Source organism: Pseudonaja textilis, chromosome 2 (assembly GCF_049901715.1).
Source record: "Pseudonaja textilis isolate UNSWEBS1 chromosome 2, rPseTex1.2, whole genome shotgun sequence".
Classification (NCBI taxonomy): domain Eukaryota; kingdom Metazoa; phylum Chordata; class Lepidosauria; order Squamata; family Elapidae; genus Pseudonaja; species Pseudonaja textilis.
Window position 1 is genome coordinate 131,157,857 of NC_141991.1, and position 64,791 is coordinate 131,222,647.

The window sequence follows — 64,791 nt, forward strand, 5'->3', positions numbered from 1 at the left end:
CCTGTCTCCCAAGGCCATTTCCACACACCAGAGATCAGGGTTGCGTTTGCCTCACACTCAGCACAGAGCTAAGGTGATCTGGAGTCATCCTTTGCGGATCTAGTTTCGAAGTAGTAAAAGGGTTCTTCTCCTGAAACCATTTTGACCACTCGTACAATCTAACACCATTCCTCACCGGCATGTTTGTGGGGGCTGACAGAGTTGGGATCTGCCAAGGTCCTATCACCCCACTGTATGCTACTGAAAACCTGCCCTTAGCACAGTAGCCGTTTGGGTTAGGTTGTAGGAAAGACCAGATATCGAGCACCTACCATCTGTGTACTTCTACAAATTGTTGATGCTGCAATTTGGCAGCTTTAAGATGGGTGGACTTCTCAGAATTCCAGGAGGCCAAACCTTGATCTAGGTCAGGGGTCCCCAAACATGGCAACTTTTAAGACTTGTGGAATTCAACTCCCAGAATCCTCCTGGCTGGAGAATTCTGGGAGTTGAAGTCCACAAGTCTGAAAGTTGACAGGTTGGAAGACCTCTGATCTAGGTACTTTAGTTATTCACATACGATTTGACCAATACTTTTCAAAAATCTAACCAGCACTCTCTCAAGGTCTTATGTACACTCCTAGTAAGAAAAGCTGTAGCACCCATTTTTAAAAAAATATGAGTTTAGCTTTCTTTTGAGAGCAGCTCCTGATCTATGTTTAAAAATTAGGACTAATGCTCTCAAGTGATCTACAGTGATCTAAAACAAAAAAGGTAGGGTTCGGCTAGCTGTGTGTTATGGCTTTTGTCACATTACAACTTATTTTCCATGCTTCTGCCAACAAGGGATTTCACATGGCTATCCTTATTACTATTTTAATTATCTGGGGCTTGGAATGGCACAATTTTGCCTGCTCTGCTTTAATACGACAGCTGCTCTTCATCTACTTCCAGGTGCGGCCAGCCGTGGGAACAAAACTGGATTAGCTGCCATCACTGGAATTCCATTGCAAGGCTAACTGAAGATGCAAGTAGCTCAGTGGCCACTCTGCTTTATACTGTGCCCTTCTGTCTCCCATCCATGGACAGGATGGAAGGCTCGGTCAACCTTGAGCCGGTTAGGATCGAACTGCTGGCAATCGACAGAATTAACCAGCAGTATTGCATTCTAGCCAGGCTGAAGATCAAGGTTGGAGGACTCCACCAATCATATTTCCTAACTATTTCCACATTAAAACTGTAATGGCAGCATCAATTGCCACAGTTGTTACTGAGATACAATAGCATTCACCAATCAGGGCAGGTGCATTCCGTGACATACTTTTCTACCAGAGCAGTAACAGATGAATATTACTTTAATATGGCTATTTGGCTATGTCCAGGATCTCCAGTTAAGGACCAGTCACTGAGTGAATAAAATTAATCCAAACCACCAGATCAGGGAACACAACAGAATAGTTGTGATCAGCTGTAACAGTTGGTAGTAGCTGCTTATTATGCTACCCCTTTTTTTTCCTTAGAGGATATTTAAATGTATTATAAATAATCTAACCCAGCAGGAAATGGTAGTGGCTCTCTGGCTTAAATACCAAGCAAGAGGGAGAGGCTTGTGACTCAAGGAAAGGCTTGCCAGTGTAGTTTGTAACATGCCACACAAAATGGTGGAGCAGCATCATTTCTGCCTCTTTTCCCAGGCACCAAAATTCTTTCTTTTCCACGAATTTTGAACCAAATTCAGATAGGAGGTACATTCTCCACTTCCAGGTGGGAACTGAAGAATGAAGTCGAACTGTTCTGAAACTCCAAAGACCACTGGAGTTGGTTAGCTAATAAATTTAAATAAAGGTAGTCCTCAACTTACAACAGTTCATTTAGTGACTGTTTGGAGTTAAAACGGTGCTGAAAAACGGGACTTATGACCTTTTTCACCCTTACAATCATTGCAGCATCTCCATGGTCAATGAAATCAAAATCCAGCCGCTTGACAACCGGTTCATATTTATGATGGTTGCAATATTCTGGGGTCCCCTTTTGCAACTTTCTGACAAGCAAAGTCCATGGGGAAGCCAGATTCACTTAACAGCTGTGTTACTAGCTTAACAACTGCAGTGGTTCACTTAACAACTGTGGCAAGAAAGGTCGTAAAATGGAACTTTAACAAATGTTTCACTTAGCAACAGAAATTTTGGCCTCGGTTATGGTTATAGGTCGAAGACAACCTGTACATACATACACACACACACACACACACACACACACAATTACATACATACATACATGTTTTCTGCACATAACAGAAGAGGAGCCAGATGTTCTGGCCACCAACCCTGGCTCCACTACAAAATCTTCTAGATGGTTTTATATTCTGACAGAGGGACAGAAACCAAAAGGATGGAGTGTGTGGGAGAAAGAGGTAATGAAAAATCGTATCTCCTGCATTTTAATGTTTAATGTTTACTCCACACAGCGCTCTCTCTCTCTCTCTCTCTCTGTCTCTCTCTTCCTCCCTCCCTCCCTCTCTCCACAGAGCCAGGCTAAGTGCATTTTGTCAAACATGTGTGCTGTAGAGTTGTAAAAAAAAAAGAAGCTTTCTGGCCATCCAGCCAGGCTCCACCACCTAAGGGAGAGGGCTGCACCTGGGTGGTGGAGTCTGCAGGAGGAAATTCCCTACCTGGGCCCCCTCTGGCACTAGATAAAAGCAAGGTTGGAGATCAAAAGTATCCCCCCAAGGCTCAGCACCCAAAAATGGGGGAGTGGGAGTGGAAGGATGTTCCCATGACAAAAGGCAGCGCCCCTCCCAGATCTAAAAGCAGGGTGTCTCTGCAGCAGAGGGAATAGAGTAGGAGTAGCCCAGGCAATGGGAGACACAGACATATGAATGTGGGAAAAGGGAATGGAGCCAGGTTTCCTGATGAGAAGAGGCCACCATAGCAACCACCCAATAGAGGCAGGATATCCTCGTAGCAATTGGATGTATAGCTTTATCAATTCCTGCATGCCTTGTCACTGCCATCACACACAGTCTTCCAGGAAAGCATCTCCCAATAGCTACAAATGCTTTGCGCCGAAACGCCCACAGACGCATTCTCAAGAAGACCAAACACTTGCCTCACTCCTTCTCACTTGACCAAACCCACCCTCCCTCCCAAAAACCAGCCTTTCACTCAGGGCAGGAACATAAGATACAGAACAATGCCACTTCTCATTCACAGCAGCAGCTCAAGAGAAGCATGGCTGCAGCATTCGCAAAGGCAGGTTGCGTTCCCGGAAAGTAAAGTTCATTCAGCGATGAGGTTTACCCTTAAGGAAGCAGACCTCCACTTCAAGACGGTTTGGGGATAAAACCTGTCTGAATCCAGTGGAACGTTCATCTGATTGAACAAGCCGAGGACTTTGCTGTAACTGGCTCATCATAATTTATAGTGGCTACTCATAAACCAGAGTTAAGTTCCCCAGGGCTTTCGTGGTAAAATTTCCTGATCACCCCTTTCCTAAGAGGTCTATAGGGGGCTTGCATAAGCGCACCAACGTGCCTACTGTCCCTATCCTATGGTTTCTTTTTATTTTTCTTATATGTACCCATTTCATGTATTCATAACTATGTTTATACTTATACCTATTATCTTGTAAGCGATTGATAAATCAAATCAAATCAATCAGCTAGAGCTAAGTTCCCCTGATCACGTGGTAAAATATGGCAGTGGTGTCATGACTTCTATTATTGCTCTGCAGAATGGAAAACTTCCCACTCCTAGTGTTGTCTATTAGGGCCGTGCAATGCACTGGTTTGGATTTTTTTAAAAAAAATTGGGGGGTGGGGGTGGGGCTTTGGAGCTTTCATTCTCTGCATACATTAATTAAAGCCTACGGAAACTGCAAGGAGTCAATAAATCTCCAAAAGACCACAGGACCTCTTTCTTCTCTGAAGCTGGGAGTGTCCTCAAAGCATCTGAGATGGGAAAAAAGGCCATCAGCGGATGGCATAGCTTGGGTCCCAAAGTTGCACACGGACACAACCGCCACCAAAGCCTCCATATTTCCCCAAATGGTACTTCTTAATGGACAGTGTGAGAAAATGGTGAACCTATTGCTAGGTTTACATTACAGCAGACTGAACCTTGTCCCAGGTCTACCCACTTTTTTTGGAATGCAACCCTTGACGTGCCACAAAAAGGCCAAGGGTGACCCTTGAATAGTTGTAGAGCCTGAAAAATCAGAAAAAGGTTCATGCGAATTCCTCTCTCTCCAAAGCCCACTCACACAAACACTCCAGTGGAGAACCTCTCGAGCGCCACAGCCCTTTGCCACTTGCCTAGTCAGTCAACAGTGGCAAGCGGGTGACTTAATGCAGACACGGTTGCCTTATGCCTCATTCTCCCTGCTATCCTTAAAAGCTTCGCTTTTCCCAAATTGATGTCTTCCAAAGGTGCGAGGCTTAAGCTACACAACCTCTCATTCGCTACCTGTCTGGTTAACAGGCTGAGAAAGAGTATCTTAAGCAATGCTTTGTTTTCAAGGTTTTCAAGAAAGAAAAGGAAGCAGAAAGAGAAACCCACATGCCACACCGTTTCCAAATTTCATAAAACACGGAACTTCCTGGTTTCTGTTCCGCTCCTAGAGGCAGAAGTCCTTGGTCTGTAGAAGGGGAAGAATGGTGCTTGCCTCCCCCGAGTTATGGAACAGGCCATTAGGCCATTGATCCTTTTAGTCTGGTGTGGTCACTGGGTCAGCATTCCAAGGCCTGAAGCAGTCCTCAGCTTGGCTATCTGAAATGTTTTCGCTACACGTTTTCGATTGCAGGAAGTACGATTTCACCAACAGAGTGGTCAATGTCTGGAACTCACTACCTGATTCTGTTGTCACCTGCTCAAACCCCCACTCCTTTACCCTCAAACTAACCTCTATTGACCTCACCCCATTCCTAAGAGGTCTGTAAAGGGCATGCATAAGTGCACAATCGTGCCTACTGTCCCTGTCCTATTGTCCCCAATTATTAGTTCCTATTTCTTGTATTCAAATTTATGTTTATTCTTGTTTCTGTTGTATTGTAAGCTTTTGACAAATAAATACAAATACAAAAAAAAATGTGTTGGAGCAGCACAATGCAGGTAGTAGTCCTTGACTTACAACCATACACTTAGAGACAGTTCAAAGTTACGATGGCGCTGAAAAAAGGGAGCTCCGACAGGTTTTCCCACTTACCGCTGTCACAGTGTTCCTGCAATCCCAGGATGAAAATTCAGGCCCTTGGCTACGAATGATGGTTGCAGCATCCCAGGGTCACATGATCGCCATTTGCGCCCTTCCCAACCAACATCCATCAACCAAAGTCAATTGGGGGAAGCTGGATCTGCTTTAATGACTGCAGGTTTCATACAACAGTGACAGTTTCACTGAATGACCATGGCAAAAAAAGGTCATACATCGAGGGTGACTCATTTAACAACCACTTTACTTAGCAGTGGAAGTTCTGGTTCCAATTGTGGTCATAAGTCAAAGACTGCCTGTAACTGAGCTTGTCAGAGATGATAAAGAGTTTGAAGCCAGTATTTGGGGGGCCGGGAGGGGCGTTAGAGCAGGAAAGACTCTATTAATGCACAAAGACAAGCAGACTGGAAAGTTTCACAAAAATACCTGATTTAATACTGGAGCACTACTAATGGCAGTTGCCCATTTCACCTTCATTCTAAATATTGGCTTTACAGGAGACACCAAATATGTACATCAGAAATGCCTCCATAGTTGTTATACACAGAGCTGTTACAGCATCTAATTTAGCCTACACGAAAAACACCCTTCATGATGGTTGCTTGCTGATACCTGAGATGAAGAAACATGACATACCACTCTTCTCCTACATTCAGCACCAAGAACAACCAATGCTTGGCTCATGGGTGACATCCACCTGACAATCTGACAGGTGGATAAAGGTACTCTCCCAAACTCACCTACCCTCACCCAACTGTGTCCCATCCCTGATAGGAACACAATTGGCATTTCTTGTCTTCCCAGCAAGTGAGAAGGTTGGAAGATTCCACCAATTACATTTCTTAACTATTCTCACAATAAAAGTGTTAAGACCAGCATTGTCATCCAATCGCCTTTTTCACGACCCCTTTGCCAGCCTGTTGGGTTTAGAGGGCTATCTGTAAGCATGCTCAGAGGTTATCAGCTCATCCCAAGAATAAGGTTCAAGATCACATTCTGGAGAGCCCTACTTCCTGCTTCCCTCAATTTAAACTCTACACTTAGAATTTGTGCTCATATTTAATGGGAAGGATAAAAGGGCAAAACTGGGCTGAGACTATAGCTGCAGAGGCTGTTCTCACCCTATTATTGGCTCTGTAGAGAGGGGAAGGTGCAGTGGTGATATTCAATTTTTTTTTACTATCGGTTCTGTGGGCATGGCTTGATGGGTGTGATGTGGCTTGGTGGGTGTGGCAGGGGAAGTTTACTGCAAAATCCCATTCCCTCCCCACCCTACTAACCTGCTTTCCAGCTCCGTTCTCCTGTGCAGGGCAACAAAAGAAGACCCAGCCGATCGGCTGGGACTCGGGAGGCAGAGAATAGATGTGGGGTAGGGCCAGTGAGCGGTGGTCTATGCCAGTTCTCCAAACTACTCACAGTTTCCGCTATTGGTTCTCCAGGACCTGTCAGAACCTGCTGAGTACCACCTCAGGGAAGGTGGGAAAGTGCGCTTAAAGTAAACGGATCTTTTTTGGTATTCCTGCCCTGATCCCAAAGTTCTTCAAAGTGATTTCAAAACCCACATCCTCTTGAGGCTACCTGTTCCAGAATAGGCACCTCCGCTCCCAACAGTCTTATTACTTACCCTCTCCAAAGGCAGAGGCAAGCAGCGAAAAAGCAAGTATTCACATGGGGGTTCCTCGGGGCCATACTGAACTCCACCTGGATGCGTTGGGTTGGTTCTCTAGTGTGGTTGGATGACGCCCTCTCCCTCATGTCCCTGCCAGGGAGGGATGGGGGTGAAGAACCTGCAAAAGGGAAAGCTAAGAACGAGGTGGAAAGCAAGTCGTTTGGAGTCAGTGGCTGAGCTCACATACAATATGGAGACCTGGTGGCTACATATAAACAACACATTAAGCTGGATTAGTTTCAACCTTCTATAGGTTTTCATGTGGTATGTTGTGTTCGTTTAGTTTATTTTGGGCAAACCAAGAAAAAAGCTAATTCAACTAAAGGTGTTACGGTATATAAAGGCAGGTAGTATAGAGTAAGGGAGAATGGGATGACTGGACTAGGAATTTATGTCTATGGAGTTCCCCCAAGTCTACTTCGAACAATGTTATGAGGATAAAACAAGGAGAGATAGGCATTCCTTTAATTTTCAATAGGAGGATATACATGTAGCAAAAAATTAATATTTCCCAAAACTGGCATCCTCTTATGGATTATTCTTAGATTATTGGAGTGGGGGACTGTTAGATAATTGTATGTGAGTATCTTAGGTTTCTTTTCAGAACATTTGCTGTCAATGGCAACTTTTCATAAATATGAAAACAAATAATAAAGAGGGCCCTTAAGGAAATAGCCCAGCCTCACCCTCCTGGATTGGATTCCCTCCAGTTTAAGTCAAGTCGTGGCTTCTACACAGCTTTCTACAAGCAACATTGAATGGTTGTTACTATTGACAGAAGCTCCCTTCTTTTGTGCAACTTAAACCATCTCTGCTTCATAGACTAGCCTGGATATATATTTCTAAGGAAGAAAAGAGGAGTATGACAGATAGAGCTCTTCCCAACAGCTGGAAAACAAAAAACAAAAAAAACCACAAGACCTTAAGAATCCAGGGATTCAACTAGATCAGACCAAGGCTGATCTTAGTCCTGCACTTTGCTTCTCATAGTGGCCAACCAGATGCCCCCGGGGTTGTTTACAAGCAAAAAATGAAGACAAGTTCTTCTTTGTACCCAGCTGCATCTAGCTTTTGAACGCAAGCTGTCTCCAATCTATAACACCAATCTAATCATATGGGTACCATCTCTTCCCGAGTCAAGGTTTCCAAACGTTTTTCTTGAACGAACTCTGGATGACAGGCAGAAATTCACTAGATACCCATATCCCCAACAAAGAACGGCAGCTTTACTAGTTGCACTTCTGCCTGTTCAAACCTTATGAAAGATACAAGCGACCTGTCAGAAGAAGACGAGAGAGAAGAGCTGGGAATGCAACAGTGGACCCAGGCAGGAAACCTACCTGTCTGAGACCCCTGCAATCGCTGTTTTCCTCCAGGCGGCCCTGTGCCTAAACCCCTTTCCGTAGCTTAAACTGAAAAGCCTCTCCCCAGACGACACCCCCCGCTCCCCGGCAGGGTAGACCTCCCTTCCAGAACCCAGAATGCCCCATTAAACAGAAACACCCCCCTCTCTTCCCTTTCGTCTGCGGGACTGTCCACGCTCAAGCGCGCCCCTGCCTCGCCAAGCTTACCGTCGCTGCAGCCACAGCGGGACGCCCTCCCCTTTCGCCCGTGTCCCGGCCGATCCCTTCCTCCTCCTCATCTACCTGCCCTCTTTCTCTCGTTCGCTCGCTCCGCAGTCGCTGCTAAAAGCCTCGCCTGGGCGAGGTTCTCCCCTCCCCATCCGGGGGCAGCCGAAGCCGGGAAGCAGCTGTTCCAATTCCTTCGGGTGCGGCTCGAGCGCAATGCCCACACCCACGGGCGTGAACGCTGTCCCGTCGTGGTCCCACGGGGGCAGCACCGTTCGGCACCTCTAAGCCTCCCCGAGCGCAAAGCCGGGCGCGGAACCCCGGTTCTTCCTCCCGACGACCTCTCTTGCCTTCTTTGTCCCCTTGTAGGGATCTCTTTTGGGGAGGGGGGAAAGCGTCCCTTTCTTCAGAGCCCCTTCGACCTCATCGGATGCCCCTTTTCGCGGGGGTGGGGTGGGGAGGTTTCTGCACGCTTCTTCCGCAGATTTGACCTGGGCTTTTTCTCGTCCTTCATCCCTCACGTCTCAACTCGCCCGCTTTTACCTTTTACACTCCGGATCCAAGCGCTTCTCTTCCACGCACTGGCCCGCTCATCCTCTGCCTCTCTATCCGAGGCTGCTTCGCGGGTTCCTCTTGTCTCTGTCGACGGTCCCCACCCTGGGCGCGTGTGGGTCACCCTGGTTTTCCCCTCCCTCTGGAACGGGGGAATCACACAAAGTCATTGAAGGCAGGCGAGATCAAAAGGCCATCTAGTCTACCTCATCCCCGCCCCCCCCTCCGACGCCCTCCCCTTCAAGCAGGCCCCAAGAAGCATCGAGAAAGCAAGGGAGGGTTTCCTGCGTGTCCGCAGCGAAGAGCTTCGACGGTCCTTCCAACAGCAGCGTGGGATGCGCACCGTTTTCGCCAGGAGTTGTGCCTCTCGCGTCCCAGGGGGAGGGGGGATAGTACTTAAGTGCCCCCTCGCTGCCTCATTACACCCAAGTTTGCAGAAATGGTATCTAACAGCCTGAAATATAAAAGGGTGATATTAAAATTCTGAACCGCAGGAGCTCGTTGCGCAACAAGCCTCCAATCGCCATCCAGGCGCCCAGGAATATACAGCTACCCTTCCCGGGGATACGCACGAATACTGTACTTGTACGCACATCTGTGCATATACACCTATGCTGTGCTTATCTGCTCAGGAATCTTCGTTGGGAATCCTCGACGTCCCCCCCCCCCACGAAAAGCTCTGTATAAAATCTCACAATGAAATATAGAGGAGCAAGCACAGATCGTCTACAATGATCTAATGTGCCCGCAACGGAGCTATTTACTCCTGATTGCAGAGCTTCAAACTTTTCAAACGTGTCGAACCTCAAGTAGGTGGAATATGCAACCTTTAGCTTTCTTTTTTTTTTAAAAAAAAAAGCAATCTTGCAAATGTCTTTAAAGGGAAAAAAAAAGCTACGAAGGCCTTGCTTGTTCTCGAGTATTTGAGGAGTTTCTGCTGGAAAAACCATAGCAAAATTGGTAAAGGACACAGTCTCCCCTCTCGTTTTACAAGTAGAGAGGGTCCCACAATTGCACGTTCGCTTTTATTATTTCTGCTTTAAACAAAAGATCGAAGCGAAAGCCTTTTTATGGTCTTCTTCTTCTTCTGGAAGTATTACTCGATTGTCCGAGCACTTAAAAACAGCATTCTTGGCGCTCCCAATATTTTATAGTTATTGTATAGAATTGCAAGAATTTTACTCAGGGGAACGCGTTTCTCCTTAGGACTATTATGCAGTCGTCGAAATGAAAGGATGCGCGTTCATAAGGCCGGGAGAAGGGGGAAAGTGGCCTCCTAAATAAGAATTTATTCGACTGGCACGTGGGTACCGAGAGTATAGCTTGCAAAGCTTGGAGCATGTACCGTAGGCATCAGAAATATGGCCTGGTTCCGACGAAACACAGTAGAAGAGCAACAGCCCGCGCGCGTTCAGAGCGGGCGCCTCCGATCGGTGATCTTAGCTGCGCAGCCGAGTCGTTGCTTTCTAGAGCGCTTGCACGATTGGTTTGCAAGGCAAGGTTCGTGGGCTATGCATGCGCTGCCTGTTTTTGACTTAAATATTAAGCGACAAGCAAGTATAAACTTTTTTAACGAAGGCAACGAACGCTACTTGACCACGGTCAAAACCTCATTTGGAGGCTTAAGCGCGCTTAGTACACGTGCAAATGAGAATGTGGAAGGCGAAGCCGATTAGCCCGCTTTCTTCCCACTTCCCCCCCCCACGCCCTCCAGATATAATCCCCCCTCTCGACTCTCTAGACCACCGTAAAGACTCCCATGCAAACTACGCGTGGGGCAGGTGCAGCTTGGATGTCCTTCTGCCTAACCAGCACATTTTAAACCGTTTTAAAAATGATTTAAGCAAGGGAATCCACCTAAGTTAGTAAGAAGGCAAGTTTTTGCATTGTTGCACCGTGAAAACAAGCGTTGCGCCGCCACTAGCGGGGTGGATCTTTTCCGCGTTTGGTTAACTTGATTATTCTTTGCTTTGCCCCCACGGGACGGTCGTCCAAGTTTCCAGGCCGCTGGAGGCCGGGCGTGCCCCGGCCACTGGAGCTCCTGACACCCACCCACCCTTTCCCTCCCCTCTCGCAGTCTCCAAAACAGTCGAGCTGGCGTGAAGGGAAAAACCGCCCAGCCCTCTTCATCTGCAAGGCAGGGACTTTCCAGGGCGGGGTCGATTAATCTCCAGGCTTGCTGGTGGGCTTTGCCTGTGCCGGTTCCCCACAAGCCGGGGCCTTCCCGGAGTGAGATTTGAAGCCGGGGCGGAGCGGGATGCTGTTTAACGGCGCGCGCGGCGGTTAGTGGCAATTGCGCCGCTCGCAGCGTTTGCTTCCTTCGTCTTCCCTCTTCCCCCCACCCCCCCTCTCCCACCCGTTTATCTTGGCTGCGGGAGATAACGATGTGTGTGAGTCAGTCGGGAGGAAAGGTGAGGCGCTGAGGGTGGGATTATTTGAGGGGCGAACGGGACGGGCTCGCCCTCTGCCCGGGAGTAGGTGACCTGTAAGGTTTAGGCGCCAGGCCTAGACTCGGTCCGTAAATCCGAGCGAGGAGTTAAAAATATCGGACCGGAGAATACAACTCTTGAATGTTTTTGCCTGGATGTCGGAAAAAGTGATAACAGGACTGAGTTTTAAAGCTGAGGCTCTGGTGTGGAGTTTTCCAGGACTATATTCTGGATTGTTTACAGATTGGTCAGTAGTGCCTTACGGCTATTCAGCAGGTCTCTAGTCATCTCTCTCATAAAATAAACTCGTTCTGGTTGTATTGACGTTCCACAAACACACACCTCCAAACAAATGACCGGCAGCTTTAACCATTCTGTCACTTCGGAGAGTTGCATGATGAAGAAACAGGTTTCAATCAGGGCTTGTTTAGAAGCCCCACCTGCTTCTTTAGATGTAAGCCAGTTTGAGTTGGAATGTGGCACCGGTCCAGCGGTGTGGTTTATACAGTAACTGATCTGATCCAGCAACTAATGGGGGACCAAATTAAATATATCCTGTCAGTCAACCTGGAATTGTTGGTTTTTCATTAACAAGTAGGTGCAATGGGGTAAGGACATTCATGCTGGAAGTGGGGCAGATGTAGAGAGCCTTACATTTGTTTCATCTTTGTCGTCATAATCAAGATCCAGCTGGATTTTGCTCTCTGTCAATCCTGTATGGAAGACTGGAAGAAAAGGTTAGTTCCTATCAGGATTGTGGCAGGAAGATTTAAATCCTCTTTTTCTTCCAGACCTGATTTGGCTGACTCCAATTTTGCTTTAGAAAGGAAGCTAACAAGGGGCAACCAATTGTGCCCTTTGATGGCTTAAAAAGGGACTAGAGCTGTGATGGCGAACCTATGGAACACGTCCCAGAGGTGGCATGCAGAGCTCTTTCTGGGCACGCATGATGTCACCAGGTGCTGTTCTGGTTTCTGGCACGCACAGGCGCACTGGCTAGCTGGTCTTTGCATGTGCTGGAGCGCCGGAAACCCGAATACTAGCTGCCCAGTGTGCATATGTGCTGGTCTTCAGGTTTCCGGCAACTCCGGCATATGCACCGGCCAACTGGTCTTTGGTTTCTGGCACTCTGGCACACGTGCATGCACACACCTGTTCCAGTTTGGGCACTCGGTGCTGAAAAGGTTTGACATCACTGGACTAAAGGATATTTCAGTGTAAGCGGTGGATCTATGATGAATGAATATGATGTGCGGTGGGATTTTTCATTCAGTTTGTAAGAGTGCACACACCTTCAAGTCGGTATTCACTGCTGGAGACTGGCCAGAAGAAGACTGCAGTTCTCTTGGCAAGATTTCAGAAGTGCTTTGCCCTTGTCTCCTTATTGGAACTGAGGACTGGCCCCAGATCATTCAGTTGACTCCCTGCCTAGACTGGAACCAGAGGTGGCATTCAGCAGGTTTCTGACCAGTTCTGGAGAACCGGTAGCAGAAATTTTGAGTAGTTCAGAGAACCGGCAAATCCCACCTCTGGAGATTTTACAGTATCCTTCCCCTGCCACGCCCACAAAGCCATGCCCACAGAACCGGTAGTAAAAAAAATTGAATCCCACCACTGACTGGAACACATGATTTCCTGATTTCTACCTTGATGCTTTAACCACTATAGGTAGACTTTAACATTGATAATTGGGGCTGGTAACTTCACTTCATCGCTAAGCCATAGGATTATAAAGCATGATGTCATGGGACTGCCAATTTACAGTGGGTAGTTTTGGTGATTCTAGCAGCTATTGTTAAGTGACTTCTGCATGGTTGTTAAGCACGACATCACCTGGTGGTCCTTTGTGTATCCTGGTGGTTTCCCCATTGACTAGGCTTGTTGGAAGCTTCCAGTGAAGATTGCAAATGATGATGACTGTGGAACACTGTGACCGTTATAATTGCAATTGCCAAGCGCCCTCATTGTAATTGAGTTGGTGAACAAGGATTATCTGTACACCGAACTGGCTCTCAGAAGTGGTGTGTAGACTACCAGAACCTTTGTTGATGAGGAGAACTGCTGTTTATCATTTCCAGAGCATTATTTTGATGCCCTTTGTGCAGGGGTGGGATTCTACCAGTTTGGCCCCATTCTATAGAACTGGTAGCTCTGAAGAGCAGCTGATACTAAACTGAAGATCTTCTTTTCTTAGGTTGGGCCCACCCACCCACCCGAGCTCTAGGCTGTCCTTTATTCCCTGCTAAAGCAACCTTAGTTGCTTTGCGCAGCACAGCTGAGTGCTGCGCGTCAGAGGAGATGATTATAGCTTGCAGGAGAAGTTGTTTTACAAGTACCGTGCACATGCGCATTGAACCAGTTGTTATGCTGGTAGGATCCCACCCCTGTCATTGTGGCAAAGATTGCTGTGTGTTAGAGGGATCTTTGGGGCTTGTAACATAGTATGGCACCACCTTTGTATATGAAGCTTTTCCCTCCCTTAAGTTCTTTAATAGAGAATTTCTGTCACAGAAAGCTACTCCTGCTGTGGACACTAATGGAGACTGAGTGGGAAAAATGTGGTTCTCTTACAGTCATCATAGATCTGGAACAAGGCTAGAGGTATGCAGTTTCCGGAAAAACTCAGTCTGAGCTTCACATGGCTGGAAATGATGAAATACCATCATTGGGTCAGCATAGAGATAAGTTGACTTGATGGGGAAAAGACGAATGAAAGTGTCCCCTGTACTTGCACAAGGCCATACATTAGCAGCCACTGTGAAAGCCTTACCTGAATATACCTGAGCCACCAGACACCTCTCTGCTACGTTCACCATTCCTTGGAATGGGGTGGCCCAAAAGACATTTATTAGCGGCTATCAATGAGGTACTGCTGACATCACAATGCGGTTATGACCTTGCAGTTATTTTCAACACTGAATTACTGGCGGTCTTGGATTGTGCACTATTTAAAGGGCTTTAGAGAAGTGGGGTACAATGGGCACCTTCAATTAGTGCAGCATGGCAGTTTATGGCTTAGCTGGAACTAAACGAGCTGGTTTGCACCCACTAGTTTTTCTCATATTAGGGTGTGCCTGGTGAAAGAGAGAAAGAAACCACAGACAACCCTAAAACAACCTGCAGTTTCTCCTTTTGTCTTGTTCTGGCCAAAAGGACCTGTTGCCGTTGGTTTGCAGGGAGAGGTTACAGTACAGAAAACACTGGTCAAGATGCCTGCTAGGCCACACACTCCTGGGTTTTCCAACCTTCTGCTTTCCCCTCCTGGTATGTTGTCATCTTCTTTCTCTTCCTACCCACCAGGCAGCAGCATTGGCAACCTAAAAGAGATGGGTTTGGTTGCAAAGAGGACTTCCGCTCCACTATTGAGCAAATATGGTTGTAGAAAGATTGATGCCTCTCTAGGAGTAAAATAATCCTCTCTGGATACTGAGAAATTGGTAAAGTCTGTTGTTCAACATAAAAGTTAATGGAGGAGAACTATGAAAACCAAAAGGAAGTTGTGGGATATTGTTGTTCTCTCTGGCCATTATTGTTATTGCTGTAGCTAAGCATATATTTTTAAAAAAAGTATGCAAAGCACTGTGTGATATTGAAATAAGGTTCAGCCATCTACATTAATCACAGAATACTCTGTGTGTGTGTGTGTGTGTGTGTGTGTGTGTGTGTGTACAAGAGGTTGCTTGACTTTATATACATATAAAAAAATCAGTAACATAAACTTTAATTAGTGCATCAATCTGATCACCTGAAACCTGCACTACTTTTCATTCACTACGTTCTTGAATGTACTATACAGACAGACGTATGTTCTGCTTCAAAGGACAAATCATGTGTACTGTCCCAGAATACAATTCCTGTCTTAAAATCCTTTCTCATAATATTTGGGTTGTGTGTGTTGTTGTTTTTTTCAGAGTACACAAGATTTGATATTGCATGTTCCCTCAGACCCTTCTATTCAAAGATGCTAGTCTTATTTTTTAGAAGCATCAGTTCCGTGGCAGAATGGCCGGCCCAATAAGTTGAGTCTAAGATTGGCTCTTAAATTTCACCCATTTCATTGTATGAAATGAAACTTTGAGGTGTGGTTTACTTTTTCTAACATGTTTTAGTATACTTGCAAAAAATATATGTTCGAACAAATCTGTTTGTACAGCCTCTCTAGATTTTAATTGCACGGTCACAGCCACACAAGAATGACATATTCCACATTAAAAAAATTTCCCTGCAAGATCAGGTATATCTTTCAATGTGAAACCATCATATTTCTCACAATATCATAGCCAACTTCATACTCATTTAATATATACTCTTCCCATCTTGGATTGTAACACTTCTCAATTGAAATCTAAGGCAGTGGTCCCCAGCCTTTTGGGAACCAGGGACTGGTTTCCATGGAGAAAGGTTTTTCCCTGGATCGGAGATGTCGTGGTTTTGCATGCTGCCTGCATCCCGCAGATGGGACTTTGCTTGTTTTTATGGTCCAATTGCTGGCATGCCGCGGACTGGTGCTGATTCACAAACCGGGCATTGGTGACCCCTGATCTAAGGCATGTTCGGTAATAAATGAAAGGATTCTTCAAGCTCACCCCAAGCAATTTTTCTGTCATCACTGAATGTCTGTAATCTACTTCCACAGAAGCAGTGGTGGGATTCAAAAGTTCCCACCACCGGTTCTGTGGGTGTGTCTTGGTGGGCTGCAGCGGTGGGGTCATGTGACTCACGCGATCGCGCACATGCATGATCGTGCACACACGTGCCAAACGCACGCTTTGTGCATGCGTTAAAACAGTAAAAACTAAGCTACTGTGCCTCTCAGCTGTTTTGCACAGCAATCTGCTCTGCCGCGCCAAACGGTGAGAACAGCCTAGGAATGGGCTGGCAGGTGGACCCAACTCCAGAGTGTCGGAGAGGCTCGGAGCAAACTAATTCTCTGCCAGCTGATCTTCGACACTACCGATACGCCAGAATAGGGCCAAACTGGTAGAATACCACCACTGCACAGAAGTGAATTTAATGTGACAGCTTCATTTTCTTAGACTCTTAACCAACACTAAGTTCACTCAAAATAATGTACTGGGTACAATGTAGGTGCTGGTTATGACCGATACATAGCAAAGGGCCAGATTATTGGAGAACACCTATGAATTCCATGGTTTCTGCCTGGCCTGTACATGCTGGTGGGGTTGGTGGGTTCCTCATCCCTTCAATTAAACAGCATCATGAATCAGGACCCAGGAGGTGCATCTTGTCTCTTTCAGTGCCTGCCTTTTAGAATGAGTTTGCCCTTGAAATCTTGATGGCATCCACTCTGCTCTTCTCCCAGGTCTTGGTGAGACAGATGGAGTTCCTTGTTGGCTACATCTGTTATTTTGTTTTTTAACTTGTATGTTGGATTCCATCTGGTTATTGGTTTTTATGTTGTTTGTGAACCATCTAGAGCAGGGGTGTCAAACTCAAGGCCGGTGGGCTGGATCCGGCCCACAGGGTGCTTAGATCTGGCCCATGGGGCCACCCTGGAAACAGCAAAGGACGGGTCTGCATGCCCTGCCCAAGCTCCATTTTCATTGGCAGAGGGTTGCAGGAGGCCATCACAACCGAAAGTGGAGCTCGGGAGCCAATTTTCATTGGCAGAATGCTTAGGCCGCCACAGGCGCCCTGACACAAGTGATGTCAATCTGGCCACGCCCCTTGGCCACGCCCCCCCAGCTCTGCCCAAGATCAAACAGAACCTTGATGTGGCCCTCAGTTTGACATCCCTGATCTAGAGTCACTAAGAGTCCGGCAATATCAAAACTGAGTTCAATAAATAGAAGCTGATGTCATAATAATCAATTATATAATCTACTATCTCTGTTATCATTATGATAATATCCGAGGAATAACCATAGCCAGAAAATTGGGGGGGGTGGGCGGGCGGGCGCTTTTTTATTTTCTTCAACCACCAAGTAGGATGGTAAAATAAGGAATTTTTTTTTTGAAATGATTGAGATAGTAGGAGCTGAATGAGTTATTTATTTATTTATAAGATTTGTAGAGCTGCCTATCTTGTATATCACAACCCTGGGCCATTTACAAACAACAATACATCAGTAAACAGCATAAAAGCCTGGTGCCTGGAGGTTGGGAGGGCCTGGATGGCAAGATTGAATGGCTACATCTGGTGCAGATTGCAGGAGCGCAGGCAGTAATTTGGCTCCTAGAGCGGCCCACGTTGCAGCGCTGTTTTGCGAGCTGCATTGCATGCAGTTTGTTTCCAGATGCAATTCAAGGTGTTATAGCCCTTCATTGTTTAGGTCCAGGTTATCTGAAGAACTACCTCACCCCAATAGAATTGCCTTGTCCTTTGCCCACAGAAGGGGCATGCTGTGGACTCCATTGATGGAGGAATTTCAGCTGGCAAGGTTGGGGAGAAAAGCAATTTCTGCTGCAGCTCTTGGCCTTTGGAACATGGTACCCCGCCAGCCCCCAGGCGAGAATTGTGCTCACTCTGCTGACCTTCTGTAAGGTCCTTGAGGATCTGGTTTTGCCAGTTGGCCTGGAACCCAACATGGGTGCGACATTCTGGTAGTGGTGATTGGATTAAGGAAAGCCTCCACTTCTCCCTGTATGCTTGATCCTCTCCTCCCATCTTTTAACGGTACTTATCGTTGTTATTTATTGTTTTATCATTTTATGTCTACTGATTTTAATATTTGTGAGCCACCCAGAATCGCCTCTAAATGAAAAGGACGATCAATCAATCAAAGGCCTTTAGGAGACCAATTCCATTGGAAAACTGTGTTCTTTCTGTACAAATTTGTTTGGATCTATTCCTCAGTTGGATAGATGTCCACCTCCCCCAGTGTAACCCTGTCCCAGTCTCCAAGGTTTCCTGTGGATCAGCAGATGGAAGAGATGTGCCTTAACATGTTCTAAAGATACATAATTTTCCTTGAGAGGAATTAACGTTTGATGACCTTGGTAAGAATCAGGCTTCGCAGTGTGTAGCTTCAGGGTTTAGAGGTGGGAGGGGTGCATATTTTTGGTATGCAAAAAATTATTTACCACCCCAGACTGTAGGAGCTGCTGTGCAATTTGAGATACTGCTAGGATTCCTGGTTGTTGAAGGAAATGTTTGGTGACCACATAAGCAGACCTTCTCCAAGATGGTCTATCCCCAACCGGCCATTCTGTATCTCAACACTGCAGTAGTGATGGGTGCATATTTTGGAGACCTGAAGAACCAGGTTAGGGACAGATGTCTTGGAGAAGGCCTACCTATATGGTTCAACTTGATGGCACATGGGGGAAAAAATCCCTTCCCCACTTTCTCATTCCCCCCCTCCCCATTTTCAGCTACACCTCCACAAACCTGAAGCAAGAGTAGTTTTTTTCTTGGAAATAGTGAGATTTTCCTAATTCTTGTCATTGGTTCTTGCATAAACAGCATAACATGGTGTTTATATGTAATGGGCACATGTCAAGCATTAGCCAACTGGAGCGGTTTCAAGCATCCTGTCTGCTCAAAGAACACATGCATAAATTGACCCTCATGAGGCAACAGTTAGGCCCAAAATTACTTCTGAACTTTCATTTTGCCCCCAAAACTGCAAGAGCTAAGGCCAGAAAGTTCCCACAAACAGCTTTGAGGTTTAATAGAAAAGTGTTCTTTTATGGCAGGGGTGCTAAACTCAATTTCATTGAGGGCCGCATTAGGGCTGTTGGTTGACCTCAGGGGTCAGTTGGTTGAGTGAGGCCGACTGGATGGGTGTGGCCAGCTTGATGCCACTCCCCAAACTAATGGCATATTTCCTCTGCAGTGGGTAGACTGAGCTGAAGCCACGTTGGCCCAACGTTTCCTCTTTGCGTTGGATAGACCGGGCTGAAGTGACACAGGTTTTCCAGGATGGCCCCATGGGCTGGATCCGACCACATCGCGGGCCAGATTCAGCCCACAGCTGCGGGCCTTGAGTTTGACATCCCTGTTTTATGGTATTTTTTGCACATTTTCATCATACCTTAGCAAATTTGTCTCTTCCCATCATTTGAGCATGAAGGTTGATTGTTAGCCAAATTGGAACACCTCATCTTAGAATTACAGTTCCAGGGTTCAGCAGGCTGGGGCTGATAATAATAATAATACTTTATTGTCTTTGTACATATATACGGTATACACATACAACGAAATTCACATAACATCCAGAGACCAGACCCAACACGCACACGCACATGACCATCCCCAAACACATCCCCACCCACCAAAGTTCCCCGCCCCCTAAAAATACAACAGACCAAGTAATAGTGTTCAACAACTCACTGATGGTGGTCCTTAAGTTCATTGTGAAGTGCAATTATAGCTCTGGGATAAAAACTGTTCAGAAAATGTATGGTCTGACTTTTAATTGTTCTGTCTCTTCTGCCAGAAGGCAAAGTTCACAAAGATTGGAAGCAGGATGGGAAGAGTCTCTGAGAATGTTGTGCAACTTCCTCAAACAGCGAGATGCGAACATGTCGTCCAGTGCTGGTAGCTGGAGCCCAATGATATTCTGGGCAGTTTTAATGATTCTCTATAGAGCATTTTTGTCCGCTACAGTACTGCTCCCATACCATGTAAGATGGGAGCTGAAGATCAAAACATTTGGATGTATCAAGTAGCCTGTTCCTAAACTTGACTACACTGCCTTTTTGTGTGGTGCAGGTGGGGGGGTGCAGAAGATTGTTTACCACCCCACTGAGGGTATTGGGAAACTTTAATCTCCCTTCTTTGAGTGCAGAATTGGGGGAGTTTGAGAGCTATGGCCATTATGGCAACTATGGACTGGACCCAAGTTATCTGTGGCTCAACTCACAATGGGGATTAAATTTGCCTTGTATCCTGAGGCAGCTGCGATGTTCCATCCTTAATGCATCTGCAGATTGCAGTCCAGCAGTCCTGTTTTGCGTCACATGGTCTCCCAAAATAAGAAGAGACTAGGACGGGTAGGGAAACTTGGCTCTTTTATCACTTATGGACTTCAACTCCCAGAATTCCTGAGTGAGCCATAAAAGGTTCCCCATCCCTGCCCTACTGGTTTTTCAGTTGTGGGGGAAATCAATTTTTGACTTGAATGGGACTGTTTAATATACAAATGTAGGGAATATAAAGAATATGTCCTACATTTGTATATTAAACAGTCCCATTCAAGTCAAAAATTGATTTCCCCCACAACTGAAAAACCAGTAGGCCAGGGATGAGGAACCTTTTATGGCTCACTCAAGAATTCTGGGAGTTGAAGTGCATAAGTGATAAAAGAGCCAAGTTTCCCTACTCCTGGACTAGCAGAACATTTGTCAAGTCACTCTGGGGATTGTTTTAGGTATCCATCAAATAAAGTCACTAAGATTCACCTAGAATTGCAAATGGATGTCCTAAGCAACTCCCTAGCATATAGGGTCTTGCCTGGTTATCTGGGAGGAGTTTGAGCCTGTTAGTCCTGACATAGTACAGGGTAATATGAATAGTTTTATACCCATATCCCCCCACATGGGTCATGACCTCCCAAGTGGCGATGTGCTTGGGGCCAAGAAGTGGTTGATACTTCATGCGAGGAGGTAGTTCCACTTGCTTTGAAAGAGGTGGTTCTCCACCGTCTCCTCAAGACATCATCACTGAATCCAGTGAAACTAGACCGGTATTTATCTTGCAGCTCTGGATGTTCCTGGGGGAAGCAGATTATCAGAACTCTTTATCAGTCAGGTATCAGGCCTGATTTCATAGTTGAGATGTGCTTGTTGATGATTAATCATGGTATTTACTTTTGCACCGACTAGAAGATCGGCAGTGAGAAATATGGTGATGCAGCGCTTTTCCTTCATTCCTCTGGGCTGTTTGCTGTTGGTGTTGAGAGGGAAAGAGATCAAGCCTTAGGACAGGTCTCCAAAGCTGGGTGACTGTATCTATTGATATAGGGTGAGGTTTCATATATCAATGATATCTAATTATATATCCCTGCCCAGGTTGACCAAGGAATATTGTCAAAATTGTTTTTCAGCAGGTGGAAGCTGTAGGGGTCTGGATGGGGTAGGATAGGTTTTCAACTCAATCCTGGCAAGACTGAGGATTGGGATATTTCCATCCTCAATTCTGAATGGGGTTGCACTTACCTGAACCCTGTCTAAATCATTGGTATAAAATTTAGGGGTGGTTTATTTTTGTTGCACTTTAATTTTGTGGGCCAATTGTTCCAGAAGTGCTTTTCAAAAGACAACTAGGTTTTCTTGGTTTTTTTTTTTTCCTTGAGGACATTTCATTCTCATCCAAGAAGCTTCTTCAGTTCTGCTGAATGGTGGGGAATGGAAGGGTTTATATTCCTTACCAGTCATCTGGTCATTAGCCCTCTGAAGGTCATCGATTGCTAGAGAGTCCTTGAGGCCAGTCACCTGAATCAGAGTGAAAATGGGTGTGAAACCTTCTTGGGATTGCTGAAAGGACTGTGCTATAGACAGGAGATAGGTGGCATATCTGTAAAATAGAATTTGTGTGTATTCTACATACACAAGTCAACAATCCTCTAAGCAAGCCCAAGAAAGTTCCACATATATTTGATTCCACAGACCTCTGATTCAGGGATCCCGAGGGCACAGATAGACCCCCAAGTGGCCTTAAGGACTCTCAGAGAGCTAATGACCAACCTTCAGACTGGTAAAAACCAGGTGACTGCTAAGGAATATAAATATAAAGTGGGGAGGGGGACACAAGAAAGTTGTCTTTTGAAAAGCACACTTGGACTTGGACGATTGAGAATCTCCATAGATAATTGCTTCCATTTTTAGTTTGGAAAATCTACTTATGATAACTCATGCCTTAATTACCTGTTTGGATTATTGTAAATTAATTTATTTTTATTTATTTTGTCAAGCGATTATAAGATGACAGGTATAAGTATAAACATAGTTATGAATACATGAAATGGATACATATAAGAAAAATAAAAAGAAACAATAGGACAGGGACGGTAGGCACGTTGGTGCGCTTATGCACGCCCCCTACAGACCTCTTAGGAAAGGGGTGAGGTCAACAGTAGACAGTCTAAGGTTAAAGTTTTGGGGGTTTGGGGAAGAAGTATGCTGCCATTGGCTTCCTTTGGAGTCTTTGGAAGCTGCAATCGTCCCCGAGTGCAGCAAGAGGAACAATTCAGTGTGTTCCATGGTCCACTCATATAAAACTACTTCTCCATCCAGGGGCAATTCAAGATGATGGTTATCACTCATAAAGCCCTACACAGCACAGGGTCAAATTATTTAAGCCCCTCCCTCCATTTTTTTTGCTCATTTCACAAGAATTGGCGTGCTTCAGGTTCCTCTCATTAAACAGTGCCATCTTGTGGGACTCAGGAGATGCGTCTTTTCTGTTATGGCCTGCCTTATTGAATAGCATCTCCTCTTCCCCACGTGCCCGAAGTCCCAAATGGTTCCAGCCATGTTGGCCTTTCATAAAGTACTAAAGACTATATGAGTTACTAGTTACTCCCTCAGATGTTTGAGCAGGCATGTTAGGTTAGTTGGATTGGTTGATTTGGTCTTTGCTTTTGTTTTCTGATTGGGACCTCTGGCATGTGACATATTAATTGATCATAGTTGCAATTTGTAAAATTACTTTTTTTTCCCAATTTCATTTTTCACCACCATACAGAGTCCTAGTAAGATGGGAAGCCATATAAATCATTTAAATAAATAAATAAATACATTTGGCGAGGAGCATTAGGCATTTTAAGAAGTGACAAGTACTGGCAAAATAATAATAATAATCAAAACCCTTCACACAACACCATTGTAGAGGAAATCTGTGTGATTCAAAAAGAGCTACATATTTGATTGGAATTGCTGTGAGGATTGAGGATGTTATGTTTAAAATGGGGTATGTTAAGCCACTGCATCGGAATGCATTTATCTTCTTTGTCAGAGTGCGCCCAGTGTGACTATGTGAGACAACCCAGGAGCAAATAGAGCACACAGAGGTTTGTAATAATAAATATTGGTTTATCTTTATAAAAACATATATACATACACATACTATGCAAAGGTCAAACAGTCAATCAGCAGCTACAGCACACCGAGAGGTATGCCCCAACAGGGCCTCTCTTATAATATAGCCTCTTAAAGTGGTAGTAGTCAAATAACCCTGCTGACTCATTACTACCATTGCATCATCATTACAGCTTTACAGTATTACAGCAGCTGGTCAGCCATTAAGTCATCATTACCCTGACATTTTTCAAATTTTAAAAAATCAAAACATGCCTATTTGTTTCTCATTAAGTTCTTAAGCTGTCATGAGTTGCACTTGCTGCATGAAGTGTCAAAAGCACTTTGGGACTTGAAGGTCAGTGAGCATTCATACAAGCAACTAAAGCCATATTTAGGCTCTATGGTAGAATAAAGTAGAAGCCATTACAGTAGCAAATAAACTGCACAGAATGACTTATCATCTGGCAGGAAAAAGAATAAGTGATAAGGAGAATCGGGCAATCCAAGAATTATAATCTGTCTCTCTTTGTTCAAATTCACAGAGAAAGAAGCAAGTTAGAAATCATTATGCATGATCAAAGGCAAGGCTGTTTTTACCCTCAACCGACCATTGTTTGTTCCTTATAAGGCATGTAGGAAGGTGACATATGTAACCAGTTTCATAAAAGTACTTGTTTCTGTGTAATTTTTGTCTTTTCTAAGAGAACACCCTGTAGCTAAAGATAATAAAAGCTTTCAAGTACTCTTCAGCTGTTGGTAGCATTAGATTAAGATCAAGAGAGAGTGTTTTCCCTACAGTTTTGGCCTCACAAAAGATGCTGGGATCAAGAGATGTCCACTGAGCCTGTGCTGGCTGATTTTATCAGGTTCTCATCTTAAAACTACTCCAGCATCTGGCCAGCTGAAGAGTTGCTAAGCTTGTTAGGGACAAGGCTGAGCACAGCAAAGAGGACCTCCAATCGTGTTTCATGGGGCTGGAAGTACAATAATCAAGATGTCAAATGGAGATAAGTAATAGGGCACTGATGGTTTCCTGTACCAAGAAGCCACCAACCTTGACTCTCCTTTGCCTAAGGCAAGGGTCTTCCAACTTGGCAAGTTTAAGACTTGTGGATTTCAACTCCCAGAATTCCTGAGCTAATATGACTGGAGGAGGAATTCTGGGAGTTGAAGTCCACAAGGCTTAAAGTTGTCAAGTTTGAAGGTCTAAGGTGATCACACACATATATATGCTTTGTATTGTGTATATGTGTGTGTGTGTGTTTGTATTGAACTATCCCAGATAAGCCCCTCTCCCTTAACTGATTCAAACTGGGCATCACACCCATCCAGTAGGCAGTGAGTATTGTAGCATGAATTATATGTAATTGGCTGGGCAGATATGTATTCTGTCCCTGAGATCACCTCACCTAAGAGTTATATAGCCTCTGAGAGTCATTTTCCCCATGTGTATTGGTGTAATTTCCATCAGAGGTAGGATAACTCCAGGTGAAAAAGGCAAAAGAGGCAGAGTACTCAGTTAAGTCATGTAGTTCCCATAGGGACACTGCAGTGGGTGCTAGTCTGGTGTGGGAGAAAATAAAAGGAACTTTGGAATTGCCATATCTTATCACAGGGACGTTGTGAGAAAGGCAAGATTGGCATACTTGGGGAAGAAGTCAAGTGAGAAATAGAACATTAGCATATGGGAAGGTGGGGTGGGAAGTATGTGGATTGTAGAACTGTTTCCTGGAGCACTGCTAACTTCTCTTTGTTGAGTGCTCAGTGGAGAAAAAGCGTGCACATTCCATACGATTAACAGATTTCACCCACTGCATGCTGTTCTGTCTAAAAGCACTTCTCTTTTGGTTTATTACAATTAGTACAGAGAGCAGGATTTGAAAGACTCCTGCCATCCATAAACGTTCACTCAGCACGAGACAGAATCGTCACCTGTGGTTGGTGGGTTGGGGCTTTTTTTTAGTTTAATTAACACCTTGGAAAGGATGGTTGGTAAATGGATTTGTTGAATATTGATTAATTGGAATTGTTGCTACTTTAATTCCTATTCCTTGGATTTAGGTCTACCTGCTTTTTACTTTCTTCCTAGTGTTCCTCCATAAGAACAGGATCTCCTTTAAAAAAAAAATGTAATGAATATTGATTGACAGGTGGGCTTGTTGCCCAAGCCTGATATGCTGGGCTGAGAGAGTGGGACTGACCCAAAGTCACTGAACTGACTTTCATACTTAAATCAGGACTAGAATTCAGTCTCCTGGTTTTAAGGTTGGTAGCCTTAACCACTAGACCAAACTAGCTCTCTGTCAGGTCTGTCTGGTATAATTCCTATTGTTGTCTTCATTTCTTACGTATGTGTATTTGTGATGCCTTTTCTACAGAAATGGAATATGATGAGGTAGAAGTGGTAAAAGGCAGTCATAGCAAAAGGAGAAATTAGGTAATCATCTGAATTTGGTATTAGCTCAGAGTTAGAAGATAATGTACTGAGAAAAGATGGATTGGAGGCACTAATATTATATAGTGTTGCTGGGAAAGGGGGGTGGCTTTGCTGAGTTGCTCCTTTATTCTTTAGCACACCACATAACCAGCAAATGAGAGATGTTACTTTAGGAAAAATGTAATACTGTCTAGATATATGGTCTATATAAAATGTGTGTGGAAATGTGTTTGAAGTGCAACTTTTGATTCTGAATAAATTGTGGGAAAAAGGCTTATGCAAATACTGTACACAGATTTTTTTCCTTCCAGTCTTACAGGTACAACTTTTGGGGAAATAACAGGAAACCAAAAAGTATCAGGATTCTTGCAATTAAAAGGACTAAACTGGAATCAGCGTGTCTTCTTGAGCAAGCTTAGAGAAGACCTTTTTAAGATTCCATTGGATACCCACTGCTAAGTCAATTTTTATTTCAGGTACTTCAAAAGAGTGATTTAGTGTTTTATTTTGAATTCCTGTAAGGAAGGAATGTTTTCAAATAATAATGTGTTTATTATCAGAAGGACTTTCACAAAAGGAGGTCATAGTTGCTCCCGGAACAGCATTTTTCTTCACTTTGAACTAAAAATAGACTGATTTTTTCCCCACATAATTAATCATTTTGAGTATGACAAAACAATTTTGACTAAGAAAAGGCAGGTTTTGAATTGTAACATTAGAAGCAGCATCACACACGCTGGATGCATATAAGATTGGCCCCTATGTAGAGTTGTCCACTATAAATATTATTCCGGGGAACTAGAAACTCATGAAAACTAAATGTGTTTTTACAATGTCTCCTTAGATATGTCAAAAGATATTTGCAGTCAATAATTTCTCATCAAACATGAGTCCTCATTATAGCATACTTGTTTTATTTTGGTCTTTCAATATTTTATTTCTGATCTGCCTGGATGGTAGGAGTTACTACATTTTATTTACAGTTGTCTTTTACGACTCTACTATTCTTCCTGTAAACTTCACTCATTTTTAACACTTGACCATCTGCAATATCTCATGCAAAATCTTTACTCGCTGGATGGGTTGCTTTATATTTTTCTATGGTATTGATACAATTTGTGATTTTGCTGTTTTCTCACAGGAGATACGGCAAAGTGAATCAGTAGAAAAACAGGTGCATCTTGTAAACAGTGTGGCACATGATTGGAAATATAAGTATAAATAGTAACAGAAGTGCATACTTCCTCAAATAGGTAAGGAAAGAACTTCATAAGACATCTTGAGTGGAAAACCAGGTGGCATAGTGGTTAAAGCTCCGCTAAAATTTTAGCCAGGAGACTATGAGTTCTAGTCCTAGTTTAGGCACAAAACCAGCTGGGTGACATGGTTTGTCGCTCTCTCTCAGCCCCCCAGAAAGAAGGAAATGATAAAACATTTCTGAAAAATCTTGCCGAAATAGCTGCAGAGACTTGACCAGGCAGTTACCAGAAATCAGTACTGACTCAAAGGCACCTTCTCCACCAGTTTTCTGAATGAAGGAACTTGATTTTGAGGATTGCATTGAAGTCTGGTGCAATGAAAAGCAGAATTGGGCTAAATACCTGCCTATCCTATTAACCTATCTTTTAGGGAATGCCATAGAAATCAGGGAAAGCTTTAGCCAAATTTAGCCTGACAACAAAGGAAATCGAATATTATTATTATTTTTAAGAAGAGAGAAAATTCCTTGATTATAGAAATGGTAGGAGCCACAGAAGAAATATTTGTCCAGCTAAAGAATGGAAGAACCTCTTTCCAGCTCCAGACTAAGGTAAGGATGCTGGATTTTAGATTTTTCTCTCAAACATATAGGCAAGATATTCAGTGTATTGTTCCCTTTCTTTCCAAACCCCCCCCCTTTTCTCTCTCTCTCTCTCTCTCTCTCTCTTTTTCTAATTGTACAGGTTCATCCCTTGTGGATAGTTCTGGGAAAATATGCCTTCTGTTGGATTCCTTAAAACTGAGCTTGTTCCTGGCTCTTTGGAAAATATCCTGAGCTGTCTTAATTCAAAGTTTCTGTTTTCCCCAGCAACATATTCTTGCTTTTACCTTTGGATGGTCCTGGACTTGGCTAATATTACAATATCTAGTTACAGAAGAAAGGCAAGGGTACTTGAGCTGAAACCAGAAAATTGGAATCTGTAAGAAAAACTCCTGTCTCCTACTTGACAAGGATTGGCTCTACTGTTGATAAATAATGATTCCTAAAAGTACCATTTTAAACCTCATTGTGGCACCAAATAGTACTGTGTGAAATATTTTTTATCATTGTGTCCTTTGGATTGTAAATTTCCAACTCTGGAGTGTTTTTTTGATCTGTGATGTTTTGTACAGTGGTTTACCCTGTTAATAGTTGTCTTTTTATGTGCAGTTTCTCTATCTTGAATACTCTGTCAAAAACTCTTCTTTTTACTCTTCTATTTATTTTATTTATTTATTCCTATCCCACCTTTATTATTTTTACAAATAACTCAAAGCAGTGAACCTATCTGCTTTCCACTTTCTATTTTTCCCACAACAACCCTGTGAGGAGAGCTGGGCTGAAAGAGAGAGTGATTGGCCCAAAGCCACCCAGCTAGCTGGCTTTCATAGCTAAGGCAGGTCTTGAACTCATAGTGTCTTGCTGTCTAAGCCTGGGGCCTTAACCCACTAGACAAAACAATGGTTGTCTTTTCTTTCATGAAACCTTACTATTATTTCACTATTCCACAGTTAAGCTCCTTATATAGCATCCTTTGTCCTTAGATCTATAGAAGAAGTTTAAAATTCCTCAGATTTTAGGCAATTTATTGCATTTTAGGTAAAGAACAAGGGAATTAAATACATTTTTACTGTGATTATTAAATGAATGTTGTGGTGGTTTAGTGAATCACATGATCATTTTGGTCACTAAATGAAGCTGTCATTAAGTAAATCATCATGTGACTGGAGCTGATTTTACAACAATTTTTACTGTGGTTCAGTTATTAAATGAATCATATGATGGTTTAGTGAATCACACGGGTATTATGTCAACCATGGTACCTCCAAGGGCAGACTGTGAAGCACAACATTAAGCTTTAGTGTCAAATATATATTTTATGTTTCTAGAAATAATGAGAATAGATGTACCAGAAAGATATGGAAGGAAAAGATGCAACGATGTATGGATAACAGGCAAATAGCAACCTACAGAACTTGGAAAGAATTGAAGAGAGATGTAGGTCTGACTGGTTTTCAAAGCAAACAAAGATTTTATTATATTAATTTATTTGATTCTTTTTATTAGTTGTATTGTTTTAGAGGTTTTATATTCTGTAAGCAGCCTTGAGTTACCATGGGCAAATAGGCGGCAATATAAATTCAATAAACAAACAAACAATCATAAAAGTTGAGGAAAATTTGAAGAAAGGTAAAGAATTAAAGTCTTAGGCAGCTAAAGAAATATAGAATGGCCAAATACATACTTTCAAAATCAAGGCAGGAAGAATGAAGAAAAGCATCTTAAGTCAAGAATAGAAAATAACATTTTACTAATTATATTTCATTAATTTACTATCACGAGCCGTGATGGTGCAGTGGTTACAGTGCAGTATTGCAAGCTAATTCTGCCAACTGCCAGAAGTTTGATTCTCACCGATTCAAGGTTGACTCAGCCTTCCATCCTTCCGAGGTCGAAAAGATGAGGGCCCAGATTTTTTTGGAGCAATATGTTGACTCTGAATCTGGCTTTCCCAATTGACTTTGCTTGTTAGAAACTGGCTGGGAAGGTCACAAAACACAATTGTGTATCCACAAGACACTGCAGCCATTGTAAATGAAAGCCAGTTGCCAAGTGGCCAAATTATGATTGTGAACCTGTGGGGGTGGTGCAACAGCCTTCAAGGACAAGTTATAAGTCACTTTTTCCAAGGGAGTAGTAAGTTAAAAACCATCTTCTAATGCACGTTTGCAAGTGGGGGATTCTCTGCATATTCTTAAGTATACATTCCTGATATCCTTCACTAATTTCTCCCAGGAACAATCTCCACAGCTGATGAGGCAGCATATCAGGGCTTGAGGCAAGGGTTCCTGAACTAACTTATATCTTAGAACTCAGAACTTAAAATAACAGAGTTGGAAGGGACCTTGGAGGTCCTCTAGCCCAACCCCTTGCCCAAGCAAGAAACCCTACAGAGGCAAATGGTATCCAACATCTTTTTTGGAAACTTCCAGTGTTGGAGCATATGTTTCTTTACATGCTCTTTTCTGTACTTTTTCTGAAGCTCCTTTTAAACTCTGCCCGATGGTGATTAATAGATAAAGAGTCCGTGTCTTGAGAGAAAGCAGAAGGTTGAAGGCATTTTCTTGTCTTTTCCATCCTGCTGTAAGGTTTGAGAAATACTTGTTGGAATAATAATCAGAGTCTTGGTGCAACTTGTATATCAAAGCCTCTGCTGCACTTCAGTCAGTAATGTTTTCTTGTCATGAGGGATATTCCTCTCTTGCATTATGATTTTCTTTATGTATTTCTGAACCACACCTTCTCTCTTCTGTCGGGTAACCACTATTTATTGAAAGAAATCGGCTAAAAAAAGATGGCCTGGGTCTGTCTAATGTATATATGTATCTATACATCGCCATCATTTCTCCCCCCCCCTCTCTCTCTCTCTCTCTCACACACACACACAGAGAGAGAGAGAGGAAGAGAGAGAGAGGGAGAGAGAGAGATATGAATTGAAATTGTTTGCTTGGGCTGAAAAACTAGGAAGGAAGGAAAGAAGGAAGGAAGAAAACTTTAGGCAAGGCAAGAGAAGAGGTTATGAATCTAGCTTCAAAGGCTGATGCAGGCCATTCGTTGATCCATGCATGCATGCCACTCTTAAAAGCATTGAGACAAACAAGTAAAAAAACTCAAAAGTAAATTATTCAGTGTAAATAACAAAATAATACGGCTTTTTTTATACCAATAAGAACAATTGGGGCGACTGTGGGACTCTCAAATCAGTAAACAATGGCAGATGTAACTAAAGAGATACTTAGGGTGCACAATACAATAAGCTAGGAGCCATTACAATAACAGATGAATTGCACATAACAACTATCCAAGAATTAGAAAAAAAGCTGCTTGTTCGAAGTCCCAGAGAAAGAAACCTATTAGAATTAACTATGCTGATCAAAGACAAGGCTATTTTTACCTTAAATTGATATTGTTTGTGACTAATACAGTATGCAGGAAGATGACGTATGTAACCAGCTTGATAAAAGTGCTTGTTTGCACATCATTTTTGTCTTTCTCCTAAGAGAACACCCAGTAGCTGCAGAAAATAAAAGCTTCAAAGCACTCTTCAGCTTTTGGTAGTGTTCCATTGAGATCAAGAGAGAAAGCTTCCCCTACTGCATCTTAGTTCAGTGTTTATTTATTTAGGAAATAATATGAAAAATAATGGGAGAGTTGTTTGTATGTATTATGCACCAAGATACATACACAGTATATATAGTTACTTTTTCCTTAAAAGCTGCTTTTTAATGTTTTCAAGAAATGCCATTCTTCTGGTTTGCCACAGGAAGCATTTTTTTCTGTGATAATGTGAGAGTCCTTTTTTTGTGGTGTCACCAAAGCCAATGAATGAATTCCAGTCAGGCTAATGTCCTCGTTTTTTTCTACCATCAAGCAAACATGGTCTGTCTTAGGCAAATGTGATCACGAGCTAACTTAGGTGACCTTGAAAAGTTAAACTTAACTGAAATGTGTTCTTACTTGTTATACTTGGATGAAAAATCAGGAAACCCCAGGATTGTTTGCAGTGTGTGTGTGTGGGGGGGGGGGGGTGGCAAATTATTGACAAGAAAATTACACAGGTGTGTCCATGGATTCACAAGGACTCAAGTTCAACTCTAAAGTAACTTAGTCAGGTGTGAATTTTTGCAGAAAGTGGAGGTGGGGTAGGGACTGATTTGGTCATGTTTATAAAATCTTTTATGTTTAAAAAAAATACATGTTTTATTGTATTTTTAATTAAATTTCTTTCATTGGAGCCATTTCTTGGCTCCAAAATGGGATGGATGGGTGGCTGTACAATGAATCAATACGAGGAAGAGAACGGGTAGTATTTGTGGAACATGCCATGGCTCCCAAAGTTTCATCTTCACCTTAAAGTTTGCAAGAGCTCTTGGGTAAGCTGAGGAAGAAACGTTTTTGTCTGGCTACTCTTTTCATTCATAGCTACTGCTAATTCCTCTTTCAGAACTATAGAGTGGTGATTGGAAGAAAATCTTTTGGAAGAGAACAATGGACTCAAGAATTGGAATGGCCTTTTGTGGAAACATTGAGTCTGGGGAGCAGAACTGGAGATACTGCCTCTCTCGATGCTCTTAGTCCCCCTTTTTCATGCAAAGGGACAACTGACTGTTCAGAGGAACAATTCCAATGTGCAGCATGAGGTTTTGTCAAACTGGAGGTTCTCCCCAGCTTTGGATGATGAAGATGACGAGATAGAAGAGAATGACAATAAATTATTATTTTCAATTCATCTGGAGCACCATCTGAACACCACTGGCATTGACAAAATTGCCATCAGTCAATTGCAAAAAACATCTGTACTTGAAACAGCTTATATCCCGTGACAATATCTTTAACTACATGAAACATTTGTCTATCCCAAGGAGCCGATAGGTGGACAAAATATCAAATAAAGTGTAAACATCTGGCTGACTGTAAGACCCATAATAATAATAATTGTTACAGCCAATCCTGTAACAGCCCCTGCTGGCCAAATCTAGCATTGAACTCAAGGTTCTTCCGCATGACTGATTGGGAGAAAGTATAATGTTATGCAAAGATGTATGTCTTTCCATGCAAAGAGCTTCAAGAAGTTGAGGGTTTGGTGCTGTTTTTCACTTGGAGGATGCAAGTGGGCGTACCATTTTGAAATAGCAAGACTCAACACGCGCACAATATTCTGAAACTGAATCTTCATTTCAGGATGACGATTGTTAATATAAATTACACAGTCACCGTCAGTCTTTGCAATATTTTGCATTTGTGTGAGGAAAAGATTAGGAAACAAGCTGCCGTCAAGTACTTTACGATCTAAAATCAATCCTAGGGAACAGAAGGCCCAAGGACTAGAAGACATGAGAAGCCAAAGATCAGTGTGACCAGAGTTAACATATGTTGACACACTCAAGACTTGGAGAGGATCTTTAAGGATTTATTATGGCTAGGCTAACTCTTGTTGTACCAGAGACCCCCTCAAAAGTTCTTATCCAAGGAGATTGTATACAACAAGAAGCAAAGAGAGCAGCTACTCAGTCATTTTGGTTTGTAAGGTGAAGCTTTTCTCTAGCAATTCTTCTAAGAATGTGGAATGAGGCGGAACAAATGAAGATCCCATTGCCCCTCACAAAGGAGCTGTCATAAAGTAGGCCCAGCAACAAGATGGGGCTATTAAAGTTAGAACAAAAGTTGGAACAAAAGACAAAATGGCATTTGGCTGAAATGGGTCAAGGAGTGTCATAGGAAGGATGAGGGAAAGGCCCTCCCGTTGGAGCCAGACGCACTCAGCCACTGATAGAAATCAACGGGATGCAGGTTACATTAATCCCTGTTTACTTCAAACAACTACTCGAAGCATGAGAAATCTCTCCAAACTGCTTTGCGGGAGTCTGAATGGAGCAAATCTGAATTTCATTGTTCATGTTTTAAAGCAAGAGTGGATAACCCGTAGTTTTCTAGATATTAAACTTCGCAGGAAGAGACAAAATGGCCAACAATTAACATTTATTTTAATTCAGCATTGGATATCCATTCTTTTTAACGTTGGCTACTTACTGATCAGTACTTACTAATCAATTAATTATTAGAATAATTCCATTTGTTCCAGGGGTTTAGGGAAGCATCCAGATACTTCACAATTGATCCCTCATCCAATCTGCTTTTTTCTGCAAACCAGATTAAATGTCTTTAAGACTGAGCTATATTCTCACTCACTTCCTATGCCGCTGGAGGTGAAGGTAACATTCTGAATAAGCCATATTCCTGTGAAATCTAATGTAAACATCCGGGACAGTTTGTTGGAGCCCTGACACTTATTCTGGAAATCGCTGGCAATAATTCGAATATAGTATCTGAGCGGCCAGCAAATAAAACAGTTCAGCTTAAGTAAATTTACCCTGCATTTTATGAATAGGAAAAGTGCTTAGGGAAGATTTTCAAGTACTGCACCTTCTCCATCACCAACAAAAAATTGGGTCATTTCAGATTCTTCACTGCTTTTTTAATTTTTTATGCCTTCATTCCTGTTAACTGGACAAGTCCCTGAAGTTTTCTTGCCAAGATTTTGGAAGTAATTTGCAATCACAGCTGGTTTTGTGCCTAAAGTAAGATTAAAACTCATGAACTCCTGGTTTCCAGCCTAATGTCATAACCTCTACACCTAATATATTCTCTTCTCACCACTTTTTTCCATCTTTAAATCTGATTCTAACGTATAGTTGTGTGCCTCTCTAGCAGCATTGATCCTTATTCCTTTCTAGCTATTCCATCTGAACCAGCCTATGAGATTGTAGTCATATATACAGTTAGTTCAACTTTTTGAATTAACTTCAGTGGTCTCCATAGGACTGTCTGTGGAACACCTGCATCATTCTGACCACAAATAAACTAAATCATCCCTGCTAAAATGAGATGAGTGATTGAATTTGATTTAAACGTGCTCAAATAAGCTGTCCGTGTGCATTTAAATGTACATACTGTATACAAATGCATTTAAATGTGCATATTATATAAAATGCTGGTTGTATACTAATTCTGCACACTGAATAGCCCAGAGCTTATTTGAGTACTTTATATCAGATGTAATTTGGGCTTTAGTGTCATTCCCTACCTCCTATTCCATCAAATGGAAATATGGGTTTCTGAGCTTCCAAGTGGAACTGGATTCATCTTTGAAGAACAGGAATGATGCTGAGATGGAGAATTGTGACTGCAGTGATCCCAGATGGTGGAATTCTCTGGATAAGGAGAAACTGAAGTGGTCAACCATATATACTTCAGAACATAGCTCTTCAAGAGGAAGCCTGCAAAGGCCCTGCAGGCATCTTGGGAGTAAGCAGCAGAAGCCAAGGAAAAAATAGGTGCTTGCAGCTTCAGTGGAGCCTGTAATGGACACTGGGTCTGACTTAACTTCACTTTCTAAAATACATCTGCATTATTAAAAGTTACATAGATCTTTGAAGCAGCAGCAAAATTAGACCTCCTATGACCCTGGCCACAAATAAGGGAAAACAGAAAAAAATAACTACAAGGATTTAAAAATCAACTACAGTGAAAGGTTTTCTAAGACTTAGGCCTATGAAAATTGGAAATTGGTAAAGGGTTTGGCTGAAGTCAAATCCCCGACTTATTGTAAAGTATTTTCAAATAGAAAAAAAATACAGACCTTTGTTGGAAAGAGGACTGTTTGGATTCTTCCAAGATGAAACGATTGGTAATTTTTTTCTAAACAAAATGAGGATTGACATTCAAGTGCATACACTATAGAACATGTTGAATGATACTAATGAGTTAAGACCATAGAGAAAAAGGGGGAAAGAAGAAGGGCTCCATTTTGGCTGTTGCTTTTCCTTGTTAGGCAAATTTTTAAAAAGAGGAAGATGGCTATTATCATAGAAGCAATGAAAGAAGAGAGAAGAGGACCACTTAGATAGCAAATACCAGGAGAAAAAAACATTACACCAGGGATGATACAAAGGATGGTTTGAGGAATGGAGAAAGAATATTATAAGCCAGTGACTACTGACTGAAATATTTGCAGTTGGAGTTTTTGCTGAAAATGGTTAAAAATATGTAGGTAATGGGTGATTTTTGTTTTTATTAATTAAAATGGTTAAATATGAGGAGTGAGGAAATATATATGAAATTTTAAAGGGTGGGAGAAAATAAGCTGCTATGAAGATCAGAAGTTTTTTTTTCTAGTACCTTTTTTCATTCTTACACTTTTTTCTTAAATTTCTACTATACATTTTTCATGTTATTTTTATTCATGTATTTTTTTTTCAAACACACACATTCATGGAAATATATGTTTCTAAATCATAGTCCTTCTGGAATGGTCAAATACTTGTATAGGAAGTCCTCAACTTATGACAATTGAACCCAACGTTTCTGTTGCTAAATGAGACATTTGTTAAATGAGTTTTGCTCCATCTTACAACTTTTCTTGTCCTGGTTGTTAAGTGAATCACTGCAGTTGTTAAGTGAATCCCCATCGACTTTGCTTGTGAGAAGTGATCACATGACCCTGGGATACTGCAACGTCATAAATATGAGTCAGTTGCCAGGCATCTGAATTTTGATCATGTGTCTATAGGGATGCTGCAATGGTAATAAGTGTAAAAAAATGGTCATAACTTACTTTTTTCAGTGGCATTGTAACTTTGGTCACTAAATGAACTGTTGCAAGTCAAGGACAGCCTGTATATTCTTTACATATTTGAAAAGCATTTATGAATATCTTTTAAACAGGCAACAGATTTTTGATTGAGTGTGCCTGTAGATAACTTCTCACTCTGCCAGGAGTTCACAAATTTGTGTAAACTGATTTTGAACATATGACCAATATGAACAATTTGATTTGCAACTTTCTATTTCAATTTGACAAAATTGAACAATGACTTAATGCATATTCCAAGACCTTTCTTGCCAGTGATATTAATGTTAAATTCTTTATAATTTGAGTTTGAATTCCAGTGACTAAATTGACCCATCCATATTAATTTGCGAGCATAAATACTGAGGTGATTTGGTGTGGCTACCCTGAGATTTTGTTGTTGTTTTATTTATAGAATTCTCTGATTTCCTGATGGTCTCCCCTCCGAGCACGGATCCAATCTTGCTGCTTAGCTTTCCTAAATCAGAAGTTGTCAGCTAAGTGCTGCCATCTAGCAGGCCACCAATCATTTTATTGACAATGTAGATGAGGCCCGCAGAATCCCTTGGGAGAAGAACCTGGCAACAATAGGCCTGCAACTGGAACATTCCTGGATGAGGGTGTATGAGGAAACTGCTGGAGAGAACCAAAGAGGAAAGTTGGTGGGATGTGAAGGGATGTAGTCAAAGCTAACAGCAGGAAAGAAAGAGTAAGCTGTTATCTCCCAGCTGCCTGACACAGGTAGTCCTCAACTTACAATACATTCAGTGATGGTTCAAAGTTACAACACCATTGAAAAAAGTGACTTACAACCCTTTTTCATCCTTCCACTTGTTGCAGAATCCCCATGGTCACATGATCAAAATTAAGATGCTGGGAACTGACTCATGATGGTTGCAGTGTCCCAGGATCATGTGATTCAGAGGTGATATTCAGCAGGTTCTGACCAGGTCTGGAGAACCGGTAGCAGAAATTTTGAGTAGTTCGGAGAGCCAGCAAATACCACCTCTGACTGGCCCCGTCCCCATCTATTCTCTGCCTCCCGAGTCTCAACTGATCGGCTGGGTCTTCTTTTGTTGCCCTGCCTAGGAGAATGGAGCTGGAAAGCATGTTAGTGGGGTGGGGAGGGAATGGGGGTTTTGCAGTATCCTTCCTCTGCCACGCCTACCAAGCCACGCTCACAGAACTGGTAGTAAAAACATTTGAATCCCACCAGTGGTGGGATTCCCTTTTGCAACCTTCTGACAAGCCAAGTCACTGGGGAAGCCAGATTCACTTAACATCTTCATTACTAACTTAACGACTGCAATGGGGGCAAGAAAGGTCATAAAATGGGGCAAAATTCAGTTAACAAATTTCTCACTTAGCAATGTAAATTTTGGGCTCAGTTGTGGTTGTAAATTAAAGACTGAACTGTCGTTGATCAGCTGATTGAATGTGGGTAGAGTCTAGTATGCAGTTTCCAAGCTATAGGTTACTCACTCATGAATCCAACAAACCTCCAAAGTCCAAACTATTGTTTTATTAGAAGATCTCTGCCAAGGCTTCTCTCTACACTTTTGCATTGGCCTCATGACTTTTTTTTTAAAGATAAAGTTATCACATATCAACCAGAAAGCTGTTGCAGCAAGACCCATTGAGTTTTTTTAACCAGAATTTTTAAATGGATCATACCAGGGTATTACTTCATTGTACAGTGCCCTGAATTGCTTTTGGAAAACAGGTGGATGTGTTTGTGAGATTTGAAGACTTGAATTTCTTGATCTTCATTTTCCTTCTTCAACTTGGCAACAGGCCTGTTTCATAATCTCTGTGAGAATTAATACATGAATCAGCTGCAAAAGATCCTTTAGAAGAAATAATGAAGCAGTAAAATACTGGGATTCCATTCATTTTCATTTAATGGAAACTACTATTACTACTACTACATTTAATTGAAGGAGAGCTGGGAACTGGCAATGAAAAGGAGGCTGATTTCCCTCAGCCAAAAATTGTTCCCAAGGAGCCACTTAGATCAAGGCAGGTATTTCAGATGGAGGCTAACTAGATGTGCAGAACTATGAACCAAGCTAGTTTGAAACCACCTAAAATTGTGGGCTACAAAAGATCTCTGGCAGTGCAAGAGGACTTAGCGGCCTTGAGTTATGCATTGGTTAGAAGTGTGTGAAGTTTTCAATGTGTGTGCTTGTGTGAGAAGAGGAGATTGTGTATTTTGGTTTTGTTTATATGCAACTGTTCCATCTCTCAATAGCTGCCATGTCAAATGATAAGTGTCTGAAGAGACCATCAGAGAAATAATGATGACCATCAGGGTAGGAAGCAGATTGCCCATTATGCAGAAAAGGGTACCCAGCCATTTTTCCTGCAAGGGCTACATTTGGTCCATGCATGCCATTACTCAGAGGCCACACTCCAGAGGTTTGGCATGGTCCCGACAAAAACTTAACTTCACTGAACTAAATGTAAAATTAAAAATTAAAATTGCCCTAAACCGATTCAATGAGGCTTTGGAGGGCTAGAAGGGGTCCCAAAGAGGACACCGGCCATGCGAGCATCACCAGTGGCAAGCAACAGGAGAAACCATAAGCCAAAACCTCTGAAGGGCGTTAAGATTGTCTTCAGCTTCTCTTCCAACTAATCTACAGTACATTGGCCTTTAGGCCACGGTGTTCATTTTCCCCCTTTCCCTTAAAGAAATTTAGGGTGGGGGAAGGTTTCCAAGAATTAGCCCACGTACACAGAAAGATGTCCAAGAAGTTTATGGATTAATAGAGCGGAAGGTGAGAAAGAGCGCAACCGCATCTCACCTACCGGGATTTTATTGACCACTAATAACAAAAATAGAGAGCTGGAGCCCTTTTGAATGCCGCAAAGTATTAACCCAGCGCAGGACGTGGGACGCCTCGCGTTAAAGGTAGTTCCGGAGGAGCCCTCCAACCCGGGCCTCTGCCCTGCAGCTTCTCGGCGGCTGCTATTTCTCCGGCTCGAAGTGCGCCGTCGAGGCTGAGCGCGCGGGTGACGGCGGCGGCAACAGCTTTAATTCGCTCCATCTGCTGCTGACCTTCCCCCCTCCTTTTTTTCCCTCCTCTTTCTTTCTCTTTCTCCCTCTTTCTCTCTCCGCCACCGCGGGATGAAAGGAGGCGCTGAGGACTCTGCAGGCCAAGCCCAAAAGCGGGGATGACGTCTGGCTAGCGGCAGCCAAAAGACTCCGGAGAGGAGGAAGGAAACCACCGCAAAGCCTGGCGAGCTGTGGGAGTCCCCCGGAGAGAGGCGATCCCCGCGGGATGGAGCTGCACGAGCAGGGGCGGCCGTTGGAGATCGCGGTCAGGGCCGATGCCGTGACGGACTCAGCCTTCCGGCTCTTCCGTGCCTGTGCCCGGGACGGCTGCCTTCCAGTGCCTCCGCGCTGTCTGGGTTCTCCTTCACGTGGGCCATGAAGGAGAGAGCAAAGCGACTGGCGACACATTCTTCGGAGCGAATGACTGGTCGTGGCTCCCGTTTTGGGGTGGGGTGGGGTGAGGCATTGGCGTGGGGTGAGTGACGAGCATGAGGTGGCCTCCTCTCCTCCCGAAATGAGCTGATTTCGGCCTCTCGGGACTCCGGGAACTTAATCTGAAGAGGAGGGGAGCGGCCCGTCAAAGCCTCCTTGCTTTTCTCTTTTTACAGCGCCCTTCCCCGCCCCCCCCACCCACTGGCCCGCCTCGCCTGCCAAGCTGTGGTGCGTCCCTTTTGCGCAAGGGCGCATAATTCGCGGGCGCGCACCGCGCCGGGTCTTCCTGACTGGATGGCTCACTCTAATGGCGACCCTCCTCGCAGCCTCTATAAGAAGCGGGCCCTGGAGAGGGGCTTGCAGATATGCTGCAAGGAGCCCTCAGCTAGCAGGACGCGCGGCGCTTCTCCCCCTCTAGCGTCTTCATTTCTCTTCTGGGAGTCATCAGCCGGCGGAGTTGCCAGCGAGTGAGACCCAAAGGAGACTTTTTCTCCTGCAGCTTCTCCCTTTTCCCTTTTTTTTTTCCTCCCCCCCTCCCCGCTAAAAACTTCAACTTGGCCTCACATCTTCTCGACGAGCGACGGCCACTTCCCGGGCGCACGGTGTGCGCTTCGCCAGCGGAGCGCTTTGGAGACCGCGTCGCCATCCCACCTCTCCACCCACCCATCTATCATTCGCCGCTTCCAACTCCCCCCCCCCCAACCCCCCTCCTGCGGTTCCGCCGAGCAGGCAGGCGAAGCGATGAGCCCCGTGGCATTAATGCTAGGCTTGAAGACCTTGTGGGTTTTGGCTTTTTCCTCTCTTTCCAACACTCTCGCGGTGAATAACAGCGGCCGATGGTGGTAAGTGCGCTTTACGCGCGGCTGCGCCTTTGGCGAAACCGGATCGCCTTAGTGAATTGATGGGACGGGGAGGGAAATCGAACCTGCTGCGGCTTCGAGGCTCCCGAATTGGCAACTTTGCGCTGCCCGAAACTCGGCTTCTGAAGCAGTATGAATGGCCAAGTGGAGAAGCGGAGCAGGACCAGGCGCTGGTTCTCGCCTGGCGATGTGGATCCCGTTTCGGTTTCTGCGGGATATTGCTTTGGTGGAAGCTTGGAAGACTTGGGCATCCGGCTGTCGTTTGCAAGAGACAAGGATAGGGTCCAAAGCCCCCAAATGGGTCTTTGGCTCTATCCACATGGGGTGGTCAAATTTTGTAGTTGGAATGGGACTATGCACGGTTTCTACCAAAGAATTAGTAATAATTATTACTACTACTACTTTTGCCTCTACAAAACTACTTAATACAGAAATGTTTCCCCAATAACTAAACTATGTTGCACTCTTGCCGTAATTATTTATAATGAAGTGCTGTTTACTGTTGCACTATTTCGGTCACTGCTAATGTTGTTATTCAAGTGTTTCATGTCTGTATTCTTTCTTTCCATTTTCTTTGCATGCCTCTTCTGAGACACCTGGACAAATCAATTAAAAATAGTTCGGGAGATATTTCCTCCAATCCTAGTTCAGAGAAGAGAGATATGACTCTTCATTTTTCAGTTTTGATGCCTGATGGTCCTGCTGAAATCTCTCCCTGAGACTCTGAGAAAGCAAAGGAATCCCACTTCAAATTTTAGCCCCTCTCCTGCAATAATACATGCCTGGTTTTTGGTCCAATGGAAGAATCTATAAAGGAAAAGCAATGATCATTTCAGTAAGCACCCTGGCCAAAGGGAGGTTCACTTCCAAATTCAATGGTTTATGTACCTTGTGGGTGTGAATACTTTCCAGTATAATTTGTACTGCTAGTCATCAGGGATTTGAATTTGGCCACTCATTCGGGTCTCTTGCCCGAGCACTAGCAATTCTGCATATAGGACTGAAGCAGCAACATGGGATCTAAGAAGGGTAGCTGTTGGAGTCTGGGCAGGTGCATGGAATCTGAAATTGCCAGCTGCACCTGCTCAGTACAAAAAAAAAAGCGGGGGGGGGGGATGAGCTGAGTTATAGGTAGTTCAGTGTAGAAATGAAAAGGGGATTACAATTAATGGAAATGTCTCTTTTTTCAAATGTGTTGAGGCATATATGGAGAATCCCCACATTTATTTAATTTTTTAAAATCTTGTCTTTATGAATTGATAAATAACTCAAGCCGGCAAACATACCTAATACTTCTTCCTTCTCCTATTTTCTCCACAATAACCCTGTGAGGTGAGTTGGGCAGAGAGAAAGAGAGAGTGATTGACCCAAAGTTACCTCACTGCCTTTCATGCCTAAGGCAGGACTAGAACTCACAGCCTTAACCACTGCATCAAACTATCAGTGTTACAAGGTCTTTTCTGGGATGAAGTGAAGTTCTTCGTGTTCTAGATTTGGAATGAAAGAAGAAAAGAATGCTGTTTCTCAGATGCTGCTAGCAATCAGTATGGTTTGAGATGCATAACTATTAAATATCTGCTTACAAGGGTAGCAGGGTAATACAGTAATGACTAAGTGCATTTGTGTCATATGCGTGAAGCAGATACATTTCTTGTTTCCTAGATTCTCTATCAATAGTTTCAAGTAACTGGCGTATCTTGGACTATATGCAATAGTATGAAATACCCAATAGCCTCAAATCTTGCAGAACCCAGGGTCAGCTCTGTATGAATAATAAAACTAATTCTTTCATTTGTGTTTGAGCTGGGCAAAAAAAGAAATACAATGCTTTTAAAACTTACAATGTAATCTATATATGTTGCAGAGGTTCCCAAACTTTGTGACACAGGAACTTCTCACAGCAGTTTTCTGCAGGCAAAGTGACAGAACAAAGTCTAAGAATGTATTTGCCTCCACTTGGCTAGAACAAACCTCATCAGGTTTTAAGGTTTTAAGGTCTCTCTCTCTTTCTCTCTCTCCCTTCTCCCTCCCTCCCTCCCCGCTCCCGCTCTCTCTCTCACACACACAAAGTTGGTTGTGATTCCCTGGAGGGAGAATCCTGACCTGTAGCTTGGGAAATCCCACTCTAGCTCTTTGGAGGCAAATACAAGCCCTCTATCCCATCTTTTGAGGAGGAATTCTACAATTTTCCAAACTGTTTTAGCTATTAAAATGTCTCAGATGACATATGTATGGTACCAAATTTCAGGGCTGCAGTGCTTTGGAAAATTAACCTAACCATTTTAGTACTCCAAGTGAAGTGAGTCAGGGAGTGAGTCAGTGAGGCCCAAAGGTCCTTGGTAGTAGTACTGGTAAAAAAGAAAAAAGAAAAAAAGAAAAGAAGGATTTCCATGCTTCTTAGTGAGAGAGGCTGTTTGTTTGGCAATGGACTGGACATCCTGAAGCCCAATGAGGTGTGGTGAGAGCCTCCTTGGCTTTGACAGACTGGCCTCTACTGCAAAATGATGCGAATGAAAGGGTTGTGTTGGATTTAGGAATAAAGAGCTACCAGAGACGCAAATTCAGCTGTTTTGTCTATGGAGATCCTCAGTCATCCAGGTCATGGTTGTCCCAAAGGTGCTTTTTTCGAAAGGCAACTGGACTTGCTTGGTTTTTCCTTGAAGGTGCTTCGTTTCAGTTCAGAATTGAAGACGTTTCTTGGGATGAGAAGCGAAATGTCTTCAAGGAAGGACAAGAAAGTCCGATTGCCTTTTGAAATAGCATCTTTGGGTCCATCGGTTCTGATCGCCTAGAAATACCTGGACTGTGTGCCTTGGAAGTGTTTGTTTTGACTCTCTTCCACCTTTAGAGTTAGGTTTTTCAGGGGAGTACTTGGGCTACTGTGCACAGTATTACAAATCCTTCTACAATATTTTAAGGAGAAGATGCACAGACAGTTTATTGGGAAAATATTCTTCCGTCACAAAGACTCTTAAAACACATGTGATGCATTTTAATTCCATAGCTCAATAGGAAATCCTTTTGCTATTTTAGTATGCCTGTATCATATATCCAGCTGTCGGCTATCCATTGGGGTTTTTTTTTGTGTGTGATCTGTTTATCAAAAATAATCTATGAGTGCTATATCCCTTCCTTATTTGAGCTCTCAGATAAAGCTGTTCTCCCTGTCACGATTCCTTCTAAAACATCAACCGGTGGAAACAAAAGTGAATGAATAATAGAGAGCAGTGATCATTTATAAAATCAAGCGTCCAGCATGTCAGATTACTAAAGAGTTTATTTTACCCAGGCACTGAGCAAAGTGTTTTTGACTATGGGAAAATAAGTATTTTGGTAGGGTTTCTTTTAAATTTACTTTGCTTTTATCTTGCCTTTCAGGATCAAAGGTGGCTCCCATCAAAAGGCAGCTGACAATAATTATCAGCTGATTGTTATTGTTAATAATTATCAGATTATTGTTGCTCTTCATGTTGAAACATCTACATTAGAAAAAAAGCTTAGAACCATCACTATCGTAAAGCAAAGGAAGCCATAATTTGCAGCCGCCGCAAATTAACAGTTTAACACCAGTCATTTTCTGAATAAGACAGATCATGCAATCTTCCCCAGAGTCTTGCCCTCCAGATGAACTCTAATTCTTCCCTCATAATCTCCCTTATCTAAAAATTATGGGAGTTTGTTGGGTATAGATGGAGAGTGCCAAGCTGAGAAAGTTGGCTTATGGTATCCTACTGGTTTCCCTTTCCTTCCATATTGGTTCCAGTGACGGAGTCTGCAACTTCCAAGTAATGCATTTTCTTTCCTGAAATGGCAGAACATTGGGGTTCCTTCCTCTCCATCCTAGAGGTAATAGGGGTATCAGCGCAAAGAACAATTGGAACTGCTGCCTAGGTCATCTAGGGCTCCCATAGCGATTCTCCACCTGTGCAGGACTGAGGCTAGCGGGATGGAGGGCAGGATAAATAGCAGCTACTTGGGTGAAGAAAATGAACACATGCTGTTTGCAATCTCTTCCACTGGATGGGGCCTGGCATGTAGTTTGACCCTTTCAAATACTGTAGACAGAATGGTTGTTTTCTTATTTTGCTTCCATTGTTTCTCCCCCTCTCTTCCCGAGATAGCTGTGGCCACTGTTGGCAGGGAGGGAAGGTCTCAGAGAACCTCTTTGGAGGGGGAGGGGGGAGGTCTCAGAGAACCTGTTAGGTCTCAGAGAACCGGTAACGTTTTAAGGGAGCCTAGCTCTCTTATTGTGGGTGATATGTGGCTGTTCTTCTTCCTTCTCTCCATTGTGGTTTGCAAATTCTAATTTTTTTAAAAAAAGTTTTTTCACTAGTGTTTTTCTATACATTTTAGAATTATTTTTGTTATATTCTGCTATTATCATATTGTTGCGCCTCCCACCTCCTCTACATTCTTTGGAGAATAAGTTCTTAATTTTCAAATAAATATTTTAATATTTTGAAAATAGTATGGAACTGCAGTTGCAATGCATAATGGTGGTTGAATTTCTTTTAAGGTCAAATTGGGCTTTACATTTGTGCTATACATGTCTGTTTTGTGTGTGCGTACATGGTTTTGTGTGGCGGGGGGTGTAGACAAAAAAAACTCTAATTGGCTATTATATTATTCTGAAATCCTATCTGGAATAAAAGTAAAGTTTATGGATTTTATAAATAAATACATGTTCCAGATTTTCAATCCAATCTAATAACAATAATAGGGAAAAATAGCTGTAAGATAATAACAGCTATATTTTGTTTATTTGTAACAACCTATTTATTTTTATTTAAAACATTTATGTAGCTCAGCTAGTTGGTTAACAAAATATATGTAACCAAGTTTACAATAATTTCAGTGAACTGTCAATGTACTGTTACCGTAGCTGTTATATTATCAGGCATTAATTGCATTTCTATAGCAAATGACTGGAGTTCATAACTGTGTTTAATGCTATGGTGTTAAAGAGAAAGAGGGAATTGACTGGGAATTCTGGGTGTTGCAGTTCTAACACATCTTGAGCATATCAAATCAGAGAAAGCTGATGCGCAGTAGGAATTTTGCACCTTACACTCTACTGTCGTTTTGGATCCTGCAAGCACCTCCTCTGCCATATAGAAGTCGTGTACAGCAAATTCTTTTTAGACAGCTCTGTTAAGCACATTTGAATTCCTCCTAGATGACTTTAAGTTGGGGACATAAATTCTCAGACAAGATTTTCTTAATTCAAGAATGCCAGATGCACTAGATTTGGAATTTATATGGAATTCCCCTTTAGCTGTTTCCACATGTTTGGGGTGGCCCTGGCAAGAGATGGGAACACTCTGCTCCTATCTTATTAATTACAGTAAGTCGATTGATTCCTCATCCACATAATCTCCTGCCAAAACCTGTCCAAAAATTGCTATGATTTTTTTCATTTGTCATGTGGAGTGTGATCACCCCAGTTGCTATGATGTAAGTGACTTGCAGACATTTTTAATTAAGTTTTTAATATCATTGTGGGGTACCTCACTTCTTAAAATATGTTGTGCACACTTGATCCAGAATAAAAGAGGGACTTCTTTGCAACTGGACCTAGATTTGGGCAGTTCCTGTCCAGAGAGGATTTTTGATTCACTCTTTAATTATCTTCCGCCCATGAAAGGAAAAAGAGGCAACTCATGGTTATTAATTGATTTACCTGGCATGTTTCGGTGGATCTTGTGATCCTTCTGGGAATTCAGCTATACTATGTGAAGTTTTAATTTTTATTCTTTAAATTAATTGGTAAGGAATTAGTGTTTAAAGCTAGGGTGGCACAGTGGTTAGAATGCAGTATTGCAGGCTAATTCTGCCTTCCACTGCCAGTAGTTCGATCCTGACTGCCTCAAGGTTGACTCATCCTTCCAAGGTCGGTAAAATGAAGACCCAGATTGTTGGGGGCATTCTTCTATGTATCACCAGGCAGAGAGAGTTTTTAAATACATACCTGTGTGTGTACACACACTCACACACACACACACACACACACACACACACACACTAAACATGCACTGGCATGTTAGCAGCATTGAATGCAGTGATATTTAGGCCGAAGCAAAGGTAAGAAAAGCCCATGATAGAGGCTGCTCACAATCATCGAAGAATGCCCACAAGTCTTAACCCCTCCCTTTCCAAATGTCCTTGCAGTACTTGATATTCAACACTGCAAGATTTGGGGTGAAAACCTTTGCACCCTGGCATTTTCCTGGGGCAGCTGGAAGTTTTCAGTCTTCATTCTGGAGGTCTGAGTCCTTAAGGAGCCAAAAACCACCCTGTCCTGATCACAATGTAATCCTCTTGAAACCTCTGCTTGCAGGGGAATCATCAACGTGGCCTCCTCTACCAACCTACTGACCGACTCCAAGAATGTGCAGCTGGTGCTAGACCCTTCCTTGCAGCTCCTGAGCCGCAAGCAACGCAAGCTTATCCGGCAAAACCCGGGCATCCTGCACAGCATCAGCAGCGGCCTGCAGAGCGCCATCAAAGAATGCAAGTGGCAATTCCGTAACCGCCGCTGGAACTGTCCTACTACCCCAGGCCCCAATGTCTTCGGCAAGATTGTCAACAGAGGTAAGGGGATGATATGGGAAAAGGGATTTGAATGGTGGTGGTGAAGAGGAGGAGGAGGAGAAGAATGGAAGTCTGTCCAGTTCTCTAGGTGATAAGTCAGTAACCTGGCTGTACAGTGAATGTGGCTTCCCCCTGGACTTTGCTTGTCAGAAGGTTGCAAAAGGGGATCGTGTGACCCCTGGACCCAGCAACCGTCCTGAATATGAACCAGGTGCCAAGCATCCCGAATTTCTATCGCATGATGACGGGGATGCTGCAAAGGTCGTAACTATGAAAAACGGTTCATAAGTCCCATTTTTCAGTGCCGCTGTAATTTTGGACGGTCACTAAATGAACTGTTGTAAGTCAAGGACCACCTGGACTGAATTTTCCCTCTCTTTTAATTTTGCTCCTCTGCAAGATTTTAACTGGTGGATGTCCACCATAGCAGATGTGCCCATCCGCCATATAGCCTTCCACCTTCAGAATATAAGCCCTGCCCAATGGTTAAAGGGCCCATGACCTGTGAGGTCAATTTGGGGAATAGCCACAAGCCCTTGGGGAAACTGAGCAAGGGACCCTGGTCAGGTAGTAAAAGATCAGGTGACTGTTCTTTGTTTTTTTTGGTGTTGTCTGTCTTTCTTTCTTTCTTTCTTTCTTTCTTTCTTTCTTTCTTTCTTTCTTTCTTTCTTTCTTTCTTTCTTTCTTTCTTTCTTTCTTTCTTTCTTTCTTTCTTTCTTTTTTTTTTCCCAGAAACAAAATGTCTCAGAATTGTTCATGGTGCCCATGCTGGCCCCTTCTTTTAAAGCAACTTGGCATGGCAATTAGTGGGATGGGGCTGAAGTACATTTGTATTACTTTGGCGTTGTTAAGAACAATATCAGAATTGCTGTTTCTGGATTTAGAAGCGTCATGCCATTGCAGTCTAGCACACCTGGCCTGATTTAATCTGATGGATTTCAGTGGGATTTCAACAGCTTAAGCGGACATCACAGAGGTGGTATGCAGCAGGTTCTGACCAGTCCTGGAGAACCAGTGGCGGAAATTTTGAGTAGTTTGGAGAACTGGCAAATCCCACCTCTGACTGGAGATTTTACAGTATCCTTCCCCTGCCACGCCCACCAAGCCACGCCCACAGAACTGGTAGTAAAATAATTGAATCTCACCACTGGGACATGAGCTGGTTGAAGATTAAAAGGTCATTTGGGGCATGCATGGATATACACTCTTCAGCACATTAAGTCAAATATTTATTTTCTGAGAGTGCATACGGTAGCTATCACCAGAAGATGCAACTTCTTTAAGGAGTTGCCAACAGATGCAACGTGAGCATCCATGCACCCTCTGAATCACCTTCCTTTCCTTCTTTCAAATTTGGATCGTTGCACAGCCGTGATGGTGATATTAATCATGACTACGCTCCGCTAACAGCATAGACCAGCGGACTAACAGAATAAATTGGAACAACGGCTGAATAAAGGAGAAAGAACTGGAGAAAAATCAGAAAAATATAAAGACCTGCCCATCGAAGTAGCACAATGATGGCAAAAGAAAGGAAATATGTTTTTAGTGATCATAGCTACCTTGGGTGCAATTCTCCCCCTCCCCCCAAAAAAAGCCAGTTTGATCTAGTGGTTAAGGCAGCAAGCTAGAAAGTTGGAGACGGTGAGTTTAGGTGCCGCTTTAGCCATGAAAACCAGCTGGACAACCTTCAGCCAGCCACTCTCTTCAGGTTTGTTATTGTGGAGAAAATAGGAAAAAGAAGGCATGTTGGATATGTTCTCCATTTTGAGTTTCATTTGCAAAAAATAATAAAGACAGGATATAAATAAAATAAATAAGGCGTCTGGAGCACCACATGAACACCATTGGCATTGACAAAATCACCATCAGTCAATTACAAAAGGCAGCTTTACTTGGCATGGTTTACATCCTGGAACAATATCTTAACACCATCAAACAATATCTGCCTGTCCCAGGTCTTTGAATAGGTGGTTATAAATGCCAAATGCAGTCTAAAACATCTGGTTGACTGTGTGACCAACCATGATGATGATGATGATGATAACAGTAATAATAATAATAGCCTATTAATTGACAGGCTCCAGTTGCCCCTCAGCCATGGAAGCTGACCGAAAAACTTTGGATCGGTCCTTCTCTCTCAGCCCAGGTGACCTTACCAGGTTGTTGCAATGGGGAAAAATGGGAGGAAGAAACATGACATATTCCTTCTTGAGCTCTTGAACAAGTCGATGGGGCATAAATGTAAGAAATAAATAGTGAGTAGAATTGGAGGGGTGGGGAACTATGGCCCTTTTATGACTTGTGGACTTTAACTCCCAGAATTCCATGCTGGCTTAGGAATTCTGGAAGTTGGAAGTCCACAAGTCATAAAAGGGCCATAAAAGGCCCATCTCTGCCTTACTGGAAGCTCCCACTAATGGAATGGGGATGGAATTGATTTTCAATCCCTTCCTGCTTCCTGAGGGCCTTCCATCTCCCTTCCGATACATCCCATAAGACAGTGGTGGGATTCAATTTTATTTTATTACCGGCTCTGTGGGCGTGGCTTGGTGGGCGTGGCAGGGGAACAATACTGTAAAATCTCCAGTCAGAGGTGGGATTTGCCGGTTCTCTGAACTACTCAGAATTTCCGCTACCGGTTCTCCAGAACTGGTCAGAACCTGCTGAATACCCACCTCTGCTATAAGATTGGGGGGATCCCTTGGAGCAGAATGGGAGGGGGGAACAACAGGGAAGAACTGGCTGAGAATCCCTTCCATTCCTGTTCTGCTGTTAGAATCTTGGACCAATCAGCAAGCATGTCTCCAGTGGAGTGACAACAACTGTACACCATTGGCTATTATTAAAATCCTGCTATATTACAGTCTTCCCACATTGTATATAGGTTGCCTCCATGGGAATATTACTATCTAGTGGGAAATCCTTTGGCTAACTTGACTGTTTGCTAAAGAATATGCCTGAGCATTGTGATAAAGTGAATTCTGATGGCTGAAAGGTATGTCCTCATGAGCACCATTTAAGGATGGTTATAGGTTTATAAACTAAGGAAATACTTTATTTGGGTTAGAAGGCTGAAGAAGTTGCCACTTAGACCAGCCAGATTAAAGACCACAGCTGGGAGAGGCACAGAAAACTTCTAAAACTGGAAACACCTCTGGGGTTTGGTGCCCTATCCTCCCCACCCCTTTGTTTTTAAATTTTTTGTTTTTAAAAGTTTAATTTACAAACGTGTCTCTGAACATCATGGTTTGACTTTAGTAGAGGTAGACTGCAAGTTACTTCTGCTGCAGCCAGCTGCCTACAATTTGGTAGCTCAAATCCCACCAGGCTCAAGATTGGCTCAGCCTTCCATCTTTCCAAGGTGGCTAAAATGAGGTCCCAGATTATTGGGGGCAACATGCTGACTCTGCAAACCACTTTGAGGGGGCTGTAAAGCACTATGAAGTGGTGTATAAGTCTAAGTGCTATTGCTATAATTGAGCCCAACATTTATGCTGATAAGTGAGAGATTTGTTAAGTGAGAATCTTACGACCTTTCCTGCCGCCCTTGTTAAGTGCATCACTGCAGCTAAGTTATTAACACAGGTGTTAAGTGGCTTTGGCTTCCCCTGCTGGCTTTGCTTGTCAAAAGATCACAAAATGACTCTGGGACATGGCAGCCATTGTAAATATGAGTCAGTCGCCAAGTGTCCGAATTTTGATCCCATGACCAGGGGGAGGCTGCAGCCATCGTAAGGGTGAAAAACAGCCATAAGTGGCTTTTTTCAGCACTGCTGTAACCTCAAAAGGTCACTACATGAACTATTGTAAGTTGAGGCCTACCTGTTCTAAGCTGGGTTCAGTGCTGCTATTCACCGATACGTTATATGGTCTCTCTCTCTCTCTCCCTCCCTCTCTCTCTTCTGCCTCCAGGTTGCAGGGAGACGGCCTTCATTTTTGCTATTACCAGTGCTGGGGTCACCCACTCAGTGGCCCGTTCTTGCTCAGAAGGCTCCATCGAATCTTGCACTTGTGACTACCGACGGCGAGGCCCGGGAGGTCCCGACTGGCACTGGGGTGGCTGTAGTGACAATGTGGACTTCGGACGGGTCTTTGGGCGAGAGTTTGTGGACTCCAACGAGAAGGGGAGAGACCTGCGTTTCCTGATGAACTTGCACAACAACGAGGCAGGACGCCTGGTAAGGAGAATGGGGGTCACTATGGGCTATGTGGGGCTTTACACAGAATTGCATCAGAGGTGGTATTCAGCAGGTTCTGACCAGTTCTGGAGAACTGGGAGCGGACATTTTGAGTAGTTCGGAGAACCAGGAGGGGACAATTTGAGTAATTTGGAGAACCGGGAGCGGACATTTTGAGTAGTTCGGAGAACTGGCAAATACCACCTCTGACTGGCCCCGCCCCCATCTATTCTCTGCGTCCCGAGTCCCAGCTGATCGGCTGGGTCTTCTTTGGTTGCCCTATAAAGGAGAATGGATCTGGAAAGCAGGATAGTGGGGTGGGGAAGGAATGGGGATTTTACAGTAATCTTCCCCTGCCATGCCCACCAAGCCATGCCCACAGAACCGGTAATAAAAAAAATTGAGTCCCACCACTGGATTGCATGCATTGAGAATGCCTTTCCTACCATTACTGTATGGGGCACAGTGATATCAGCAGACACTAATTAATTCCGCATTTGATTTCTCCAATAAGCCTCATGAATGTTTTCAACATATGTTCAGACCATGATTCATATCAGCTCATTGTTTTCTGAAGAGATAATCAGTTATGATTTCAGTTATGTCGATCTATTCCTAGGAAAACTAACCATCAAATTCCTCCAAAGTAATTAATGTTTTATTAAGGTTAGCATGCAAAAAAAAAGGTCCCATTCAGATCATGTTGCACTTATGCAGATGTCTGATTGAGTTAATGTGGGTTATAGCTCTATATTGTTCACCTGGATGAAATTGGATTTGGTGTTTAAGACGTTATCATATGGCATAGAGTTGTACTGTAGAATCTAAACAATGTGTTCCAGGAGCTTGTTTTAACGAGAATGCTGGGAACATTACCCCAAGCTCTCAGTTTCTTTACTGTTATCCTACAAATAGGACCAAAGGAAGCAACAAACTTCCAGTTCCTGTATGATAATTCATGTTAGGGTTTACCTTCCATTCCTTGCAATGATTTATGCACTTTATTGAACAAGCATGAGGTAGTGCAAGAATCCATCTCCTCATCTAGGGAAGAATTCGTTTCAGGAAAACTCAGCTCAAGCTGTTTGTCATATGTAAATATGACTAACAGAATTGCTTTGCTAAATCAGGCTATTTCCTACAGTGACTTTCCAGGTGAATCCAAAAGGAGTCTTCAACCTGGTCATGGACATAAAGACACATTATCCTTGGTGATAGCCCTTGTGGGAACATAGTGACTCTTGGCTGATGATGTGTTTAACTCTACTCTCCCAACGCAGCTTGTTCTTCTGCTACATCCCTTGTAGCCTTGTGTGAGACATGCAAACCAATGGTGGGGTTCATTTTTTTTTTCTACTGGTTCTGTGGGCATGGCTTGGTGGGCGTGGCAGGTAAAATCTCCAGTCAGAGGTGGTATTTGCCGGTTGGCCGAACTGCTCAAAATTTCTGCTATCGGTTCTCCAGAACTGGTCAGAATACCACCTCTGATGCAAACTATAGTTTGCAGGTAATATAAAAAACCCAAACTACTTCTTTACTACTAATTAAGATGACATAATGCAGTGGGGTATTTATGCCTGGGCACAAGGCAGGAATTGAATAGCATCCCACTGGAATGGCCTCAAGTCCAGCAGAGTTATTTAGGAAAACATCCCAATTGATTGGTTGCAATCTGCCCATCTGCTGCCCTTAGAAATGCCCAGATTTGCTGCCTGAAACAAGAGATTCTGGGCATGGGAATATACCTGCTTATGTTTGTTGCTTGGCTGCACAAAATGTATTTCCTCTCTCTGCTTATTTGCACGGTTGTGAACTTGGACTGGGAAGCATACATTTGTTTGCTTTTACAGGGGCGTAGATTGTGAGGAGAGTGGTAGCAACCTGAGACGGGTGGGCTGTGGTAATGGGATGTCCCCTCCAGAAATGGGGCAAGCCTCCCTTAATCAGGCCAGCCTTATGCAGGCTAGCCAAGCCCAGAACCGCAAGCTAGGCTGACGTGTGGGCTCCTAAACATCTGGAAGGAAATGGTTCCAGTTCTTCTAATTGCAATAAAAACCCCTTTGGAAAGAAAAACTGCGGGCTTGGGAGAAACACATCCACATTTTTCTAAGTGGAGGGGATCTGTGGTGTGTGGATGGGAGGCGACGGGGAGTTGGTCCCATTTGCAAGGAAAGGGGGAAAGAAATGGACCTTGGAAAAGAGATTTTGCTAACAGAACAACAAAGGGAGAGATGGTGCACAGGGAAAAGCAGAGATGCCCTGAAGCAGAAAGAAGCAGAAAGTATAGGACATACTATCACCATTACTACAGTACTGTATTATTATTGTCACTGTCGTCCTCACATTTTGATTTCCCTTCCAATTCCCAGAGTTTCTAAACAGCATAGCTTAAGACTATGAATTCTGGGAATTGTAGTCCCCGCAGCTTTGGATGGAAAAAGCCTTCTTTAGCTTGCTTAGCTTGTTCAAAGCCTGGATAACTTCTCCGGCTGTCCAGATATTGAGGAACTACAGTTTCTGGTAGACCTAGCCCACATGGGCATAAAATGAAGTTTCTGGGAGTTGCAGTTCAGCCATTTCTGGAAGATCTTAATCCTCCAGGCCTGACACCAGTCATCTTCACAGCTTTTATAATAGATCGGTTCTCTTTATTCAATGGAAAAACTGAGGCAAGGAAGATTGGCTTGCTTGAAGCTACCTAATGAGTTTTGTGACAAGGGCAGTGTTGGAGTCTGGGGCCTCTTGCTTTCACCATAGCCATGACAGGGCTCTCAACTTAGGAACCAGGCATCGGGCTTTTGGGGCAGCCCTGAGCGCTGAAAAAAGTGTATTGCTCTTGTGCAAAATTTTACATCCAAATAGATTTTATTCTTTATACTGTTTCCGTCTTCCCTAAAAAAATATAAACAGAACCCACCATAGTCTGAGAATCAGTGCCTCCATTAGATAATGGACAGTGAAGCCGAAACTAAGTCAATCGGCTGAAATTAGCAAACTTCCTCAAATCCTCAAATAAGTTACCCAAACCTAATCCACGTATCAAAGGATAAGGCCTGCAAACACAAACAGAACGAATTAAATTAAGTCTCCCACCTAGAGGAACTGCATGTCCACAAGAACAAACATACCCACTCACACGCACAGGCACACACACAGTTCTCAAGTGTCACCCTAGAATCAGCACATAGACACCCCAGATAAGTCCAACCCCGCCCACCCTATACAAATCTGCTGTTGTATACCCCATTTCTCTGCAGCCTGTTCCTAAAGGCAAACTGTTTTGCTTTTGGGAATAAATGCTTCTTCTTTCCTCACAGCTGTCTGGGTCTCGTTTTTATTTATTCTTGCACATCTCCAGCTCGAGTTGGAACCCCAAATGATTCCTCTGACACGCTTAATGGGCTTGTTGGTCTTCTTTCCCTCCTCCCCCTCCTCCCCAGACTGTTTTCACAGAAATGCACCAGGAATGCAAGTGTCACGGGATGTCAGGCTCTTGCACCGTGAAGACCTGCTGGATGCGCCTGCCCACCTTTCGGACCGTGGGAGACTTCCTCAAGGATCGCTTTGACGGCGCTTCCCGGGTCATCTATGGCAACAAAGGCAGCAACCGAGCTTCCCGCATGGAGTTGCACCACCTAGAGCCGGAGAACCCAGCTCACAAGCCCCCTTCCCCTCATGACCTGGTCTACTTTGAGAAGTCTCCCAACTTCTGCACTTACAGCGGCAAGACAGGCGCAGCAGGCACGGCCGGGCGCTTCTGCAACAGCACCTCCCCAGCTCTGGACGGTTGTGAGTTGCTGTGCTGTGGGAGGGGCTACCGCACCCGGACACAGCAGGTGACGGAGAGATGCAACTGCACCTTCCACTGGTGCTGTCACGTCAGCTGCTTGAACTGCACCAACATGCAAGTGCTGCACGAGTGCTTGTGAGCAACGAGGAGGGAAGCAAAGGACATGCATGGTCGAGTCAACGAGAAGCACCCAGATCAGAAAAGAAGACCTCACGAAAAGGCCCAGGCTGCATGGCATTCGCCTCACATATATGCACATGCACACACACACACATACACACACGCTCACTTATCTCCCTATTTACCCACAGGAGCACAGTACCCTTTCTTGGCCCGGAAACCAGACCTCTTTGTGGTTACAAATGTCTCACTATCTTGGGAGAATCAACCCAGGTTGAAATGGCTGCAGGCATCCATGAGAAACAAGGCAGTGATGCGCATGTTTTCAAGGGCCCAAGTGTGCAAGGAGCTCCTTTTGTATTTTTGCATGCTCATTGAAATAGACCTTGATTTAAACTAGATCTGAAAACTTCAGCCCCAGGGATTGCAGTTCCCAGGTTATTAGCTGTATTTTGATTGGTTGAAATCTTTCATTCCTTTCTTTGTTTCTGGACCAGTGGCGAAACGCTACCGGTTTGCCCTGGTTCAACCGATCCAGTAGCAAAAAATCCACCTAACCGGTAGTTAAAAAACAAGTTCCGACTGAGAGGACAGGAGAAAGAAGAGAAAAGTACAGGATCGGCCCTTCCACCTGCTCCTGCGCTTTTCTCTTCTTTATTTTGTCACCTGATTGGCACGGCAGAGCCTCAGCTGATGTTTGGAAAGCTACGCGCACACGTGCGAAGTGCACGATCACCGAACCGGTAGGGAAACTGGTAGAATCCCACCACTGTTCTGGATCTCTTGGATGATTGGAATAGAAGGCAGGGAGGGGGAATATCTTTATAGCAAAATATCTCGGCTAATTATTTTCCATGGTATTAGTACAGGCAATCCTCGACAGTTCATTGAATGACTGTGTCAGCCCTGGACTTTGAACAGGCTGTTGCCACAGTGCTGGAAAAGAATTTGACAGGATTGTTTTTCACACTTAACGACGGTCGCAGCATTCCCAGGGGTCCCACGGTCAAAAGTTGGACTCTTGGCAACTGACTCGATTATTTCGTAGCTGTGATATCCTGAGATCATATGATCCCCTTTTGTGACCTCCTTACAAGCAAAGCCAACAGGGAAGCCCAATTCACTTAACAACTACCACACGTTACTAACAGCTGCACTGATGTAGTTAAAAACGGGGCAAAACTCACTTGGCAAGTGTTTTACTTAGGAAGGAAAACTTTGAGCTCCGTTGTGGTCGTAAGTCAAGGGCTGCTTGTATTAAGAGACCCTTTGGCTCATTTCCCAATCTAAGTGCCCTCTAGATGTGTGGACTACTGTCAGCAAAAGCATTATTGCATTTAATTCTGCCAATTTGATCCATATTTCAGAAGAATAGCCGAGCTGGGGGAGATTGTCCTAGAGAATCTGGCCTTGGGGGCTGCATCTGTTACCTAGCAAAATTGCAAGTAGGGAGGTTTGATCTCTCAAAGACAAGCTCCCTTGCTCCAAGGGAGACAGGCAGCTCCCCTTTAATTACACGTTGCTCCTTGTGCTTACAACTATTCTCAAACACAATTTTTGTGCCACTGTGTGGAGGTGGGGAACATGCAGGAAAGGATGTGTTTCTGACTTTTGAACTTTTGGTTAAGAAAACATGCTTCTAGAAAATACTGATGCTCCTTTGACAGTTCTAAATATTTGCCCCCTTCCTTTCGTTTTGCTCTCGTCCACTCACTCTCCATGGAAATAATATGCACTGAAGAAGTGACTGGGATTGCTAATAATTTTGCAGATGCGTGTAAATAAAATATTTATTATTGCTTGTTTCATATTCCTTTAGGCCTGAAGCAAGGTTCTGGCTTCTAGACTTACGGTTTCTGAATCTTTTTGCAACATTTTAGAGAAAAATAAAGTATATATTTTTATCAATTTAACTGAGTTTAATGTATTTTGCTGTACTATACAAAGAAGCCAAAATTCAACTGCATGACCCTGAATTGCCTTGCATTACCTTGTTTTTAACTGTGTCTTGATTGTGCACAGATGTGATTGGCACCCTTGTTGAGGTTGGTGCAGTTATGCCTAATTTGACCTCTCAACATAGATCATGGAGTTCTGTCTGGCAGCTTTTGCTCTAAGCCCAATTTTTTGCAGCTGAATGAGAACATGGAGGACTCTGCCAGTCATCAGTTAAAGTCTCCAAGCATTAGATAATTTACCACATCCTTTGCTGATCTGTTCCAATATTATTGCATTTTTTAAAAGCTGCATTTCAATTCCAGCTTGAATTTTTGCACAAGACTCCAAAAGCTTCTTATGATTGTGTCTACCAAGTTAAGAAGCCCATCTCTTCAAAGAATACTGACAGGGTCAGAGCATGTAAACAGAGCCATGTTATAATGGCTCATTCATTACTTATGGCAAGAAAATTTTATTAAATTTTGAATAACTAAACATATAGCTCAAGGAAAGGTAAATCGAGATTTGTCTGGTTGGAGAGACAGATAATTACATGATCAGGGGATTGTACTTGGCTTGTTACTAATACAGATTAAAACATTGTTCCAGGAATGCCAATACATATTTTGATTTTTTTAAAAAGATGGGTAAGGACTCCATTGAGAAATACATCTTGAGGTAATTAACACCTGCCATTTTAGGCATCTATCTAATACATGTTCCAAGGAAGTGGGGGAAAACCAACTAATACAGTTATACCTTTATGCACCTTAGCAGGTAAAAGGTCCATGCAGTGATCTGTCCATTCATCGATGGTGCTGAAAACAAGCTGTAGGCCTAACGTTTGTCTGTTGAGTAGCTGAGGCAGTTTCAACGATTCTGAGGATCTCTTCAGTATCCATATTTTTGGTTTCTCACTTTCAACTGCAAAGGGGAACATGATTTGGCCCAGAGGAGATGGCTAAGTAGGAAACAAAACATTAGAGGACAGAAACCTAGAGGCTGCCTAGAAAGAATAAGATGTTCTTCGTAGTGGTTCACAAAAAAGTGATAGAGTTGAAGATGGAGGGCAAAGGAGAAGAGCAGGGGCCAAAGTTAAAACCCGTCTTTGAGACTGGATGAAAAGTAATGCTATATCTATTCTACAGCTTTCAATCTTCAGTGATGCCAAAAATTGTATCAAGAAGGCTAACATGTACAGTATAAAGCAGGTCACATAGGATATGCTTTCAAATAGGACATAAGGCATTCTCCTGTGAAAGATCATTTTGATAGACCTGCCTTAGAGTGCAGGAGAAGAGGCAAAGAAGGCTGCCAGATTCAGGGCTATTGAGCAATTAGATTTGGCTATTGGGGCTAAACATAGAGAAAAGTCTGAGCCATATGCTTTCCCCTGAGCTTAAGAGCACGAGAGATCAAGTGCCTCTTGTTCCAGGTCACCAAATAGCTTATGGAATCAAAAACAAAAACAGGGAAGTGTTTCCTTTGAAGAATCATTTATTTTTTAGTTTAGCATTTTAAGCTTAGGAAAGTTATTTGACCTGTAAGGTCTCCGTCCATGTCACTGCTTGATCCAGGACTTCATCTGAAGCTTTTCGTGGTTGTGTCACCATTGAACAGTCTTCACTCACTGGCACCTATTGTACTCGATTCAGTCTGATTGTCAACAGCCACTATCTTGGAGGGCAGCAGCAGCTCTAGAATATTTCAGATATGGCCCAGAATAGAGACCGTGGTCCATATTTGCTGGATTACTCTCAGCAGTGAGCCTATCAAATCTAGGGATGATGGTCAGGCAATTTCATGCCTGAGGGAAGTCAAAAAGCATGGCTACAGGACTGGTTCCTCCTTCAACTGGTGTGGATAACCTTGGGCAAGTTGTACTTTCACAACCCAACCAACCTCACAGGATTGCTTCTGCGAGGACATAAAGGACACTTGGCATCACCAGCTTGAGCTTCCTTACCATAAAAGACCCAGCCAGACAGGAAGTTTGAAGAAAAAAAAAATGTTTCCTGGGAGAACCTATCACAAGAGTCATTCCACATTTCTTTACAGTTATTCCACATTTCTTTATTTGATAGCCAAAATATTTTCTTGTTGCCTGAAGGCTAGTACATAGCCACACACAAGCACCATGCCGTTCCTGACAGCTGAACTGAAAATCATTTTTCTGCTTTCAACATGGGGCTATCCAAATGCCTCAGGAAATAAAAAAATAGCACTGATGTTGCTACCTAGTTTGGGTAATGAAATGTCTGCAAGAAATCAACCAAGCTCAGAGACCACAAAGGATCCCTCATTTCAACCCTGAATCTATATATCTATATATCTCTATATATCTATTTATCATCTATCTATCTATCTATCTATCTATCTATCTATCTATCTATCTATCTATCTATCTATCTATCTATCTATCTATCTATCTATCTATCTATCTATCTATCTATCTATCTATCTATCTATCTATCTATCTATCTATCTATCTAACTATCATGTATCTATCTATCTATCTATCTATCTATCTATCTATCTATCTATCTATCATCTATCTATCTCTATCTGTCTGTCTATCTATCTATCTATCTATCTATCTATCTATCTATCTATCTATATATATCTATATCTATATCTATATCTATATCTATATCTATATCTATATCTATCTATCTATCTATCTATCTATCTATCTATCTATCTATCTATCTATCTATCTATCTATCTATCTATCTATGTGTGAAATACCACTCATGCATCATCACACAATCTCCAAAACCATAGAGCCTACAAATTTGAAATTTGGCACCTATGTTCCTCTTCCTTCTAGATATTCACTAAGAAATGTTTTTTGAAACGACCATCACAACATTAGTATTTCCTATATTACTGCTCACAATCCTAACAGGAGGGCCTTGATGTCCACGCCGGGGGACCTCCTAGCACTGACCTCTACTGGAGATTCTGCCAACCCGCAAGGAGATCTGTTTGGATGATCAGTCTCTTGTCTTCCAGCTTCTCTACAGCTGGGGGGTGGAAATGGGTACACCTTGGATCCCCCTTTTAAGTGCCAGGGAAACCTTCAAGAACCCAGCTGTATTTAAGCAATATGATAGGTGAAAATCAATGGTATGCCTATCAAGCCATTGAAGCTGGGAAACTTCTCTTCCCTTAAAAGCAACCTCCACCCAATTAAAGCAGCAACACCGTCTAAGAACCATAATTCTCCAGCTTCACATATATCTGAACTGGCTTGCCCACTTTGCAGTGACTTTCTGCCTGCTGTGCCTCTCAGTCTGTTCAGAAAACAAAAACAATATCATGTATCCCCCGCTCCCCAATTAAAACCACGCCTTCTCTAAAAAGCAAAAGGACAGACTTCAGGATCGCCGGTCTATTTTAATTTTTTTGTTAGAGTCCTCAAACTGGCCAACTAGGACAGATGCAAACTAACAATTTCAGTCAAGAGATCAACCCTTTTAAATTAAAGAACTAGAGTGCCTGTGAGATTGTCAGATGCACAATGTCTGTGGATCCTTACGTTCAATTTGGATGGTTAGGAATGAATGAGCATTGTGTTTGCAGTCCTCTTCAGGACTCTGCATATATTTAGGTCTAAAAAATACTCATTTGTATATACATAGTATATATGCCCACCCATTTGTGCATGCATACACACACACACACACCACACACACACACACACACACACACACACGTATGCCATCTCAAGTTCCATATTGAAGAACTGGATATAAATCTAATCAACCAACCAACCATTTTTTCCTTGATTTTATTTGGTTACCCAGTTTTAAGAAGAGCATGGCTTTTCAGATGGCAATCCATCTGTTCCTACTCATTTTATGCCACTGGTATAGAGTTGCATTGTATAGCAAGACCCACATATAACATTACTTGTGACTGATAAGCCAGAGTCCTAATTGAAAACTGTGGTGTAAAATAGGTCAGGTTGTGCCACACAAATAGGCAGAACTGAGATTTGGGGTTTGTGAGACTTCCTAATTATTGGTTTTTATCAATATTGTGTTAAACCTATTTAATGTTTATAACCCTCTTGGCCTTTACCTAGTGGGAAACCATGAGTGTGGTTACTGATTAGATCGATCGATCGATAGATAGATGATAGATAGATAGATGGATGGATGCAGAGGTGGTATTCAGCAGGTTCTGACCTGTTGTGGAGAACCGGTAATGGAAATTTTGAATAGTTTGGAGAACTGGCAAATACCACCTCTGATTGGAGATTTTACAGTATCCTTCCCCTGCCACGTCCACCAAGCCACGCCCACAGAACCGATAGTAAAAAAAAATGAATCCCACCACTGGATGGATGGATGGATGGATGATAGATAGATAGATAGATAGATAGATAGATAGACAGACAGATGATAGGTAGAGAGATAGAGAGATAGAGATACCCTGTTTCTCCAACAATATGGCCTCCCCCCATAGGAAGTCCCAGCATGTTTTATAGGCATGAAATGAAATTAAGCCCCTCCCCCCAAATTAAGGCCTATATTAAAACATGCGAAATGGGGGGGGGGCTTGCTGTTAGGAAATACTTTTGTGGCACACCCGGATATGGTGCTGCCTGCGTTGACCCCGATACGAAGTGCCCCACCAACGCTGAGGTCAACATCCAAGCCGTTGCCGCCCACCCGCCCGAAGATGCAAGGGGGGGAATTAAGTCACCCCCGAAAAGACGGCCTAGCCATTTTTTCGGGGCTCAAAAAAAAACAAGACCTGGCCTTATTATATGAGAAACACGGTAGATAGATAGGTAGGTAGGTAGCTAGGTGGAGGCTGTGGCTAAGGGGTCTTTTGTATAACTTCAGGTGGTGTACCATGTACCATTTTTTTGATATTTCTGAAGAAGACCTCTGAAGAATATTCAGAACTGCAACTGGTATAAAACACAGCGCAAGTAACATTTGTATCACAGGAGTTGCATTGTCTACCAATATGCAGGAAGTGTCAGGTTTCCATTTTTTTGTAATTAAAATATTCTAAAAGAAAAAAAAAATGGAAAGGGAGTCTGATAGATTGGGCAAATAAGTAGCCAGTGACTGGGTTGGGTTGAATGTTTAGAATAGTCCAAGTACTTCACATGTATTACTTCAATAATTCTCATAATAAGCTAGTAAAATAGAAAAATGCTATTATAAAATAGATAAGCACCATCATTATCTTTATATTGCAAATGTGGATTTGAGTTAGAAAAATCTGGTTTAGTGAATTCAGAGCAGAGTGATGTAAACCAAGGATTTTGTTCTACGGTATACAGTGTTTCTTAGTGACTATGTGCTTTCCTAAACAAAGAAGAAAGAGAGGTGAGACACACCCTAGATTCTGAAAAGGGTACTTGGGAAAAAGTTTAAACCTTTCCCTCATAGCTGCAATCCCAATCCAGTGGCTTTTCTCCTCCACAAAAAACCCAACTTTTAAACTAAATTAAGAGTACAGGAGATCATAATTCTTCAACAATTAGGTGGAAGAATTTTGCTTGGTTGGCCCCCTCAAGTAGGTTCAACTAGAGTTGCTATGCTATTGTCTGATCAAAACTTCAAACACAGGAAACTGTGACTCAAACATGTTTCCAGACAAGTGGAGGAAGAAAATCACACCTCTGAAACTCACAATTAGTATGTTACATTGTTGGAGTTTTCTGAATTCGGTTTTTTGGGCTGTAGACTTTTCATGACCCTACACTACACCAATGTCTAGATAAAGCCATAAACGCAAACTATTTCTTTATCAACTTCCTAATCAAAACCCAATTACAATTCAACAATTACAACATCTTCCCAGTAAACCATTGTCACTCAGCTACTGTATCACTATCACACACATAGATAAACAGAGCAAGCATCTCGGCTGCCAAATAAACTACCAGAAGCAAGACATCAATCAGTTGCAAGAGGACACCCATAGGAATCCCACCAATCCCATCCAATTAACTGCAAAGCAATTGAGACAAAAGGATGTATAACCCTTCCCAGCCAATAAATTTTACTTCTTCAAAACTCCTGCACTGTTGATGTTACCTATTAGAGTTTTGAAACTTCTTTAATTAAACCAGACTTGGAGAACTTCAACAACTAAACAAAAGCACATTTCAAATTTTACCAACTTTGATCTAGCACCATTAGTCCAATGGTGGCATTCAGCAGGTTCTGACCAGTTCTGGAGAACCAGTAGCGGAAATTTTGAGTAGTTTGGAGAACTGGCAAATACCAGCTCTGACTGGAGAATTTACAGTATCCTTCCCCTGCTACGTCCACCAAGCCACGCCCATCGAACCGGTGGTAAAAATTTTTGAATCCCACCACTGCAGTAGTCCGATATCCCACACGTAAATTGAGGAGAAAATTTCAAAATGGAGGATACCAAATAATGCTCACGAAGGCTTATTTCTATGTACAAATTAACTGACCATTGCTTTTTATTATATTTTTTTCAGTTGGATTTATTCAACTGTGGATTGGGTTCCTTAAATTTTAAATATTATATCTCAGTGCAAACAGTGGAAACACTCTCTTCACCAAAATTGCATTTGAGTTGAAACCAACAAAAGAGGTGGGGTGGGGGGGAAGGATTTCATCTGAAAATCAAATTCTTCGTTCTCTTATGTTGACAATCCTAAGGACATGATGGCTAACCTGTTTGTATCAAGTGTTTTCTATGTTGTTTTCTTCAAGCACACTATGCAAACTCCCAATTCTCTAGAGAAGGCTCGAAACGCTGGGAAGATGGAAGGAAAGAGAAGGCGACAACCAGCAGCAAGATGGATGGATTTAATTACAATAATGATTAGCCCAATGTTAGAAGATGTGAAAGACAAGGTTAGGGAGAGACTATTATGGTGAAGATCTATCTATGTGGTCAATAGGAGTAGACGATGATGGCTCATAAGCAATCTGGTGATTCGGAATGGATTGTTCTGGTTTTTATTCTCACAAAAAGAAGCTGCACTTCCAGTATGTTCAAACTCGATAGAGCATGCATGCTCTTTTAATGCTATTCAGAAATGTACTTTTGGGTGCTATTCAGAACTATTTTTTTGCCTTTATTACAAGCTTCTATCTCAAATCGCTTTGAATTCAACATTAGGGTATTTAATGATGCCTTTTCCTCTAATTACTTGATTCTCGTAGACAGGGGTGGGATTCAAATTTTTTAATAACCGGTTCTGTGGGCATGGCTTAGTTGGTGGGTGTGACTTGGTGGTCATGTTATTGGCTGGGCGTGGCCAACTCAATATCACTCACATTGAGGCACGCATCTCCTCGCCTGGTCTCTCATGACTGTGGGGATGCTGCAACAGTCGTAAGTGTGAAAAATGGTCATTAGTCACTTTTTCAGTGCCATTGTAACTTTGAATGGTCACTCCACACAAGCAAAGTACCAGCAAAGGAGGGTAAAGAAAACTCCAGAGAAGTTTCTGAGACAGGAAGTCCAGTCCTGCCAAGAATGTTATAAGGATTAATGGAGAGGCAGTAAGCAACACCAGAATGTTTCCTTCCTGCCTTCCTTACAGGATTAG

The 64,791-nt window shown here is 43.0% G+C and overlaps 2 protein-coding genes across 2 annotated transcripts in view; one reads left to right on the plus strand and one right to left on the minus strand.

Moving 5' to 3' along the window:
* WNT10B (Wnt family member 10B) overlaps positions 1–8,537 on the minus strand; it is a 19,155-nt gene extending 10,618 nt beyond the window's left edge. Inside the window, exons 1-2 of the mRNA XM_026714743.2 lie at positions 8,428–8,537; positions 6,812–6,974 (exon numbers count right to left, since the gene is read on the minus strand). Coding sequence (XP_026570528.1) covers positions 6,812–6,942 — 131 coding nt within the window. The 5' untranslated portion in view covers positions 6,943–6,974; positions 8,428–8,537. The remainder of the gene's footprint in view (positions 1–6,811; positions 6,975–8,427) is intronic.
* A 31,419-nt stretch (positions 8,538–39,956) lies between these two features.
* Positions 39,957–56,107, plus strand: WNT1 (Wnt family member 1). The gene is made up of 4 exons (XM_026714718.2): positions 39,957–40,589; positions 46,945–47,198; positions 51,114–51,379; positions 54,820–56,107. Exons 1-4 carry the CDS (start codon positions 40,489–40,491, stop codon positions 55,306–55,308), a joined length of 1,110 nt encoding a protein of 369 aa, XP_026570503.1. The 5' UTR covers positions 39,957–40,488; the 3' UTR covers positions 55,309–56,107.
* The last annotated feature ends 8,684 nt before the right edge of the window (positions 56,108–64,791 follow it).

Coding starts and splice junctions, on each gene's coding strand:
- WNT1 (XM_026714718.2), top strand. CDS start 40,489: ATGAGCCCCGTGGCATTAATGCTAGGCTTGAAGACCTTGTGGGTTTTG. Junction 40,590..46,944: donor AATAACAGCGGCCGATGGTG/GTAAGTGCGCTT, acceptor CTCTGCTTGCAG/GGGAATCATCAACGTGGCCT. Junction 51,380..54,819: donor ACAACGAGGCAGGACGCCTG/GTAAGGAGAATG, acceptor CCTCCTCCCCAG/ACTGTTTTCACAGAAATGCA.